Below are 72,089 nucleotides of genomic sequence, written 5' to 3'. Positions count from 1 at the left end.
GCAGAGGGATTACATGCAATATCCATAACACAAGTTACTGAGGCAAATATACCCTCTTAAAAGGTAGCATTGATGTTCATAAAGTACTCCCTCTGTCCCAAAATTCTTGTCTTTGATTTGTCCAGATATGGATGTATCAAGTCACATTTTAATATTAGATACATTCGTATCTAGACAAATCTAACACAAGAAATTTGGGACAGAGGGAGTAGTTGAAAGTAATCTATAAGAAATCAGTGTCAACCTCTCGCATGTTTTGGTCAAAAGAGGAATTTAGAACCGTCATTTGGCACACAAAAATCACATGCAAGATCACCCAGAAAGTTGTACTACTAGTACTAGTACTGCGTGTTAGATGAAAAAACATGATCAAGATCGAGAAAAAGATCGTTAAGAAGAGATATTACCTGTACTTGCTTAATGAGGGATCCCGGAGAGGGGGGCTTGGACAGGGCAATGGATTTGAGCTTGTCTGCGGTAGTCTCGGCGAGGTGCTTGCGCTTCTTCGTACCATGAGCCTCGATGGTTTAGGCCAGAGCCATAGACATCACTTCGGCCGCTGCTCCAGCGTCCATCAAGAAACTGTCAAATAGAAATAAAAGAAAAGAAACCATAATCACAAACCCAAAAGAATAAAAGAGAGGGAGTTATATGATCAGTCTCGGGGTTGCAAGACCGGGCCTTGGACAGAATCAACACCATTGATGCGCTCACCTTTCCTTCTTTGGGAGAGAAGAACAATGGCAGAAGCAGGTCGGGGTTTTCTTGAAGAAATGAGGAACAAGATGAGGCAGAAGCGAGGGTCGGGTAGAGAGGAAGCTGAGAGAGAAGAGTGAAATGATGGTTGCTTCGTCCGTCCAACTTACTGCTGGAAAGGAGGGGTTTTTGTGATTTGACGGCTCATTGGGCATTACTACGGATTAATTTAGTGCATGGCTGGTGGACCCCGATGCTAGCTATCCCACACGTCGGCGAAAGTGAGTAATTTAGTGCATGGCTGGAGGAGGATCCGCACAGTAGAGCGTGTCCACTGTTTTTTAGAAGAAAAAATGATTACAGCAAGCGTTTCCACTCTTACGGCGGAGGAGTGCGAAACACGGCAGCCACTTGAACATATACAGTGCTCCTACTACTAGGCATGTGCAGTGGTTCATACGTCAGTACTACACAATCTTGTTGCTAGTGTAGTAAGATATGACGATAACAAATGATGTTGTGCGCATATCAACTACTCCTATATGTAACATAGTACCGCTTTTTCGACTGTCCGGTCGAGAATGAATGGTGAGATCAATGTTAACAGAACTAGGTCCACAGCGCACGGAGAGTACGGTGCTACAGTACTCCATGAAACATGAACCATATGAAGCACGAATAGTGTTAGGCAGGGTGTATGAAGGGTGCACGGGATGGGAGCAAAGTTCCCTTCTCGACCCACTTTTGGGTGTTTGGCAGAGTGCATGAAGGGTGCATGAGTCCACACTAGTAGGTTGACAAAAATACACGAAGAGGAAACAACTATATTGAGATGAGAATGCAACCAAACACACCCATACGCTTTGTGCTACAGTGACTGATCTGCACCGTCTGAGTTTGATCCAACGGTCATGTTGCGCCGAGACATGGACATGCCCATGCAGAGGGCGCCTAAACACCACCGAAGTCCCTCTACTTCTCGAGGCGCATGACGTTGGTGATGCAGGGTGCAACCGCCCGCAGAGCCCACTCCCGGTCGATGGGAGCCAGCTCATCGAAGACGGCATCCAATGGCACGAATGGATTCCGATGACGGAGCCCTAAAAGGATTCTCCCGGCAACGGCGACGGTAGCCCGCAACCCCTCCTTGTCCAGCTCAGCCCCCACCATCGCGCGGAGACGACTCAGCTCCTCGGAGATATAGGTGAAGAAGGAGACCAGGTCAGGAAGCCGCAACTCATTGAAGTCGACCGGGTGGTCGAACGGGTTTAGCCCGACGGCCGGCATCGTCGCGATGGCACGATGATAGGCATCACGCAACCGCAACACGTGCGTGGCAACTTGGTTCACCAAGTGGCTGAGGCGATCCTGGACCTCGTCATGATCGGCCCGCTCGCGCTCTAGCCGGCTCCCCTGACGGCCTATCCTATCTCCCACTTTCTGCAGCAACGCCGCCAATGCCTCGAGCATCTTTGTGGTGGACGCCTGCCGCTTTTGAAGCTCCGTGAACTCCCACACATAACGAAGGAGCATGGCACTCCTCTCCTCCTTGAGCTCATGGAGCTCCACGTCCTTGGCCCTGAGCTTCGCATCCTTGGCATGGAGCTCCTGTGTCAGGAGCCTCACCTCGGACTCCGTGATCTGCTGCGCCGCCATGGCACCAGGTAGAAGCAATGGGGAGAGGAAGCAAAGGGGGCGAAATGGCTGAAAGGCAATGCAATCTACGGGAAGGCGGAGGGAGCGGGGAATCTTTTGGTTTTCACCATGGCAAAACACCAGTCGACGACTTCTCACATCAGGGAGCAGTGGGTACAGGCGGAGTCATCGTGACTAATTGCTGCCGCGCTTGCTCCTGTCAATCAAAAAAATAAAAATCCTGCCGCGCCTTCTCCCGTCAATCAAAAAAATAAAAATCCTGCCCACCCAAACACCAGAGCAACACCGCGGTGGATATTTAAATTTACCTGCCATCAAGTAGATAAAAAATGGGTGAAAAAACAAATGTGGCGGCGGCCTAGCTAATCGGTCGAACTAGCCCAACTAGCTAGCCACCGTGCTTCATTGATGTACTCGGCGGGAAAGGTGGTCTTTCGTGATTTGACGACCTTCATTTACTTGCTTCGGTGCTACGACCGAGGAGGACCCAGAAACGCGCGGTAGGGCATCCCACGTCAGGAAGAATATATGTGTGCACCACCCGGGAGGACCCCGAAACCGCGCGGTAGGGTGTGCCACGTCTCGGCACGGAGGAAAAATGTGCGTGTAAAAATATACTGTATCAGACGTAGTACCTATGGTTCGACCTCGGGACCCAACCAGTCGGTTGAAAACACCCCACTAGCCACACAACTTCATCATGCAAACGTGGCACGGAGGATAGATGTGGTTAGCTCCGTCTCGACCAGCCACAACGTCTCTTGTTCTAGGCGACTCTTCCATTTTCAAGTTTTTTTAGTTGTAATAACACCACAGCAAGCTAGCGTTGCTCTTCGTGTGTGCCCGTGCAAAGGTTAGACGATGGAGAGAAGAGAGATTGAGATCGCAGACCTGGGACCCACCAGTAAGTGAGATAATGGTCATGCACGTGTTGACGAGGCACTCCTTCTACTCTACTCAACGCAAGTACTGTATAAAATCAAGTTATGGGACAAAGCCAACAACCGTTCGTTTTTTCAGGCTATCGACTTACACTTTGTAGTCTAGGTTGCCAGTTCGAATCTCTTCTTTCAGATTTGTTAGTTTTAGGTCCAAATTTGATTAATGACAAGTGGGACCCCCATGTGTTGTTCCGATATTTCAGTGTAGGATGGTTTTTTTGAACAAACACTTTGCGCGGTTAGACAAGTAACGGCATGAGTTACACATTTTTTGCAAGTTTACGAACAAAAATGACAGCGACATAGAATATCACATCCACCCCGCAACTTAGATACTATGGTGATACAAGTTTTTACACTATTGGAAGTGAGATCCAATGGCTTGGGAGTAGTCATTGTAATTATGCACAATTTCCAAACTCTCCAAAGTTTTTTTTTGCAAATAAAACATTCAGGCCTCTTGTGTGCCGCTGCATCTTCGATCCAACGGCTCCCCGGTGCTCATATTAGGTGCTCCCCGTAGCTTAATTACCCGCTATGGTGATTGGAGTAGTTGTGGGCCGAATGCTACGAAAATATAATCTAAACCGACCAGAATAAATGCCTACACAAATTAATCCAAGGTTGGAGTGCCCCTCGCAATGTAAATAGCTCCGGCTTTGCGAGGGATGGAGAGGTAGTAGCTTCAACGCGTGGAAGATACGGTGTGAGAAAGCGAGGTCAATCGAGAGACATATAGATAGAGAGACAAAGTGAGTGTGGTCCAACATTCATTGAACAAATATATATGCTCTAGAGAGATATTGTCCGATTGAGCTTTTTGGCAAGGGTGAGGGCTGTAAGATAGAGCCTGAGAGATGATCCAGTCACTGACGTGTAGATATATTTTGTGTGTGGGAGGAAGCAAGGTCAACCGATCACATAGGATCGCCGTGCGATCGAAAGAGTGAGACGGGTTGGAGAGAGTGACCTAGATAGACGATGTGCGTGAGAGAGTATACAATGTGAATAGGTCGAATTGGGCTCAAACATGGTGATATATTGTTTTTGTCCGAGAAAGAGCGATGTCAATTGAGATGTACAGAGAGAGAGAGAGACTGAGTGAGCGTGGCCCACCATGAGGTCGAAAGAGTGGTGGCGGCTTGGATGGACTGACCTAGATAGACAATCTGCGTGAGAGAGTACAGAGTGTGTCAATCGAGGCCCGAACAGGGAGATATATCATTTGTGTGTGAAAGAAAAAGAGGTTAAACGAGACTTAGATAAAGAGAGCAAGATTGAGCGAGTGTGGCCCGCCGTGCGGAAGAAAGAGTGAGATAGTCTCGAGGGAGTGACCTAGATATACAACATGTGTGCGTGCGCATGCACGAGAGGTTGGGGGGCTAGATAGGCAATGCATGTATTTAGCGCGAGAGGGTGAGAGGGAGAGGGGGGAGAGAAAGAGCTCGGCATGGGGTGTAATGGCGGGTGTGTGAGGTAAATACATTTGGTAACAGAGTGGGAAAAGGGGTTGTGTAGTTGAGAGACTTAGAGATCGAAACATGGAGAGAAAGAATGAACGTGTGTTGGAAACCGATAGCTTCCTAAGGTGGTTAGGATAGGAAGATTGACCGATATAGGAAGTATGTAGCATTTGTGCGGGGGGGGGGGGGGGGCTAAAAACAACATTTGAATGTACATAGTACAAGACTTAATATCGATGTTTCAATTCGGTGTACATTGTAAGATTTGAACAGAGGACCAGGCATATGGGTAATTATTTCGAATTCGTGCCATTCTAAGTTTCAAAAAGTTGACATTGACCCAGTTTGTTGTGCTATTTTGTAGGTCATATGTTTGAATCCATCCAAAAGTTTTCTCACTACCATGGTGTTCATCATATACATATGAATTTGTATTAAAAAAGTAGCATGGATACAGTGAAATGCGAAATCCACGTTAGAATTGGAGATCGCTACGTGACACACACTCTAATTCAAATAACTAACTACGTGACACACACTCTAATTCAAATAACTAATTATGTGACACACACTCTAATCCACGTTAGCGTGGGTACCGTTTCGATTTTTTCAAATAACTCCTCATTAATTAATTTATAGTACTCCCTCTATTCACTTTTATAAGACCTTGAAGACATTTCAGACAATGTGCAAAACAGTTCATTTTAAGTTGTCTGAAACGACTTACAAAAGTGAACGGATGGAGAATCTCGTTTCGAATGACTAATTATTGCAAGGAAAACACGGGCATGGTAATACATACAGATTCATTTGCAAATGAAAGAAGATTCGTTTGCATTCTCAAATGTAGGCGCACCAGGAAAACCAAGGTCGTGTCGGGGTGGACGCTGCTTCGGTGCCTTAAAGGCAACTGCCTTTGGTTCACTGACATGTGGTCCAGCCACCTGTTGGGCCCATATGTCATGGACACAAAGGCAGGTGCCTTAAGGCACCGAAGCATAGTCCTGTCGGGGTGGTCGCGTGTGTCGGATGAACGCGTAGCACCCAGCCACCCACCCCCCTCCCCCCCCCCAAAAAAGGACGATGACAATATAAGTTCGCGCTTCCACGTTTCGGATTGAAATATCTGGCGGCCCCAATTCCAGCCCTGCAAAATCTCTCTTCTCCACCGTCCCCTTCCGCGCCCAGATTGCTCAAATTCCTAATTCGCCGCCAACCCTCGAATCGCCCCTCGTCTCGTCTCTTTCCCCACCTCTGTGCCGGACGACGACGACGAAGACGACGGTCGTGCTTCACCATCGCACCGGAGCTATCTCATCTACGCCCTCGTCCACCGCACCGAGTGGTCCACTGATAACGTCGGCCACCGCAACCGACGTACCTCACAGACACCGAGTTACACCGCATCAGGTGCGCTTCACCGACGCCGTCTCCCAGCTCACCGGGGCTACTTCACTGAGCACATCATCGCACCTCCACCCCCCGAGGCCATTGGGGCTTCACCAACGGTCTCGTCCACCGCATCGTAGCGCTCCGCTGCCACTCAAGATCTGCATCCGTGCGCGACCAGCCAACGCCAGCGCAACACCCTCAACGGCTCTGAAGTGACCCGCACTCTAGCTAGGCGAGCATGCCCAAATGCCTGCCTGAACTAGGTATCCACACATCACTCCCTTGTGCACTGTTCCGACGATGTTTGGATATCCTTTCACTGCTCTCTTAGCTTACACGCCTATGCAACTCTGGCCTTAACTCTTATTTCTTCTGGAGATATCATCTGAAACAAGCAAATCCATATTTTAGCGAAGCATTACGGTGCTACGGGATCTGGTACACATCCTGCACACCCGTATAACCTTGTAAGTATCTGTCCTCTAGTACAACATCAAGGTCGATTCCTCTTATTTGATCAACCATTCGCCGTGTCAAAAATGTAGAGGGGGATGCAAGGAGCACAAGGCATGCACATCCAAGCAAGTGGTAACATGGACTTGTACATGGAACATCCCAAGCGCAAGCAGAGATGTAGTGAGCCTGTACAACGAGCTAGCGTAAGTCCCTGCATTTCATTTAATTCGTACTAGCATTCGTGTATGATTTGTGTGCAGTGGCTGATCCATGAATTCAAGTTACGAGGGGCGAACATTTAACTTAAAAAATACGAAGGCACTTGCACTCTGAAAATCAACATAACTTGAGAAATGTGAAGCTACATGCACTTTGAAAACCAGCTAATGATCCAAAGTAGTTCAGATTATAAACACTAAATGATGCAAGCACCAAAAAACACAAAATGCAACATGGTGTACAAGGACTACATACATGGTCTGTACCTGCTTGAATTATTCGTTCTCTGGCTGAAAATATCGAAGTGTAATTGCACGTATAACCAGTGCGCAAACTGCATATCAATATATCTATCCTGCACAAGTATGCTAATAGTTTCAAACAACGGATTAGAAAAGTATGTATGCTATGTTGTCATGATACGGGGACTTTCTGGTAGATGGCCTCGACGTTTCCTCAAGCTATGAAAATGCACTACAATTTGCTTGTCATCAATGCCGGAAAATCTCTGTCTCTCTCAACATAGTAGATCATCATTAGACACTAAATCCTTCAATGAGCTTGCAAAATTCTTTCATTAGATCCCTCATTAGACACTATATGTTCATCACCAGGAGCATGTAAAATGTTTGCATCAAATCCTTCATTAGCAGTCTGTTCATTAGACACTTCAGGCTCAAGAACAACATGAGCTTGTATGTTTGCACCGGAAACTTGATTAGATACATCAGATTCAGTCAGTTCAGTATTGATTGGGGGAGTTATAAAATAAGTAGAAATTGGTTTCATTTTCACATAGATTCCCTACATACAAGCAGTTTTACAACACCACCAGGTTTAACTATGGGCCAGAAATTGAAGAGTTGAATTAGATATAATTGGGGATGTGATGTACCTGCTCGTTACGCATGCTGCTCTTGCAAGCTGCGACTGTCCGTTTGCGCAAGCTCGATGCCATGCCCGTGCTGCCACCGCTGCCTCCCACACAGGCTACACCCAGGGTTGGATCTTCATCTTCTTGTCCTTCCGTTCGCTTGAAGCCCGGCAACCGCCCTCCAACGAGGGCGCGAGGAAGTGCTGTGTCGATCTGTCCAGCAGCGGCTAGATTAGGAGCGAACCAGACTGGAGGCTAGAGCGAATGAATTGAGATTTTTCCTGCTGTCAATCGATATGGGAGGCGCTCATTTGGGCCGCGAGCCTGCTATAGGGCCTGCCTTGCACTTATGTTATTGGCCCATTGAGGGAGTCCTGGATTAGGGGGTCTCCGGACAGCCGGACTATCCCCATTGGTCGGGCTGTTAGACTATGAAGGTACAAGATTGAAGACTTCGTCTCGTGTCCGGGTGGGACTCTACTTGGCGTGGAAGGCAAGCTGGGTAATACGGATATGGATATCTCCTCCTTTGTAACCGACCTTGTGTAACCCTAACCCTCTCCGGTGTCTATATAAACCGAAGGGTTTTAGTCCGTAGGACAACAACCACAACATACAATCATACCATAGGCTAGCTTCTAGGGTTTAGCCTCTCTGATCTCGTGGTAGATCTACTCTTGTACTACCCATATCATCCATATTAATCAAGCAGGACATAGGGTTTTACCTCCATCAAGAGGGCCCGAACCTGGGTAAAACATTGTGTCCCCTACCTCCTGTTACCATCCAGCCTAGACGCACAGTTCGGGACCCCCTACCCGAGATCCGCCGGTTTTGACACCGACATTGGTGCTTTCATTGAGAGTTCCTCTGTGTCGTCACCTTTAGGCCTGATGGCTACTCCGATCATCAACAACGATGCGTTAGGGTGAGACCTTTCTCCCCGGATAGATCTTCATGTTCGGCGACTTTGCACTCCGGGCTAATTCGCTTGGCTATCTGGAGCAGATTAAAAGCTACGCCCCTGGCCATCAGGTCAGATTTGGAAGTTTGAACTACACGGCTGACATCCGCGGAGACTTGATCTTCGACGGATTCGAGCCACAGCCGGGCGCGCTGCACTATCACGATGGGTATGACCTAGCTCTGCCGCCGAACAGTACCCCAGAGGCCGCGCCCGCATCAGCTCCGACCCTTACCTCGGAGCCAACTACGCCAATCGAGGACGGGTGGCTAGACACCGCCTCAGGGCCTGCAGTCTTAACAGCGATCGAGCCGAACACCAGCCTAATCCTCTACGAAGCCCGTGACTCCAAGGTGCCGAACTCTTTGCCGGACTCCGAACCATCCACGCCCCTGCCAATCGAATCCGATTGGGCACCGATCATGGAATTCACTGTCGCGGATATCTTTCAGCACTCGCCCTTCGGCGACATTCTGAATTCACTAAGGTCTCTCTCTTTGTCAGGAGAGCCCTGGCCGGACTATGGCCAACAGGATTGGGATGCGGACGACGAAGAAATTCGACGCCCACCCACCACCCACTTCGTAGCCACTGTCAATGATTTAACCGACATGCTCGACTTCGACTCCGAAGACATCGACGGTATGGACGACGATGTAGGAGACGAACATGAACCAGCGCCTATAGGGCACTGGAAAGCCACCTCGTCATATGACATATACATGGTGGATACACCCAAAGAAGGCAATGGCGGCGAGACAACGGAGGATAACCCCTCCAAGAAGCAACCCAAGCGCCGACGTCAGCGCCGCCGCTCTAAGTCCCGCCAAAGCAAAAGTGGTGATACCAGCACAGGAGATAATAACACTCCGGATAGTGCCGAAGACAACAACAATCCCCTCCAGCAAGATTTAGAGCAGGAGGATGGAGGAGCCAGCCCTCCTGAGAGAGCGGCAGACGGAGAGGAGGAGGATGACAATTACATGCCCCCCTTCGAAGACGAGGCAAGCCTCGGTGACAATGAATTCGTCGTACCAGAGGATCCCGTCGAACAGGAGCGCTTCAAGCGCCGGCTTATGGCCATGGCAAATAGCCTGAAGAAAAAGCAGCAGCAGCTTCAAGCTGATCAAGATCTGCTAGCTGACAAATGGACTGAAGTCCTCTCAGCCGAGTAATATAAACTCGAGCGCCCCTCCAAGAATTACCCAAAGTGCAGGTTACTACCCCGACTGGAGGAAGAAGCGTATGATACGGCTAATCGGCCACCTCGTGGCCGCGATAGAGAGGCATTCCAGCCAAAAACTCAGCCTCCACCCTGATGCCATTCAATAAAAAAGGCATGGGGAGATACGCCAGACCTGCAAGACATATTGGAGGACAAAGCAAAGCATACAAGATTGACCTACGGATCATGAGGGCGCACTACTCTGCGAGACGATAAACGTCATGCCGGATACAGTAAAAGCAAATCCGGCCGGGCCGAACACAGCGGGAAAGACCCATTCGAGCTGCGTCGTGATATAGCCCAATACAGAGGCGCCGCACACCCCTTATGTGTCACACCCTAATTTTCATGCCACAACACTTAAGCTAACAATCATGATAAAATGTGGTTTGACAAAAACTTTTGAGTGTTTTGGACCTTGCCTTGATTGGATTTTTGTCTGTTGTTTGCAAGTGCTCTAAAAATCAAATAAATCCTCCAACTCCTATACTTCATCTCCTTGCTCCAAACTCTTGAACCAATGATCATGCCATGTGTATAGGACATAAAAATAACTTCTTACAAAATAATTTGGCCAAATAGTATTTTGCAAAAATTAGTTTTCCAAAAACCCCGTGAATTGAGGTTTGCACTGCAAGTACCTAATTAAGGGCAGTAAAAATCTTTCCAAAAATATATTTGACTCCTATTAGATATAGGATACCCAGAAACCACAAAAATACAATTTTAAAAGTTATTTTCCTATTTTATTTAAAAGCTTTTTCTTAAGGCCAGAAATGGTCTTTAATAGGGAAAAATTATTTTTTTTGTTTCAAAAATATTTGAGAAAAATCAGGGAAACTCAGTGGACATATATTTTCCATATATATGAGTTTAAACACATGATCATGTTCAAAATATTGGAGAAAACCTCCCAAAACCATTTCTGCCCATTTCTAGGATTTGAAATATTTCTACAGGAAATATTCCCCAACAATTTCAAGAAAATTCTAGCATGTCACATATGACATGTTTGATGATCTTGACAAGTCTCATGTCATGGAGAACAGTATAACCCCATGAAACCCTCTCAAAACCACTTCTGTCTTTTTTCAAGTTTGAACAACTTTCCACTGTCAAACATGTCCAAATGCTCTAAAACTTGGTGCACATACTCAAATGGTGTAATAATGCATCTAGAACAAATGGCACAAGTTGGAGAGAATGTTATCTTGATCAAAGTGCCCCAAAACCCTCTCTGTCCAGAACCAAATTTGAACAAGTTTACATTGGCAACTTTCTCATTTTGATCTCAACTTTTGTGGACATGTTCAGAACCTCAAACTGTTGACACTACACTAAGTGGTGCATCAAGGAGAATAGATTTGCATGACTAAATCTTGGAAAGTCTATTTCTGTTGATTTCTAGGGTTTACCAAAGTTACATTGGCAACTTTCTTCAAATGGACTCAAACTTGGTGGTCAACCTCAATTATGTGTGACACTTGATCCTGTTAATTCTCATGTCAAGTGGAGTTAATTTGCTTGCCCAAATTTGCATCAAACACCTTCTGTCACTTTTCAAAAATCACCATTTTGACCACTTACACTATTCTCCTTGAGCTCAAATTTTTACCACAGCTCCTCCTAGCCTTCTCCTACCTCTAGTAACTCTCCCCTGGCCATTTCTCAATGATTGAGGGGTAAAATACCCCCATTTACCTCCCTAGACAGCCCCTCTCTCCCTCTTCTTCTACCTCTCTCCTCTCCTACTGGCTCACCAGGGCACCCAAGGCCACCACCCATTTGTTTACTCCTCCCCTGACCCCCTAGACACTAGTGGCCATGCCCTGGGCGCCAAAAAGATGCCAATGCCAGCCATATGCGTGCTCTGGAGCGCACTATAGTGCACTAGGGCACTGTAGCCGCGTCCTGCCCGAGGCTTCTGACCACCTAGGGCCTTCCCCTTGCGTCCCCCGAGGCCACCTCGGCGTCCGGGACACACAAGACGGTCGGCCCCCTCCTCCTTCTCCCTCCTCTTGCCCCAGCTCGCACGCACGCCAGCCGCCCAAGCGCTCCAATGGGCAGCCTCACACGCGCGATGCTCTGACTCTTCCCCGCGATATCTCTTCTCTCCCCTCGCCCTAGACCAACCCCACGAGCACCCCAGACACGCCCACGCGTGCCCCCGTGACTTGCAGCGACGGCAACAGCCTCGCCGGCGCATGAGCTCACGGTGCACCATCGCCCCGCCATAAAAGGCCACCCCCGAGCCCTCTCTGGCCTCGGTTCACTCCCTCTTCCCCCCAGCAACCTCCTCGAGCAGCCTGATCCTCCTCCTGCACCTTCCTTCTCCTCCTACCACCGCACGGCCGCCGCTTCGGCTCGCTCAAATTCGAGCAACACCGAGCTCACCTCCCTCCCTTTCCTCCACACAAAAGCTCCCCGTGGTCCGGCGAACCTCCCCACCTCCTCGAACCGTCGCAGGGATGCTTGAACGCCGAGAGCCACGGATGGCCGACGACCTCCCCCGCCACCGTCAAAGCTGCGGTCACCTCGGCCCCCTCCGGCGGCCGTGACCTGCACCAGCGGATGCCCCGCTCCGCGCTGAGCTCGCCCATAGGTGGAGCGCCGCGGGAGATGGCCGGAGGCGCCGGCTATTATCGGACGAGTGCCGACGTGCGCTCTGCCTCCCCTGCTCTGCCTCGAGCGGGAGGTAGAGGACGACTGCCCCGCCAGCTGGTAGGGGGCCCGCCCGTCAGTGGCAGAGGCGACCGAGCCGGCCCACCAGTCGGGTTAAGTGGAAACGGCTTCGGTCCGATCCGCTTGCCCCGCTAGGTCACGCCCTCCCGTAGTACGCCTTCGGCGTCACCACCTCTGCCCATGCAGCCGAGCCGCTGGGCCGGCCCATGGTTTAGCTGTCGCCATGTGCGCAGGATAAGGTTAAAGCCTTATTTCCCTTTTTCTTTTTCCAGTCAACTTCAAAAATCCATAAATAATTCAAATTAACTCCAAATTTGATGATTCAAATTTCTAGTAGTTTCTAAAATCATTCCCTACCACATGGTGCTATTGTCACATTTTTACAGGAGCATTTCCTTCACAAATATTTATCAAATCCTATTTTTCCTATTTCTGTGATGAACTTTAGAAAATCACAGACAGCTCAAATTTGATCCAAATGCCATGATTCAAATTCCTAGATGCTTCTAAGTTCATAGCTTAGCTTATGAACATTTTTATTAATACTTTTTGTCCCACATAAAATAATGATCCATTTCTTCATATTTGTCAACCTTGCAAATTCATAGGAAATTCATTTGAACTCCAAATCTAGTGAAACCAACTCCCAGATGCTTCTAAAATCATGGTTTGTTAAATGGGTGCCTTTGCTCATTTTTCAAAAAATATATTTCTGTACACTTCTTGCAAATCCATAGATTACATCATATCAAAATGTTTAGAAATATCCACTGACCCAATTCCAATGAAACCACTCTGGTTATTTTTCATATAACCAGAGATGTCCTAGAAAAGTCAAATTATTATTTTTTAGAGCACTTTTATTTCCTGCCTTGTTGTGTAGCTTATTATGGTTGCTTTCAACGATAGTTGATGAAGTAGACGAAATGCTTGGAGTTGGACCAGAGATATTTGAAGACCTCGAAGGCTTTGTTAAAACAGCCAAGCAGCCCTTTGACCATGATGAACCATTTTACATCATGATGGCATTTAAGTTGCTTCACTGAGTGCATGATATACCTTGGATGACAACCTTGCTAGGCTTGCCTCCATTGCATACTCCATTGATACTTGCATTGCTCATGACTCTACCCTTGCTTAGAGTTGTGTTGGCGGGTTGTAGAAATATGCTATAGTAAATGGCTACGCAAAGTGGGTGAGGGTTATGCATGGAAAGAAACAAGTGTGGTTTGACATACTTGCAAACAGCCCAGTGGGTGCCACTAATGCCCCTGGGAGATGATGATGAACTAGGTCACTACTTGGTGGAGAGGTAGTGTAACGAGGCTTGATAAAAGTGTTGTTTATAGAGACGGATTAGATTTAAGATTTGTCGACTGTCCCAACCTTACATGCGCAACCACTCTACCCTTGTATGGGAAAGGGCATTATTGATTACCTAGGACGATACTAGCTTGGAGCCTGCATTACTAGTGACGGGGGAGAGTTGGTGCTCTCTCTCGGGACGGGGTCGTGCCAGGTAGGGCGGCCATGACTATTTTCACAGGGCACCGGATACACCATTGTGTCCCCTCTCGGATGTTACGATCTTGAGTGAGTCTCGTACGTATGATGTACATCGTGAGGATATGGAACAACGAGTGGACTCCTTATTAGTGTCGTCCAGGGAAAGATAGTGATCGGGTGCTTACCCCGGGTACTTGAGGTACCGCGGGTCGTGGATGACACAGAAGTTCCCCGGATCTTGTGGGTAAAGTGTGCAACCTCTGCAGAGTGTAAAACTATTCGAATAGCCATTTCCACGGTCAAGGACAGTTGGGTGGTGCTGCTTAGACTACGTCCATATGTTTCTGACAAACAACACAGTTTGATAAATCTATTGACGTGATTCGTGAGGAAGTCACGATGAGCTTGAGCATGAGTTGTTCATAACTCTCTCTCGATGTTGATGTCTGTAACGTCCTAATACTTGTTGCAGATGCATTCATATCCTTGATAAATGTTGATCATACTTGCATGAGAAAAACTAGCTTTCCGCAAAAATGCCAAATTAGCAGTAGTGCCTTGCATAATTATTCTGTTATCACCCTTGGGTTGCTTGCGAGTACATTCAAGGTACTCATTCGCTTGCCACTGGTTATTTTATCGGCCGGGCATGAAAGAACAGGAGCAAGATGAAGATTTCTTTGGCGACGAACATGCGAGCTAGGAAGCTTCCCAGTCAGAATGCTTGTAGGGTTAAGGCAGATGGCATGGGTCCAAGTTGTTAACGAAGATTTCCGCTGCGATGATACACTCAAGACTTGACCATAATGGTCCTACTTGTGTAAAACGGTATGTATGGATGCAAGACTCTTGTTATTCAGCTTCTGTGTGTTCAGTGAGCATTGATCTCTGGGATCACTGTACACGTGCATTCGGTGATCTCGACTTATGAGTCGGGGTCCCCACATTATGCTTCACAGACGAAGTAATGGAACATCAATTCCCAGAAGGTTTCAAACCTGTAAATATTGAATCATACGACGGTACAACAGATCCCGCAGTATGGATCGAGGATTTCCTCCTCCACATCCACATGGCCCGCGGTGATGACTTACACACCATCAAATACCTCCCACTAAAGCTCAAAGGACCAGCGCGGCATTGGCTTAACAGCTTGCCAGCGGACTCCATTAGCTGTTGGGAAGATTTGGAAGCCGCATTCCTCGACAACTTTCAGGGCACTTATGTGCGACCACCAGACGCCGATGACTTGAGCCACATAATTCAGCAGCTAGAAGAGTCGGCCAGGCAATTCTGGACTCAGTTCCTTACAAAGAAAAATCAAATCGTCGACTGTCCGGATGCAGAGGCCTTAGCGGCTTTCAAACACAACATCTGAGACGAGTGGCTAGCCCGGCACCTTGGTCAGGAAAAGCCGAAATCTATGGAAGCTCTCACGACGCTCATGACCCGCTTTTGTGCGGGAGAAGACAGCTGGCTGGCTCGCAGTAATAACATATCAAAGAACCATGGTACCCCGGATACCAAGGACGGAAAAAGCAGGTCACGTCGCAACAAGCATAAGCGCCGCATCAACAGCGAAAATACCGAGGAGACGACAGTCAATGCCGGATTCAAAGGCTCTAAACCCGGTCAGCAGAAAAAGCCATTCAAACAAAGTATGCCGGGTCCGTCCAGCTTGGACCGTATACTCGGTCTCTCGTGTCAAATACACGGCACCCCGGACAAGCCAGCCAATCACACCAACAGGGAGTGTTGGGTGTTCAAGCAGGCCGGCAAGTTAATTGCCGAAAACAAGGACAAGGGGCCGCATAGCGATGACGAGGAGGAGCCCCGGCAGCCGCACACCGGAGGACAGAAGAGGTTTCCCCCGCAAGTGCGGACGGTGAACATGATATACGCAACCCACATCCCTAAGAGGGAGCGGAAGCATGCACTCAGGGACGTATATGTGTTGGAGCCAGTCGCCCCAAAGTTCAACCCTTGGTCCTCCTGTCCGATCACCTTCGATCGCAGGGACCACCCCACTAGTATCCGTCATGGTGGATTTGCCGCACTGGTCCTAGACCCAATCATTAACGGATTTCACCTCACTCGAGTCCTTATGGATGGCGGCATCAGCCTGAACCTGCTTTATCAGGACACAGTGCGCAAAATGGGTATAGACCCCTCAAGGATCAAACCCACGAAAACGAGCTTTAAAGGCGTCATTCCAGGTGTGGAGGCCCATTGCACAGTCTCAATTACACTGGAAGTGGTCTTCGGATCCCCGGATAACTTCCGAAGCGAAGAGTTAATCTTCGATATAGTCCCGTAATGCAGTGGGTATCACGCGCTGCTCGGGCGAACCACATTTGCTAGATTCAATGCGGTACCGCATTATGCATACCTCAAGCTCAAGATGCCAGGACCTCGCGGAGTTATTATAGTCAATGGAAACACAGAGCACTCTCTCCGAACAGAGGAGCACACCGCGGCCATCGCAGCAGAAGCGCAAAGCAGCCTCTCAAGGCAATCAACCAGTTCGGTGCTTCAAAGCCCGGACACCTTCAAGCGCGCTCGGAGCAATCGGCAAATAGACCGCCCGGCGTGATCAGAGCTCGCGTAGCAATACGGCGGCCACCCCAATCCCAGCCCAACGGCGAAACTCGTGTCGCGCGTACATAATTACGCATTAAAAATACCATGGGCACAGGTGGGGAGGGGGCACAACTACGACACGCCCCAAGACGCGGCTTAAACCGCACTAGGGGCTTCCCGTCTGATTATTTTTCCTTTTTTTCTTCAGAACCTTAATCTCTGGAAACACTGTCCGGCAGCACTATTGCCGAACACATGATGCAGCAACCAAGGAGGCAGACAGCTACTACATACCACGGAATTCCCAGGTGGATTACAGTAACGAGCAAAATATTCAATTTAATACCATTCCTCAGCTTGCCCTTGGAAGGGACATAGTCCTACTCTTTGCTTATCGCACTATCTGTATCACTCTTCTTTAACGTAATTTTTTGAATAAACAATGCATGACATTACGACTATTATTGCATTCTTGTTATATATATATGTGTGTGTGTGTGTGTGTGTTCATTAATGACGCCTTGCAACCGTACACTTTGGTACGGCCAATACACCAGGGGCTTACGTACCCCACAATACGGTGTGAAAAGTCCGAACACTTTCACAAGTACGACATCCCGAACTTATAGCATTATATGCATCAGCTCTGAATCATGTCTTTGGTCAAATGTTGGGTTTTCCCGGCTCCTATATTTTGGTACCTTACATTCTGCTCTATCGGCTAAGGTAGCGCTAGGAGAACTACTGCGATTGTGCCCTGGTTCTGCTGGGTTCAGCACCTCAGTAGAGAAAGCTAAAACTGACTGTCATGATAAGGCGAGAGACTGGTCGCTGTTCGGCGAGGTTTTCGAGTCCCTAAAGACTTATGCCGCTTAGAGCGAGGGGCCGGCCCTGTCCGGCTTAAAGGCATGTATCGCGCCCCAAATTCGGTCTTCCGAATACTAGGGGCTTCGCCGAAATTTAAAATTATAGAATTCTATGGCTAAGTGAGAGTGATAGAGCATTATTAGTCCGGTTGCCTTGTTCGCTGTGTTGAGCACCTCCCTCGAAGGACCCAAACATGGGAACAAGAGTGCTCAGGTTTATCCCGAACACCCCAGCACTCGTGGCATGGGGGCAGAAGCCGAGGACTAGCCATCTCTCAAATTGGATAAACAGCCGAACAGAAGGTAATATTTTAAATTCAAACAAGCATTGCATAGCGCATATGACACAAGTTTTCATAAATACAGGATAAAACGAACAAGTCTCACTCAAATATTACATCTTTTGAACACTCGTCCGCTATGAGACGGGCACCCGGCAGAACACCCTCGTAGTACATCTCGGGGTGGCGGTTCTCCTTGCCCTCCGGTGGCCCCTCCTTGATCAGCTTCACGGTGTCTAGCTTGACCCACTGCAATTTCACACGGGCGAAAGCCCGGCATGCACCTTCAATGCAGACAGATCGCTTAACGACCTCCAGTCGTGGGCAGGCATCCACAAGCCGCCTTACCAAGCCGAAGAAGCTGTTCGGAAGGGCATTGCCAGGCCACAGCCAGACTATAAAGCCCTTCATGGCCTGATCGGCCGCCTTATGTAGCTCGACCATCTGCTTCAGCTGGTCGCTCATTGGCACCGGGTGTCCGGCCTCAGCATACTAAGACCAGAATAGCTTCTTCGTCGAGCTTCCATCCTCGGCCTGGTAAAATTGTGCGGCATCGGACACGCTGCGGGGCAAATCTGTGAATGCTCCTGGAGAGCTCCGGATTCTGGTAAGTAATCGGTAATTTACTTTCACATGCTTGCTTTGCATATAGAAAGCCTTGCCCGCCGCTATCGTCTTCATTGCGTCGATCTCCTGGAGGGCCTTTTAGGCTTCGGCCTTGGCATTTCTTGCGCTCTCGAGGGCCACGGCAAGCTCAGACTCCCGCGTCTTTGAGTCAAGCTCCAACGCCTCGTGCTTCGACACGAGAGCCTGGAGCTCTTGCTGCACTTCGCCCACCCGTCGTGCTTCTCTCGCTCGGTGCGCTCCTTGGCCGCTTTATCTTCGGCCTTGGTTAGCGCTTGCTTTAGGGTCGCCACCTCGGTCGTGGCCCCTGGCAAATATACAATGATCCTGTCATTTTGCAATCGCGTCTTCTTTTATATATACATATCTATAGACAGGGTATTACTTACCCTTGTTCTCCTCGAGCTACCTCTTGGCAAGGCCGAGCTCTTTCCTAGACCCCTCGAGGTCCTGCTTCAGCACGACGACCTCCGCAGTCAGTGCGGCGGACGCCAGCAGCGAAGCCTGCATATGCATATTGACATACTTATATTAGACTCCTGCGATATTATTTGATCCTCTGTTCGGCTTTTCTTTGTGAACACCGAACAAAGCATCGGGGGCTACTGTCTATGCGGTAATATTTCTACTACATTTTAAAACACTTACCTCAAAGCCTGTTAGAAGGCCGGCACAAGCTTCAGTGAACCCGCTCTTGGCGGACTGAACCTTCTGGACCACCGCACTCATAACAGTACGGTGCTCCTCGTCGATGGAAGTGCTACGAAGCGCTTCCAGCAGATTGTCCGGCGCCTCTGGATGGACAGAGGTCACCAGCACAGGCATCTTGCCCCTCTTAGAGGGAGGCCGCCTGCCCGAACCTGGAACCGCTGGAGGTTCCGGCGCGATTTTCGGCTGAGGGCCAAACTCGGTGCTCTCGGGGGCCCCGTCCCCTTAGCTCCCGGAGTCCGGAAGGTCGCCTTGAGGCGCCTCCCGGGCTGTCTCCCCTCGATCCGGTGCCTCTTGAGACAACACATCGGCGTCGTCGGCAGGATGAGGGGAGGTGGCAGTTGGGACTGGATCGCTATCCATGTCCGACGAGCCCAGGGAGCCGTCCGATGATACATCGATGCTGGCTCGTGGCGGCCTGCATAATTATGTTCGGCGTTAGGGAAAGCAGTGCGACAAGGGAGTGCTATGAGTTACTCTGGTATCTGAATACTTACGATCTCCCCAGGGGCTTGGCCCTAGGCAACCACTCGTCTTCACCTTCGTCGGTGGCGGTGGAGCTGTTCAGAAGGAGAGTCCTTCCCTTCTTAGACCCTTCGGCCCCCCCAGTTGGGCGGCCTTCCTTTTCTTATCTCCTCCTGCAGGAGGGGGAGCATCTTCTTCTTCTTCCTCATCTTCGGGAGAGGAGTGTGCCGCAGAGTCATTGGATGATGAATCCGATGACGCCTAGCGTCGGGAACTCTTTCAGGTTCCCTTGGCCTTCTTGGTCTTCTCCGGCACCGTATAAGGAGCCGGAGTCGGCATCTTCGCCAGAAGAGCATCTGCTGGGCCTTCGGGCAAAGGAGCCGGACAGTCGATCTCTCCGGCCATCTCCTGCCAGTCCTGTCAAAGGTACGGGAGCTTAGATCCCTCATGGAGTCAATCTATAAAAAATAATAAGTATCCTGTGAGGGGTAAAGCAGCTTACCGCTTTGGCCTGGCGCTTCGCGCTGAATCCGCGATCCTCAGTAATGGGAGGGGGGACCTCGGCGCTTTTGAACAGCACCCTCTAGGCATCTTCGTGAGTTGTGTCGAAGAGCCTATTCAGAGTTCGTTGTTGCGCAAGGTCGAACTCCCACAAGTTGAACTCCCGTTGTTGGCACGGGAGGATCCGGCGGTGGAGCATGACCTGGACCACATTGACAAGTTTGAGCTTCTTGTTCACCATGCTTTGAATGCATGTTTGGAGTCTAGTCAGCTCTCCCGAACTACCCCAGGACAGGCCCTTCTCTTTCCAGGAGGTGAGCCGTGTGGGGATGCCAGATCGGAACTCGGGGGCCGTAGCCTATGTAGGGTCGCGCGGCTCGGTGATGTAGAACCACCCCGATTGCCACCCCTTTATAGTTTCCACAAAGGAGCCCTCGAGCCATGTTACGTTGGGCATCTTGCCCACCATGGTGCCTCCGCACTCCGCCTGGCGGCCGCCCACAACCTTCGGCTTGACATTGAAGGTCTTCAACCATAAGCCGAAGTGGGGCTTGATGCAGAGGAAGGCCTCGCACATGACGACGAACGCCGAGATGTTGAGGATGAAGTTTGGGGCCAGATCGTGGAAATCCAGGTCGTAATAGAACATGAGCCCCCGGACGAATGGATGGAGAGGGAATCCCAATCCGCGGAGGAAATGGGCGAGGAACACTACCCTCTCATGGGGCCTGGGGGTGGGGATGAGCTGCCCTCATCTCGTGACGGAGGAGACCATCCACCTGCCTCCCACTCCGGACATGGTTGGAGAAGGTTGAGGTGGGAAGTGCGGACTTGGGCGCTAGAGCTTGAGTGTGCGAAAACAGATGAGCAAAGGAGGAAGAAGGCGTGGATAGAAAGGTGAATCCTTATCCCTTTATATGGGCGGACGAAGCTAAGCGTCCCCACTTGCCTGGTAAAACTCGCTTATCCCCCAAGCGCCGTAATTGATGGCGCGGTTGGGTTACCCACGCCCGTGTGGATGAGAATCCTGTAATAAGGGGACACGATCTCTGCCTTGACAAGACGTGTCAAAAAACTGCCTCGCGTTATGTGCGGGGCTGGTTAAAGGAAACAGTTCGAATAATCACCGGGCCATGACATAAAGTCATACTGTCAAAACAAGTTAGCAAATTAGATTTGCAAAAATATTATTCTCTCTATGGTGGTATGTGGAACTTATTGGGTCGGACACTATCCTCCTATTCAAATTCTTTTATGATGTATTCGGAGAAGGAACCCGCCTTGCAATGCGGAAGACAATACTGCGCCAGACTCATCGTCATTGAAGCCTGGTTCAGGGGCTACTGAGGGAGTCCTGGATTAGGGGGTCTCCGGGCAGCCGGACTATCCCCATTGGCCGGACTGTTAGACTATGAAGATACAAGATTGAAGACTTCGTCTCATGTCCGGGTGGGACTCTACTTGGCGTGGAAGGCAAGCTAGGCAATACGGATATGGATATCTCCTCCTTTGTAACCGACCTTGTGTAACCCTAACCCTCTCCGGTGTCTATATAAACCGAAGGGTTTTAGTCCGTAGGACAACAACCACAACATACAATCATACCATAGGCTAGCTTCTAGGGTTTAGCCTCTCTGATCTTGTGGTAGATCTACTCTTGTACTACCCATATCATCAATATTAATCAAGCAGGACGAAGGGTTTTACCTCCATCAAGAGGGCCCGAACCTGGGTAAAACATTGTGTCCCCTGCCTCCTGCTACCATCCAGCCTAGACGCACAGTTCGGGACCCCCTACCCGAGATCCGCTGGTTTTGACACCGACACCCATCCAAATTGAAACATTTTTCTTCATTTTTTACATTGCCTGCTCGTGCGTTGGGACAAACAAAACTAGCATGGGCCAACCTGGATGACTCAAACTAGGTGCACACTTTCCAGCCACCTGAGGCGGCCGCCCATACCAGCCCCTATGGTGGCGTCGCCCCTTTTTGCTTGTATGATTGGATAGTGAAAAATATTCCAGTGGCGCTTTTGATTTACCCATAGAGTGGTTGAATTGCTTGTTTCTATGAACTGAGTTCGCCAATAATGTGAAGGATGCCAGTCTTTTCATCCTATTGTATCTTGCTTAGATCTCGATATGCCAAAAGTAATCGCATGAAATATACAGTAAAAGCCAGTGTGATGTGTTTGGCTACAACTAGTCTGACTACACGTCCTCATATAACATATCAAGGACGCACCATCTTACCAGATTAACCATTTGACTTACCCATGCAATGTGGGAAGAAAGAAGTATTGGGACTGCGTATCCTAGCAATTGATGCCATGGACTCCTTCGTACAACCTTGTAAGCGAAAAAGAAGTTGCAGTGTGCCTGTACAAAGAACTAGCATAAGTTCAGTTACCTGCTTCTCGGAATTTTAGTTAGCCACTTATTGCAAAATTGTTCAATTACGTTGCTTGGCTTAATTTAGTTTGCTACTGATTACATAATGGCACAGCCTGTTAATCATATTGTAGACTGCGCCTATCTATGTGTTTGATACTTACTGTTAAGAATTACCTGTTTGCCTTAACTTAAATATCTACTTGTTTGTTTAACTGCTTTGCTGCTGCAACAGCGGGTTACAATGATGTTAATAACTACTTTTCAGCATCCAATTGAAACTTTTTAATTCCTTGTTTGTTTAATTGGTTTGCTGTTATAACTCCCAGTTGAGATGTTTTGTTAACTTCAACTTTTCTGAATCCAATCGGAACTTTAATGGCAAAAAAGGTTAGCCCAAGATCAAAGAGCGAGGTCCCCATGGACGTTGCATCATCCCACAGCAGTGGCACCGACCCAATCGTGCATTATGAATTGCCAACTGCTGATGCTCTAGAGGCTAAACTAGTGATAGAAAGAGATTCTGCTTCTGCACTTAGAGATGAAGTTGACATGTTGAGGAAGCAAATAGCACGATCACAAGCAGTACTCAAGACAACCATTAAATATTTGGTGGATTTCAAAATGAAGCAAGCTGAGACTGACTAGATTGTTAAGGTCCTGAAGGAAAAAAGGAAATTAAATTCCTACTTGGTAAATCATAGGTGAAATGTTCTTTCCATAGTTGAATAACCTTTGTGTTGTCTGTTCATGTAATCAATCAAACCATTTGTTTTAGAGCTCATGTAATAATTGTTTTTTTTGTTTTTTTTGTAATTTTATTTGAGCACAAGTCTGTATTAATTGATAAGACTCGGAGACATTTCATTTGGATTGTTGTGTGATACGTCTCCAACGTATCTATAATTTTTGATTGCTCCATGCTATATTATCTACTATTTTGGACTATATTGGGCTTTATTTTCCACTTTTGTATTATTTTTGGGACTAACCTATTAACCGGAGGCCCAACCCAGAATTGTTGTTTTTTGCCTATTTCAGTGTTTGGATAAATGGAATATCAAACGGAGTCCAAACAGAATAAAATCTTCGGAAATGTGATTTTCTCACCGAACGTGATCCAGGAGACTTGGACCCTGCTCCAAGGAACAAAAGAGGCGGTCACGAGGGTGCCTCGTGGGCCCTCATTGCTCCTTCGGCGTACTTCTTCCTCCTATATATACACATGTACCCCCAAACGATCAGAACAGGAGCCAAAAACCTAATTCCACCGCCGCAACTTTCTGTATCCACGAGATCCCATCTTGGGGCCTGTTCCGGAGCTCCGCCGGAAGAGGGTCGTCATCACGGAGGGCTTCTACATCATCATAGCCCCTCCGATGAAGTGTGAGTAGTTTACCTCAGACCTTCGGGTCCATAGTTAGTAGCTAGATGGCTTCTTCTCTTTCTTTGAATCTCAATACAAAGTTCTCCCCCTCACTTGTGGAGATCTATTCGATGTAATGTTCTTTTTGTGGTGTGTTTGTTGAAATCGATGAATTGTGGGTTTATGGTTTTCGTCTTTGCCTAAGAATAGTATTGATTCATGGAACAAGTGCAAAGATGCTTTTATCTCTAAGTATTTTCCTCCCGCTAAGTGTTGGGGAACGTTGCAGAAAACAAAAAAAATTCTCTACGTTTCACCAAGATCTATCTATGGAGTCATCTAGCAATGAGAGGGGAGTGCATCTACATACCCTTGTAGATCACGAGCGGAAGCGTTCAAGAGAACGGGGATGATGGAGTCGTACTTGCCGTGATCCAAATCACCGATGACCAAGTGTCGAACGGACGGCACCTCCGCGATCAACACATGTACGGAGCGGATGATGTCTCCTCCTTCTTGATCCAGCAAGGGGGGAGAAGAGGTTGACGGAGATCCAGCAGCACGACGGCGTGGTGGTGGATGCAGCAGTGATCGTAGCAGGGCTTCGTCGAGCTTCTGCGAGAGGGAGAGGTGTAACAGGGGAGAGGGAGGCGCCAAGGATTTTGGTGCTGCTGCCCTCCCTCCCCCCTTTTATATAGGCCCCCTAAGGGGTGCGCCGGCCCTAGGAGATGGGATCTCCTAGGGGCGCGGCGGCCAAGGGGGTGGAGTGCCCCCCAAGGCAAGTGGAGGCGCCCCCTCCCCTAGGGTTCCCAACCCTAGGCGCATGGGGGGGCCAAGGGGGGGGCGCACCAGCCCACTATGGGCTGGTTCCCTCCCCACTTCAGCCCATGGGGCCCTCCGGGATGGGTGGCCCCACCCGGTGGACCCCCGGGGCCCTTCCGGTGGTCCCTGTACAATACCGTTGACCCCCAAAACTCTCCCGATGGCCGAAGCTGCACTTCCTATATATAATTCTTCACCTTCGGACCATTCCGGACCTCCTCGTGACGTCCGGGATCTCATCCGGGACTCCGAACAACTTTCGGGTTACTGCATACTCATATCTCTACAACCCTAGCGTCACCGAACCTTAAGTGTGTAGACCCTACGGGTTCGGGAGACATGTAGACATGACCGAGACGACTCTCCGGTCAATAACCAACAGCGGGATCTAGATACCCATGTTGGCTCCCACATGCTCCTCGATGATCTCATCGGATGAACCACGATGTCAAGGATTCAAGCAACCCCATATACAATTCCCTTTGTCAATCAATACGTTACTTGCCCGAGATTCGATCGTCGGTATCCCAATATCTCGTTCAATCTCGTTACCGGCAAGTCACTTTACTCATACCGTAATGCATGATCCCGTGACCAAACACTTGGTCACTTTGAGCTCATTATGATGATGCATTACCGAGTGGGCCCAGAGATACCTCTCCGTCATATGGAGTGACAAATCCCAGTCTTGATCCGTGTCAACCCAACAGATACTTTCGGAGATACCCGTAGTATACCTTTATAGTCACCCAGTTACGTTGTGACGTTTGGTACACCCAAAGCACTCCTACGGTATCCGGGAGTTACACGATCTCATGGTCTAAGGAAAAGATACTTGACATTGGAAAAACTCTAGCAAACGAACTATACGATCTTGTGCTATGTTTAGGATTGGGTCTTGTCCATCACATCATTCTCCTAATGGTGTGATCTCGTTATCAATGACATCCAATGTCCATAGTCAGGAAACCATGACTATCTGTTGATCAACGAGCTAGTCAACTAGAGGCTTACTAGGGACATGTTGGTGTCTATGTATTCACACATGTATTATGATTTCTGGATAACACAATTATAGCATGAATAAAAGACAATTATCATGAACAAGGAAATATAATAATAATCCTTTTATTATTGCCTCTAGGGCATATTTCCAACAGTCTCCCACTTGCACTAGAGTCAATAATCTAGTTACATTGTGATGAATCGAACACCCATAGAGTTCTGGTGTTGATCATGTCTTGCCCTAGGGAGAGGTTTAGTCAACGGATCTGCGACATTCAGATTCGTATGTACTACAAATATCTATGTCTCCATCTTGAACATTTTCACGAATGGAGTTGAAGCAACGCTTGATGTGCCTGGTCTTCTTGTGAAACCTGGGCTCCTTGGCAAGTGCAATAGCTCCAGTGTTGTCACAGAAGAGTTTGATCGGCCCCGACACATTGGGTATGACTCCTAGGTCGGTGATGAACTCCTTCACACAAATTGCTTCATGCGTTGCCTCCGAGGCTGCCATGTACTCCGCTTCACATGTTGATCCCGCCACGACGCTCTGCTTGCAGCTGCACCAGCTTACTGCTCCACCATTCAACATATACACGTATCCGGTTTGTGACTTAGAGTCATCCAGATCTGTGTCGAAGCTAGCGTCGACGTAACCCTTTACGACGAGCTCTTCGTCACCTCCATAAACGAGAAACATGTCCTTAGTCCTTTTCAAGTACTTCAGGATATTCTTGACCGCTGTCCAGTGTTCCTTGCCGGGATTACTTTGGTACCTTCCTACCAAACTTACGGCAAGGTTTACATCAGGTCTGGTACATAGCATGGCATACATAATAGACCCTATGGCTGAGGCATAGGGGATGACACTCATCTCTTCTATATCTTCTGCCATGGTCGGACATTGAGCTAAGCTCAATTTCACACCTTGCAACACAAGCAAGAACCCCTTCTTAGACTGATCCATATTGAACTTCTTCAATATCTTATCAAGGTATGTGCTTTGTGAAAGACCTATGAGGCGTCTTGATCTATCTCTATAGATCTTGATGCCTAATATATAAGCAGCTTCTCCAAGGTCCTTCATTGAAAAACTCTTATTCAAGTAGGCCTTAGTGTTGTCCAAAAGTTCTATATCATTTCCCATCAAAAGTATGTCATCTACATATAATATGAGAAATGCTACAGAGCTCCCACTCACTTTCTTGTAAATGCAGGCTTCTCCATAAGTCTGCATAAACCCAAACGCTTTGATCATCTCATCAAAGCGAATGTTCCAACTCCGAGATGCTTGCACCAGCCCATAAATCGAGCATTGGAGCTTGCACACCTTGTCAGCATTCTTAGGATCGACAAAACCTTCTGGCTGCATCATATACAATTCTTCCTTAAGGAAACCATTAAGGAATGCCGTTTTGACGTCCATTTGCCATATCTCATAATCATAGAATGCGGCAATTGCTAACATGATTCGGACGGACTTCAGCTTCGCTATGGGTGAGAAAGTCTCATCATAGTCAACCCCTTGAACTTGTCGATAACCCTTAGCGACAAGCCGAGCTTTATAGATGGTCACATTACCATCCGCGTCTGTCTTCTTCTTAAAGATCCATTTATTTTCTATGGCTCGCCGTTCAACGGGCAAGTCAGTCAAAGTCCATACTTCGTTTTCATACATGGATCCTATCTCAGATTTCATGGCTTCCAGCCATTTGTCGGAATCCGGGCCCGCCATCGCTTCTTCATAGTTCGAAGGTTCACCATTGTCTAACAACATGATTTCCCAGACAGGGTTGCCGTACCACTCTGGTGCGGAACGTGTCCTTGTGGACCTACGAAGTTCAGTAGCAACTTGATGTGAAGTTTCATGATCATCATCATTAACTTCCTCTCTAGTCGGTGCAGGCACCTCAGGAACATTTCCTTGAGTTGCGCCACTTTCCGGTTCAAGAGGTAATACTTCATCAAGTTCTACTTTCCTCCCACTTACTTCTTTCGAGAGAAACTCTTTCTCTAGAAAGGATCCATTCTTGGCAACAAAGATCTTGCCTTCGGATCTGAGGTAGAAGGTATACCCAATAGTTTCTTTAGGGTATCCTATGAAGACGCATTTTTCCGACTTGGGTTCGAGCTTTTCAGGTTGAAGTTTCTTGACATAAGCATCGCATCCCCAAACTTTTAGAAACGACAGCTTAGGTTTCTTCCCAAACCATAATTCATACGGTGTCGTCTCAATGGATTTCGACGGAGCCCTATTTAAAGTGAATGTGGCAGTCTCTAAAGCATAGCCCCAAAATGATAGCGATAAATTGGTAAGAGACATCATAGATCGCACCATATCTAATAGAGTGCGATTACGACGTTCGGACACACCATTACGCTAAGGTGTTCCAGGCGGCGTGAGTTGTGAAACTATTCCACATTTTCTTAAGTGTGTGCCAAATTCATGACTCAAGTATTCTCCCCCATGATCTGATCGTAAGAACTTGATTTTCCTGTCACGTTGATTCTCAACCTCACTCTGAAATTCCTTGAACTTTTCAAAGGTCTCAGACTTGTGTTTCATTAAATAGACATACCCATATCTACTCAAGTCATCAGTGAGGGTGAGAACATAACGATAGCCACCGCAAGCCTCAACACTCATTGGACCGCACACATCAGTATGTATGATTTCCAATAAATTGGTTGCTCGCTCCATTGTTCCTGAGAACGGAGTCTTGGTCATTTTACCCATGAGGCATGGTTCGCACGTGTCAAATGATTCGTAATAAAGAGACTCTAAAAGTCCATCTGCATGGAGCTTCTTCATGCATTTGACACCTATGTGACCAAGGCGGCAGTGCCACAAGTATGTGGGACTATCATTATCAACCTTACATCTTTTGGTATTCACACTATGAATATGTGTAGCATTACACTCGAGATTCATTAAGAATAAACCATTCACCATCGGAGCATGACCATAAAACATATCTCTCATATAAATAGAACAACCATTATTCTCGGATTTAAATGAGTAGCCATCTCGAATTAAACGAGATCCTGATACAATGTTCATGCTCAAAGCTGGCACTAAATAAAAATTATTGAGGTTTAAAACTAATCCCGTAGGTAAATGTAGAGGTAGCGTGCCGACGGCGATCACATCGACCTTGGAACCATTCCCGACGCGCATCGTCACCTCGTCCTTTGCCAGTCTCCGCTTATTCCGTAGCTCCTGCTTTGAGTTACAAATGTGAGCAACTGCACCGGTATCAAATACCCAGGAGCTACTACGAGTACTGGTAAGGTACACATCAATTACATGTATATCACATATACCTTTTGTGATGTCGGCCTTCTTGTCCGCTAAGTATTTGGGGCAGTTCCGCTTCCAGTGACCACTTCCCTTGCAATAAAAGCACTCAGTCTCGGGCTTGGGTCCATTCTTTGGCTTCTTCCCGGCAGCTTGCTTACCAGGCGCGGCAACTCCCTTGCCATCCTTCTTGAAGTTCTTCTTACCCTTTCCTTTCTTGAACTTAGTGGTTTTATTCACCATCAACACTTGATGTTCCTTTTTGACTTCTACCTCTGCTGATTTCAGCATTGCAAATACTTCAGGAATGGTCTTTTCCATCCCCTGCATATTGAAGTTCATCACAAAGCTCTTGTAGCTCGGTGGAAGCGACTGAAGGATTCTATCAATGACTGCGTCATCCGGGAGATTAACTCCCAGCTGAGTCAAGCAGTTATGTAACCCAGACATAGTGAGTATGTGCTCATTGACAGAACTGTTTTCCTCCATCTTACAGCTGAAGAACTTGTCAGAGACTTCATATCTCTCGACCCGGGCATGAGCTTGAAAAACCATTTTCAGCTCTTCGAACATCTCATATGCTCCGTGTCTCTCAAAACGCTTTTGGAGCCCCGGTTCTAAGCTGTAAAGCATGCCGCACTAAACAAGGGAGTAATCATCAGCACATGTCTGCCAAGCGTTCATAACGTCTTGTTCTGCAGGGAGAGCAGGTGCTTCACCTAGCGGTGCTTGTAGGATATAATCTTTCTTGGCAGCTATGAGGATGATCCTCAGGTTCCGGACCCAGTCCGTATAGTTGCTGCCATTGTCTTTCAGCTTGGTTTTCTCTAGGAACGCGTTGAAGTTGAGGACAACGTTGGCCATTTGATTTACAAGACATGTTGTAAAGATTTTAGACTAAGTTCATGATAATTAAGTTCATCTAATCAAATTATTCAATGAACTCCCACTCAGATAGACATCCCTCCAGTCATCTAAGTATAACATGATCCGAGTTAACTAGGTCGTGTCCGATCCTCACGTGAGACGGACTAGTCAACATCGGTGAACATCTTCATGTTGATCGTATCTTCTATACGACTCATGCTTGACCTTTCGGTCTTCTGTGTTCCGAGGCCATGTCTGTACATGCTAGGCTCGTCAAGTCAACCTAAGTGTTTGCATGTGTAAATCTGTCTTACACCCGTTGTATGTGAACGTTGGAATCTATCACACCCGATCATCACGTGGTGCTTCGAAACAACAAACTATCGCAACGGTGCACAGTTAGGGGGAACACTTTCTTGAAGTTATTATGAGGGATCATCTTATTTACTACCGTCGTTCTAAGTAAACAAGATGCAAAAACATGATAAACATCACATGCAATCAAATAATAGTGACATGATATGGCCAGTATCATATAGCTTCCTTTGATCTCCATCTTGGGGCTCCATGATCATCTTGTCACCAGCATGACACCATGATCTTCATCATCGTGTCTCCATGAAGTTGCTCGCCAGCTATTACTTCTACTACTATGGCTAACACGTTTAGCAATAAAGTAAAGTAATTTACATGGCGTTTCTCAATGACACGCAGGTCATACAAAAAATAAAGACAACTCCTATGGCTCCTGCCGGTTGTCATACTCATCGACATGCAAGTCGTGATTCCTATTACAAGAACATGATCTCATACATCACATATATATCATTCATCATTCATCACAACTTTGGCCATATCACATTACAAAACACTTGCTGCAAAAACAAGTTAGACGTCCTCTAATTGTTGTTGCAAGTTTTTACGTGGCTGCAATAGGGTTCTAGCAAGAACGTTTTCTTACCTACGCCAAAACCACAACGTGAATTGCCAATTTCTATTTACCCTTCATAAGTACCCTGTTCATCGAATCCGATCCGACTAAAGTGGGAGAGACAGACACCCACCAGCCACCTTATGCAACTAGTGCATGTCAGTCGGTGGAACCGGTCTCACGTAAGCGTACGTGTAAGGTTGGTCCGGGCCGCTTCATCCCACGATGCCGCCGAATCAAGATAGGACTAGTAATGGCAAGCAAATTGGCAATATCGACGCCCACAACTACTTTGTGTTCTACTCGTGCATAGTAACTACGCATAGACCTAGCTCATGATGCCACTGTTGGGGAACGTTGCAGAAAACAAAAAAATTCTCTACGTTTCACCAAGATCTATCTATGGACTCATCTAGCAATGAGAGGGGAGTGCATCTACATACCCTTGTAGACCGCGAGCGGAAGCGTTCAAGAGAACGGGGATGATGGAGTCGTACTCGCCGTGATCCAAATCACCGATGACCAAGTGTCAAACGGACGGCACCTCCGCGTTCAACACACGTACGGAGCGGATGATGTCTCCTCCTTCTTGATCCATCAAGGGGGGAGAAGAGGTTGACGGAGATCCAGCAGCACGACAGCGTGGTGGTGGATGCAGCAGTGATCACAGCAGGGCTTCGCCGAGCTTCTGCGAGAGGGAGAGGTGTAACAGGGGAGAGGGAGGCGCCAAGGCTTTTGTGCGGCTGCCCTCCCTCCCCCCCCCTTTTATATAGGCCCACTAGGGGTGCGCCGGCCCTAGGAGATGGGATCTCCTAGGGGGGGCGGCAGCCAAGGGGGTGGAGTGCCCCCCAAGGCAAGTGGAGGCGCCCCCTCCCCTAGGGTTCCCAACCCTAGGCGCATGGGGGGCCCAAGGGGGGGCGCACCAGCCCACTATGGGCTGGTTCCCTCCCCACTTCAGCCCATGGGGCCCTCCAGGATGGGTGGCCCCACCTGGTGGACCCCCGGGACCCTTCCGGTGGTCCCGGTACAATACCGTTGACCCCCGAAACTCTCCTGATGGCCGAAACTGCACTTCCTATATATAATTCTTCACCTCCGGACCATTCCGGAACTCCTCGTGACATCCGGGATCTCATCCGGGACTCCGAACAACTTTCGGGTTACTGCATACTCATATCTCTACAACCCTAGCGTCACCGAACCTTAAGTGTGTAGACCCTACGGGTTCGGGAGACATGTAGACATGACCGAGACGACTCTCCGATCAATAACCAACAGCGGGATCTGGATACGCATGTTGGCTCCCACATGCTCCTCTATGATCTCATCGGATGAACCACGATGTCGAGGATTCAAGCAACCCCGTATACAATTCCCTTTGTCAATCGGTACGTTACTTGCCCGAGATTCGATCGTCGGTATCCCAATACCTCATTCAATCTCGTTACCAGCAAGTCACTTTACTCGTACCGTAATGCATGATCCCGTTACCAAACACTTGGTCACTTTGAGCTCATTATGATGATGCATTACCGAGTGGGCCCAGAGATACCTCTCCGTCATATGGAGTGACAAATCCCAGTCTTGATCCGTGTCAACCCAACAGATACTTTCGGAGATACCCATAGTATACCTTTATAGTCACCCAGTTACGTTTTGACGTTTGGTACACCCAAAGCAGTCCTACGGTATCTGGGAGTTACACGATCTCATGGTCTAAGGAAAAGATACTTGACATTGGAAAAACTCTAGCAAACGAACTATACGATCTTGTGCTATGTTTAGGATTGGGTCTTGTCCATCACATCATTCTCCTAATGATGTGATCTCGTTATAAATGACATCCAATGTCCATAGTCAGGAAACCATGACTATCTGTTGATCAATGAGCTAGTCAACTAGAGGCTTACTAGGGACATGTTGGTGTCTATGTATTCACACATGTATTACGATTTCCGGATAACACAATTATAGCATGAATAAAAGACAATTATCATGAACAAGGAAATATAATAATAATGCTTTTATTATTGCCTCTAGGGCATATTTCCAACACTAAGATCATCTCTCTTAGAAACGATATTATGAACTTTAAACAACTTGATCATGAACATGTTGCACAAGCTTGGGAGAGAATGAAATTAATGATACGTAATTGCCCTACTCATGGTTTGAATTTGTGGATGATCATACAAAATTTTTATGCCGGATTGAATTTTGCTTCTAGAAATCTTTTAGATTCGGTCGCGGGAGGCACTTTTACGGAAATCACTTTAGGAGATGCTACTAAACTCCTAGATAATATTATGGTTAATTATTCTCAATGGCATACTGAAAGATCTTCTAAAGAAGTCATGCGATAGAAGAAATTAATGTGTTTAGTGGAAAGATGGATGAACTTATGAAATTATTTGCTACTAAGAGTGTTTCTTCTGATCCTAATGATATGCCTTTGTCTACTTTGATTGAAAATAACAATGAATCTATGGATGTGAATTTTGTTGGTAGGAATAATTTTCGTAACAACGCTTATAGAGGGAATTTTAATCCTAGGCCATATCCTAGTAATCCTTCTAATAATTATGGGAATTCCTACAACAACTCTTATGGAAATTATAATAAGATGCCCTGTGAATTTGAGAATAGTGTTAAAGAGTTTATGAATTCACAAAAGAATTTTAATGCTTTGGTTGAGGAGAAATTGCTTAAAGTTGATGATTTGGCTAGGAACGTTGATAGAATTTCTCTTGAGATTGATTCTTTAAAGATTAGATCTATTCCTCCTAAGCATGATATCAACGAGTCTCTCAAAGCCATGAGAATTTCCATTGATGAGTGCAAGGAAAGAACCGCTAGGATGCGTGGTTCCAAAGATGCCTTTATTAAAGCGTGTTCTTCGAATACCTATGAAAATCAAGATGAAGATATAAAAGCTATTGATGTGTCCCCTATTAAATCTTTATTTTGCAATATGAATCTTGATGAAACTGAATATGATCTTCCTTTACCTAGAAGGTGTTCTAAAAATTCGGAGTATTTAGATCTTAATGATGAAATTGATGAAAGTTGGATTGAAAGAAATAAAAATCTAGATGTTTCTAAACCCACTATATTGGATTTCAAGGAATTTAATTATGAAAGTTGCTCTTTAATTGATTGTATTTCCTTGTTGCAATCCGTTCTAAATTCTCCATATGCTTATAGTCAAAATAAAGCCTTCACCGAACATATTGTTGATGCCTTGATGCAATCTTATGAAGAAAAACTTGAGTTGAAAGTTTCTATCCCTAGAAAACTCTATGATGAGTGGGAACGAACTATTAAAATTAAAATTAAAAATCATGAGTTTTATGCTTTGTGTGATTTGGGTGCTAGTGTCTCTACTATTCCCAAGACTTTGTGTGATTTGCTAGATTTCCGTAATTTTGATGATTGCTCTCTAAACTTGCATCTTGAGGATTCCACTATTAAGAAACCTATGGGAAGGATTAATGATGTTCTTATTGTTGCAAATAGGAATTATGTGCCCGTAGATTTCATTGTTCTTGATATAGATTAAAATCCTTCTTGCCGTATTATTCTTGGTAGAGCTTTCCTTAGAACGGTTGGTGCGATTATTGATATGAAGGAAGGGAATATTAGATTTCAATTTCCATTAAAAAAGGGCATGGGACACTTTCCTATAAATAAATAAAATTACCATATGAAACTATCATGAGAGCAACTTATGGATTGCCTACCAAAGATGGCAATACCTAGATCTATCCTCGCTTTTATGCCTAGCTAGGGGCGTTAAACGATAGCGCTTGTTGGGAGGCAACCCAATTTTATTTTTATTCCTTGCTTTTTGCTCCTTCTTAGTAATAAATAAATTATTTAGCCTATGTTTTTGGTTGTGTTTTTTGTGTTTAATTAGTGTTTGTGCCAAGTAGAACCATTGGGAAGACTTGGGGAAAGTCTTGTTGAACTTGCTGTAAAAAACAGAAACTTTAGCGCTCACGAGAACTGCTGTCATTTTTATTTGAAGAGTTCTATTTAGTTAATTCTTTTTGCAGATGATTAATAGATAAATTCCTCACGTCCAGCAATTCATTTTAGAATTTTTGGGGTTCCAGATATTTCGCTAGCTACAGATTACTACAGACTGTTCTGTTTTTGACAGATTCTGTTTTTCGTGTGTTGTTTGCTTATTTTGATGAATCTATGGCTAGTAAAATAGTTTATAATCCATAGAGAAGTTGGAATAAAGTAGGTTTAACACCAATATAAATAAAAGAATGAGTTCATTACAGTACCTTGAAGTGGTCTTTTGTTTTCTTTCGCTAACGGAGCTCGCGAGTTTTCTATTTTGAGTTTTGTGTTGTGAAGTTTTCAAGTTTTGGGTGAATTCTTTTGATGGATCATGGAACAAGGATTGGCAAGAGCCTAAGCTTGGGGATGCCCATGGAACCCCCAAGATAATCCAAGGGCACCAGGAAGTCAAAGCTTGGGGATGCCACGGAAGGCATCCCCTCTTTCGTCCACTTCCATCGGTAATTTACTTGGAGCTATATTTTTATTCACCAACATGATATGTGTTTTGCTTGGAGCGTCTTGTATTATTTGTGTCTTTGTGTCTTAGTATGCCACAATCATATTTGCTGTACACACCTTTTGAGAGAGCCATACATGGATTAAAATTTGATAGAATACTCTATGTGCTTCACTTATATCTATTGAGCTAAGTAGTTTTGCTCTATGTGCTTCACTTATATCTTTTGAGCTAGATAATTTTGCTCTATGTGCTTCACTTATATCTTTTGAGCTAGATAATTTTGCTCTATGTGCTTCACTTATATCTTTTGAGTGTTATAATTTTGCTCTATGTGCTTCACTTAGATCTTTTAGAGCACGGTGGTGGATTTGTTTTAAAGAAACTATTGATCTCTCATGCTTCACTTAAATTATTTTGAGAGTCTCTTAAATAGCATGGTAATTTGCTTAATAATAATATGCTTGGTATTCAAGATTTGTGAAACTTTCTTTTGAGTGTGTTGAATACTAAGAAAAGATTGAAGCTTGATAATTGTTTTGAGATATGGAGGTGATAATATTAAAGTCATGCTAGTTGAGTAGTTGTGAATTTAAAGAATACTTGTGTTAAAGTTTGTGATTCCCGTAGCATGCACGTATGGTGAACCGTTATGTAACGAAGTCGGAGCATGATTTGTCTATTGGTTGTCTTCCTTATGAGTGGCGGTCGGGGACGAGCGATGGTCTTTTCCTACCAATCTATCCCCCTAGGAGCATGCGCGTAATACTTTGCTTTGATAACTTCTAGATTTTTGCAATAAGTATATGAGTTCTTTATGACTAATGTGGAGTCCATGGATTATACGCACTCTCACCCTTCCACCTTTGCTAGCCTCTCTAATACCGCGCACCTTTCGCCGGTATCATACACCTACCATATACCTTCCTCAAAACAGCCACCATACCTACCTATTATGGCATTTCCATAGCCATTCCGAGATATATTGCCATGCAACTTTCCACCATCTAGTTCATCATGACACACTCCATCATTGTCATATTGCAAATCCCGGTACACCGCCGGATGCATTCATATAGAGTCATATTTTTTTCTAAGTATCGAGTTGTAATTGTTGAGTTATAAGAAAAATAGAAGTGTGATGATCATCATTATTAGAGCATTGTCCCAAGTGAGGAAAGGATGATGGAGACTATGATTCCCCCATAAGTCGGGATGAGACTCCGGACGAAAAATAAATAAAAGAGGCCAAAGAAGCCCAAATAAAAAGAGGCCATAAAATAAAAAAAGAGGGAAAAGGCCCAAATAAAAAAATGAGAGAAAAAGAGAGAAGGGACAATGTTACTATCCTCTTACCACACTTGTGCTTCAAAGTAGCACCATGATCTTCATAGTAGAGAGTCTCTCATGTTATCACTTTCATATACTAGTGGGAATTTTACATTATAGAACTTGGCTTGTATATTCCAATGATGGGCTTCCTCAAATTGCCCTAGGTCTTCATGAGCAAGCAAGTTGGATGCACACCCACTTAGTTTCTTTTTGAGCTTTCATATACTTATAGCTCTAGTGCATCCGTTGCATGGCAATCCCTACTCACTCACATTGATATCTATTGATGGGCATCTCCATAGCCCGTTGATACGCCTAGTTGATGTGAGACTATCTTCTCCTTTTTGTCTTCTCCACGACCACCATTCTATTCCACCTATAGTGCTATGTCCATGGCTCACGCTCATGTATTGCGTGAAGATTGAAAAAGTTTTGAAAAAGTTAGAGTATGAAACAATTGCTTGGCTTGTCATCGGGGTTGTGCATGATTTAAATACTTTGTGTGGTGAAGATGGAGCATAGCCGAACTATATGATTTTGTAGGGATAACTTTCTTTGGCCATGTTATTTTGAGAAGACATAATTGCTTTGTTAGTATGCTTGAAGTATTATTATTTTCTATGTCAATATAAATTATGCCAAGTAGCACTCCGCATCAAAAATTCTCTTTTTATCATTTACCTACTCGAGGACGAGCAGGAATTAAGCTTGGGGATGCCTGATACGTCTCCAACATATCTATAATTTTTGATTGCTCCATGCTATATTATCTACTGTTTTGGACTATATTGGGCTTTATTTTCCACTTTTATATTATTTTTGCGACTAACCTATTAACCGGAGGCCCAGCCCAGAATTGTTGTTTTTTGCATATTTCAGTGTTTCGGATAAACGGAATATCAAACGGAGTAGAAACGGAATAAAATCTTCGGAAACCTTATTTTCTCACCGAACGTGATCGAGGAGACTTGGACCCTGCTCCAAGGAACAAAAGAGGCGGTCACGAGGGTGGGGGCGCCCCCCCCCCCCAGGGCGCGCCCCCCTGCCTCGTGGGCCCCTCGTTGCTCCTCCGGTGTACTTCTTCCTCCTATATATACACACGTACCCCCAAACGATCAGAACAGGAGCCAAAAACCTAATTCCACCGCCACAACTTTCTATATCCATGAGATCCCATCTTGGGGCCTATTCCGGAGCTCCGCCGGAAGAGGGCCATCATCACGGAGGGCTTCTACATCATCATAGCCCCTCTGATGAAGTGTGAGTAGTTTACCTCAGACCTTTGGATCCATAGTTAGTAGCTAGATGGCTTCTTCTCTTTCTTTGAATCTCAATACAAAGTTCTCTCCCTCTCTTGTGGAGATCTATTCGATGTAATCTTCTTTTTGCGGGGTGTTTGTTGAGACCGATGAATTGTGGGTTTATGATCAAGTCTATCTATGAATAATATTTGAATCTTCTCTGAATTCTTTTATGTATGACTGGTTATCTTTGCAAGTCTCTTCAAATTATCCGTTTGGTTTGGCCAACTAGATTGGTAGTTCTTGCCATGGGAGAAGTGTTTAGCTTTGGGTTCGATCTTGCGATGTCCTTACCCAGTGACAGAAGGGGCAGCAAGGCACGTATTGTATCGTTGCCATCGAGGATAACAAGATGGGGTTAATTTCATATTGCATGAATTTATCTCTCTACATCATGTCATCTTGCTTAAGGCATTACTCTGTTTTTAACTTAATACTCTAGATGCATGTTGGATAGCGGTCGATGAGTGGAGTAATAGTAGTAGATGCAGAATCGTTTCGATCTACTTGTCATGGACGTGATGCCTATATACATGATCATGCCTAGATATTGTCATAACTATGCTCAATTCTGTCAATTGCTCAACAATAATTTGTTCACCCACCGTAGAATACTTATGCTCTTGAGAGAAGCCACTAGTGAAACCTATGGCCCCCGGGTCTATTCTCATCATATCAATCTCCATCACTTTAATCTTGCTTTGATTTTTATTTTTATTTTACTTTTTACTTTGCATCTTTATACCAAAAATACCAAAAATATTATATCTATTAGATCTCACTCTCGTAAGTGACCGTGAAGGGCTTGACAACCCCTAATCGCGTTGGTTGCGAGTAGCTATCACTTTGTGCAGGTACGAGGGACTTGAGCGTGGCCTCCTACTGGATTGATACCATGGTTCTCAAAAACTGAGGGAAATACTTATGCTACTCTGCTGCATCATCCCTTCCTCTTCGGGGAAAACCAACACAAGCTCAAGACGTAGCACTGTGCCAGACCTACAAATATGCCAATCGGGCTGAATGTGCATTCAGCAATAGTAGTATAGATGGACCATAAGTGGCACGCATCGGAAAGGGCCAAGATGCTGGCTAAAAAAAGGATGTTGTTGTAGACAAAAAAAGTACTGCGGCCTGGCTTATGTATGTTAGTTGATATTATTGATCCATATACTCTATAAGTGTTTATATGTCTGTTAGTTCCGTACATTCTTGGTTGATTGATTCGGTATTTGAATCTTGATACATCGCCTGTGTACATATCTAAATGGGAGTACACATTATGCTGCGTGTGACATTTGAGTTGGACATGAAGTGTTCCAAATATTCGAATTCACCTTAAACTGGATTCTAGTTTCTGAATTTGAGTATCGGCATTTGTAAACCATATTCATATATGACAGTGGAATACATCTTTGTCGTCCTTTTGAAGATATATAAGAACACATAGAATGATTTATAAAGATTCATATAGGAATACAAAATGGATTCGAATTTAGTTGCCAGGGTAAACGTGGATGCTTATTGTCCCAAAATTTGAAAGAAACGGCAAAATGTCCAATCCCACATTGGCTGCCCGAAGCCAAGTGTTTGGGAGATGGAAATTACTGTCTACCCATTACACGGACAATCCATCGGCCCGATTTCCACTACTCTAAATAGGGGTAGGTTAGTAACTTCAATTAGACGTGACATGACCGCCTCTGAGCCCATTCCGACACGGTGGGCGTCAAACATGGGCGGCAAAACTCATTTGATTCAAGCTCGTCCGAAAGACCTCTGTTTCTCCCTCCATTCCCCATTCATACACGGTGGGCGGCAAAACACCCTCTCCTCGTCCGAAATAGATGTAGGCTAATATTTTAAATAGGGGCAGATGTGTAACTTCCATCAGACATGACACAACCGCCCTACCTGTCAGCCCCGTTCATACACGTGGGCGCCAACCGTGGGCGGCAAAACACCCTCTCCTCGCCCGAAATCGATGTAGGCTAATATTTTAAATAGGGGCAGATGTGTAACTTCCATCAGACGTGACACAACCGCCCTACCTGTCAGCCCCGTTCATACACCGTGGGCGCCAACCGTGGGCGGCAAAACACCCTCTCCTCACCCGAAATAGTTACCGGCAAATATTTGGGAGATGCGATATTACCGTCCTATCCCCAACCGACGAGACGTCCAAATTTAAAACGGGGTATAAGTTCGTAACTTTCCCATATTTCAGATAGGAGCGTCCCAAAAACATGGTTCCCCGTACCTCGCCCTCCATTTTCCCATTCAAACATCGTCCGCGCTAGAACACCCCATTCCCACACCAGCCTCCGTCCACCACCCCATCCATCGCCGCCGTCCTCCACCACATCCATCGCCACCATCCTCCACCATGCCGGAGCACCTACCAAGACCGCGTCATCCACTGCTAGAGATGGACGTTTCTCATCCATGGCGATGGACCAATAGCCTTGCATCGCGTCCTCTCGCTTCATCGGCGTCGTCGTCCTCTTTGCCGGGGCCGCTCACACGACCTTCTCTTCCACCGCAATGGGACTTATCCCCCGATGCACCCATCTACCGTCGCAGATCTGCTTCAACGCCACCGACAGCCATCGCACCCCCGATGCCTACACGGCACCGCAAGAGAGGTGGTACTTCATATCTCCTCAAATTTTTGATCTCAACCAGAAAATAGATCTTAACTTGGTTACTCTACTTTCTTTTCAGCTCTTAGAATTTAGTTCTTAGTTCGAAGCAAACAATGGATGCTAAATATCATTTCTCCGGTTTGCAGCTTCAAATCTACCATGGCACAGCCATGATACGGTTTAATTGATCATGCTTAGGGTTTAATTGATCATGTTGGTTCCGTGGTGGTTTCTTTAATAGAAATCAGAGGGGAAACTCTCTTTTGCTAAAAAAATATATGCTTAGAGTTTCCCCCTTTTATGATCACTATACGATCAGAATACATGCTTCGTGTCATAATAACACTGCTCCACCCATCAAGCTAAACAAGCTTAGTTTTTCAAATACGGATATGATATTATTAAAACAGAGTTGTTTAATTGGTCAGCTAAATTTTCCTAAATTAGTTTCAAAAATGCATGTTCGCCGCTCGGGTGTGTATCTCTATGTGTGGTCTGGTCAGCATGGTTGAGGAGGTGAACTTTGCATATGCATGTGTTTATAGGGAGACACTCTCCGAGTTGAAACCACAATGCATTCCATAGATAATCTGACTACTTTTTATGTTTTCATGAATCTCGGATTCTGAACAGCATCATAATGATTATGAGCTTGCGCGCATTAAAAGAATAAAGCAGAACAATGCCATGGCTGTCAAACTTGGCATTAAGGGACTGAAATCAAGTCTAGATGCAATGCAATGCAAACACTCTCCACCTACAGATTCATGCTCAGAATATGATCCTAACAGTGATTCTAAGCTAGAGGGAGACCTAAGTCAATGTAGCTCCCTAGTGGAGGAGTCAGAGGAAGATGCCCTATCTTATTCACACATCAAGGTACTTGCTCTAACTTTCCAAGGTTACATTGCTCGCACATATCTTGCAACTGATGCTTTGCATTGCTTCTACTTTGTTGAACTGCCATTAGCTTAGTTTACACATCGTGTATGTGAATACTCCCTGCCTATCCATTTTCAGTACATATTCCATCTGTCATCATACCATATTTATCCATTCAAATGTTGTTCTTGTGTATCAGACGTTCAAAAGGAAGAGGGCGATTGCTGACCGTGGAGGAGCACAAGCAAAGTATTTGGAAAAGGTAGTGGCACCTGATAAATCAAATTGCCCATTAGGTGTAGTTTCAATATCACCTGACCCACAAAATACCCCAACTCTAGCAGACTCTAGCCCTACTACACTGGTCATTTCTGATGCCCCAACTCAGCAGACCCCAACTGCAGCAAACAGTATGATTATGCCAGTTGACATAGCACGAGTTGTACGATGCAAAACCCCCATTCCAGCAAAGAGTACACCAAATCCAGTTGCCAAATCCCTTTTCGAACCAGAGAGAGCCCCAATTGCAGCAAATAGGACCCATGTTCCATTTTTTCCCAGTTTAGAAGACGAAGCTTATGTTGTTGTTAGGAACTTTGTGCGCATCTTTCCTTCATGGAAAGATTATACCGCAGACACAGAACAATTTCCAGTCTTCCTCCGCAACTTACGCGTAAGTAATGTACTAATGTTATTCATGGTCATTACTGCATATGTTTCTACTGACAAAAGACACAAGATTTCATTCTTTTAAATAGGCGAGGCACAAACTGGATTGTGATGACGAGCAAGGGTTGGTTGCGCTTTTCAAGCACTCGTTGATGAAGTACCGCTCCTAACTGAGGCAAGCGCACTTCGATGGCAAGCCTCTGAACAAAATTTCTGTAAAGTCTCCGGTGCTACATTTATCCGACGGTGACTGGAATAATCTTGTTACACATTGGTCTCGGCTGCAGCGTAAGGTACTGTCTATGATATCACATCACAATTTGAACTGCATTTCTGCATTTGTCTTAATGTCTCACTTGTACGAAAACTGTTAGCATAAGAACATTCATTCTCAAGGGACCACAGAATCTCGCAACTATACTGCACACTGCATTGCTCTTGTGAGTACCTCTTGCCCTGTATGACCGTATTTACTTTCATAGTTGTTTGATTATGTAGCATCACTGCACATGTTAGCCTCATAATCGTCCATTTGGTGGACATTATAAGATCCGTATGGACTCTTACATAAATTTAGAATCAACCCAATGCTTTTGAAGAGGTTTAGCTCTGCAGTCCTCTTGTAAGGACTGGACGTGGTCTATCACTGTACTTACATTAACAGCTACTCCCTCCGTCCCATAATATAAGAACGTTTTGTATAGTACACCAGTGTTCAAAACACTCTTGTATTATGGGAAGAGGGATTGGTTCATTTTGTAGCATTCTGCATCTTATCTCCCTCGCCCACCATTTACTAAAAAAGATCAGATCTATATTTAATCTTACCAACAAGTAGAATACACAGACAATGCCAGTGCAGAAGTGTAGCCCATTGCTCTTGTCAGTACATTTTGTCCTGTAACGCTTGTACTTCCAGGGATTGGTAGTTGATTATGTAGCATCAATCTGCATATTATCTTCATTATCCTCTATGCCTTCCAGTATTATCATATCTATAATTACTCTCTACAAAATGTAGAGTACAGGCAATGCTTATGAAGAAGATTCTATGCTGAAATTCTTGAGTTATCCTTCCCTTGCCATGGAGAAGGGCATTATAAAGCCGGTGTTAACTGTTAATGTAAGTCAGTCCTTCTAAAGCCTTTATCCTCAACTGTTGTTTAATTTGCTCATACTCCCTATCGTTTACTGCTGTTTAGTTTGTTATTTCTACCAAAATGCATGTTCGTAAGAACCGTAAGTTCTAAGTTTTACTTGTAAAACCAAATTCCTTATTCATACCATGCACATTACTTAATACTCCCTATATGTATGCTTGTTTTTGTGGATCTATAATCCAGTGTGTGGTTAAGCAGCCCACGTTTGCACCTTGTCATCTCCTGTTTTATCTTACTGATGTGGCTGATGATATGAACAACATGCCATGCACATTATCCAAAATAGATACAATGATTTTCTTTGCCCTTCATCTATGCTTGTTATGTTGACATGGTAATCCAGTAGTGTGGTGAAGCTTCCCGCATTATGAACAATGCCAAATTATGCTATTGATATTTTGAACATACTATTTATTTTCTAATTTGAAATTGGATAGAATTGACAGAACAGTTATCGTCTTTGTTTATACACGTGCAAAACATGCCATCTCTCTGCTTTGTTTCAGGGTGATATGCCTGATGGCATGCACAAGTCTGCTGAAGGCTGTGAGACAAACCAAACATATATTGCAGCAAAGAAGGCAAAACATCTTGAAGATAGCGAGACAACCCCAAAGTCTTGTCTTGATGCAGTGTTCAAGTTACTTGAGACTAACAGTCAGACAAGCTCACAGAATTCGTTGTCTGAATCAGTTCGACTTCTTCAGTCCCAAGTTCTAGTAGAAAGGCATTCTGCAACTCAACTTTGACTTGAAGTCCTATCTCTAAGAAAGATTGCGGAGAACACCAATGAGAACCTCATCGCTAAACAGCTACACCTGGAAGCTATGACCGACATGCTAGGCCGGTCTCACAGCCTTGCTCAGCAGCTTGAGCAGCAGTTCCCCCGCAAGGCTAACCTTTCTTGAACTGTCTTGGAAGTGGTCTTGGTTCAGTATTATTTTGTTACGCTGCAATGGTGCCCAGTTTTTGCAATCTGCTTCTTCGTTGCCCTTTATGATCACTGGTGGCGAACTTTGATGCCCAGTGGATGTAATATATCGTAAATCCTTTATTGTGTAGTGTAGGTTTATTCTTAGTTACTATGTCGTAATTTCTTTATTGTATAGAGTATGTTTGTTCTTAATTCCTACTAGTTACGCAGCAGCCCGAATTGAACCCCGACCCATGATTATGCGAATCAAATCACGGGCTTTTAACAGGCCAAAATTGTCTGGGTCCTTGTTTGGCCCAATCAGATATCGGCTGCAAGCAGGCCGGATGCAAACCGGGCCGTAGTTAGGCCCAACTATATGACGGGCTTTTAACAGGACGAAATTAATATAGGGCCAAAATGTTAAACGCGCCCTTAACAGGCCAAAACTAATATCAGTCTGAATTACTAAGTGGGCCTTTAGCAAGTGGGCCCAAAAGCATAGTGTCCAGTTGACGAGACGAATCTGATATGGGCCATAATTGAGCCCAAAGCCTCTTAAAGGGTCGGACCTGATCTGGGCCGTAATTTGGCCCAGAATGTGGTAGGATTTTAACGGGTAGGATCTCATATGGGCCACTATTAGGCCCGGAGCATGGCAGACCATTAATGGACCGGATCAAATATGGGCCAGGATTTGGCCCAAAACATGGCAGCCAGTTAATGGGCCGGCCTACTAGGGTCCTCAAAATCTTGTGGGCCTACAGCTGGGCTGGCCCATTAATATCGGCGAAATCTCGTGGGCCTTTAGCTGGGCCGGCCCATTATGACCCGCAAGAATCTTGTGGGACTTTACCTGGGCCGGCCCATTATGGCACACAAAAATCTTGTGGGCCTTTACCTGGGCCGGCCCATTATGGCCCGTAAAATCTTGTGGGCCTTAGCTGGGCCAGCCCATTATGGTCCACAAAATCTCGTGGGCCTTTAGCTGGGCCGGCCCATTATGGTCCGCAAAATCTTGTGGGCCTTTAGTTGGGCCGGCCCATTTAAACTTGTTGGGTCATGCCACGTGTCGACGTATCATAGGAGCCTTCTGTCCAGTGAGTGGATGACATATGTCCCGACGATGAGCCGACACGTGTTTCCTATAGCCAATGATGATTTTACACGTGGAAATCCCCATTGGTCGGGGCTGTTAACGGGTTATCGGATCCAAAACCCGACTTGATAGCTTAACGGTGTTCCGTTACGGTGGATGCCACATGTCGGTCACCCTTGACGAAAGCACTTCTGTGACGCGCGATTTATCGTCATGGAAGTGGACACTTCCGTGATCATAATTTTGGTAATGTCATGGAACACTTCTACGACAGCACAGGTATGACTATCTTGATTCTGTCATAAATTTGTCATGGATGTACATGCATGACAAAAAAAGTGACCTACTGTGACAAACACGTATCATCACGGAAGTGTATTTTTTGTAGTGTAATCTCGATCTATGCCAACTCAACAAACACCATCGGAGACACCTGTAGAGCATCTTTATAATCACCCAGTTACAGTGTGACGTTTGATAGCACATAAGGTGTTCCTCCCAGTTACAGTTACGGTGTGACGTTTCATAGTCAGAGGAACATGTATAAGTCATGATGAAAGCAATAGCAATAAAACTAAACGATCATTTATGCTAAGCTAACAAATGGGTCTTGTCCCTTACATCATTCTCTAATGATGTGATCCTATTCATTAAATGACAACACATGTCTATGGCTAGGAAACATAACCATCTTTGATTAACGAGCTAATCAAGTAGAGGATACTAGGGACACTCCGTTTTTCTATGTATTCACACATGTACTAAGTTTCCGGTTAATACAATTCTAGCATGAATAATAAACATTTATCATGATATAAGGAAATATAAATAACAACTTTATTATTGCCTCTAGGGCATATTTCCTTCATTTTTATGGACCAGAAGGAACAACATGGGCCAAAGAAGTACCAGAGGGGTGCCCCAAGGGGGCCACACCCATCTAGGCGTGCCTAGGGGCCCAGGCGCGCCCTGGTGGGTTGTGCCCACCTTGGTGGCCTCCCGCACCGCCTCTTCGCCCTATAAATACCCAAATATTCCAGAAACCCTAGGGGAGTCGACGAAACACAATCCCAGCCACCGCAAGTTCCAAAACCACGAGATCCAATCTAGACACTATCACAGAGGGGTTCATCATCCTCATTGGGACCTCTCCGATGATGCGTGAGTAGTTCATTGTAGACCTACGGGTCCATAGGCAGTAGCTAGATGGATTCCTCTCTTTCTTTTGATTCTCAATACAATGGTCTCTTAGAGATCTATTTGATGTAACTCTTTTTTGCGGTGTGTTTGTTGGGATCCGATGAACTTTGAGTTTATGATCAGATCTATTTATCCATGAATGTTATTTGAGTTTTGTTCTCTTATATGCATGATTACTCATAGCCTCGTATATCTTCTTCGAATCTTTGGTTTAGTTACGCCAACTAGATCAATTTTTCTTGTCATGGGAAGAGGTGCTTTGTGATGGGTTCGATCGTGCGGTGTTCTTTCCCAGTGACAGAAAGGGAAGCAAGACACGTATTGATCATTGCTATTAAGGATAACAAGATGGGGTATATTCCTACATGAGTAGATCTTGTCTACATCATGTCATAGTTCTTATTGCATTCCTCCGTTTCTCCATGAACTTAATACACTAGATGCATGCTGGATAGCGGTCGATGTGTGTAGTAATAGTAGTAGATGCAGGCAGGAGTCGGTCTACTAATCTTGGACATGATGCCTATATATTGATCATTGCCTGGATATCGTCATAATTATTTGAGGTTCTATCAATTTCCCAACAGTAATTTGTTTACCCACCGTGTGCTATTTCTTGAGAGAAGCCACTAGTGAAATCTACGACCTCCGGGTCAATTCTTCGTCATATTTATGTTCTGATCTATTATTTGCTTTGAGATCTATTTTTATTTGATTTTGTTTTCAGATCTATTATTCCAAAACCCCAAAACTACCTTGCTGCACTTTTTTGTTACTTATTCTATTTCGTGTTTGTTCGAGATCTATTTATCCAATCTACCACAATTTTATCCCGTCAACTTGCCAATTTCCTACGCCGTTGCCCATAAGAGGGATTGACAACCCCTCATAAGCGTCGGGTTGCAAGTATTTGTTCTGTGTGTGTAGGTACCGTTTACATAGTGTTGCTTGGTTCTCCTACTGGATTGATGCCTTGGTTCCATAACTGAGGGAAATACCTATCGTAGTTGTGCTACATCATCCCTTCCTCTTTGGGGAAATGCCGATGTAGTTCAAGCCGCACCAAAAGGAATTTCTGGCGCCGTTGCCGGGTAGACATCACCAACATCTATCAGGTTCCTAATCACAAACCTCATCTCCTTGCAATTTATATTATTTGCCATTTGCCTCTCGTTTTCATCTCCCCCACTTCACAAAATTTGCTATTTTATTTGCCTTCTCTTTTCCGTTCGCCTTTTTCTTGTTAGATCTCTTGTTACTATCTTTGCTTATGCCGCCTCGTGTCTTATATTTGCTTGCATCTTTGCTTGCTAAAGATCTATTGATATCGATCCTCATCCATTTGCTAATCTTTTTAAAAAGATCCAATTATGATGAACCAATTTCTAGTGAATTGAGTTCGCTAGATTATCTTTATGAGGTTTTGCTTGAGATTTATGAATCTTAAAATTGTGATAAAGTGTTAAACGAAGAAATTTATGAAGTGATTCATGATAGCTCCTTGGATGAAAATCATGATTGCACTGGTGTTATTATAAATTCTATTAATGTCAATTGTGCTAATAATATGCAAAACCGCAAGCTTGGGGATGCTAATATTGCCATGTCCACTATGTTTTGCAATGATCATGACTGGGGTGATAATGATTCTTATGATCGTGAAAATTTATTTAAACATCATGATGAATATGATTGCGATAATACTAGAGGTGGGTTTGGAAGAGTGTCAAATCTAGGTGAAAATAATCCCACATATTTGGAGAGTGGTCAATCTTATGAAATTTTTGATAAAAGTGGGTTTGGAGAGGTCATGACTTTAGTTGATGTTAATCCCACTATCTTGGAAGATTATAAAACTTTTATGCATGTAGATCACGAAGAGAAATTTTTTTATGATACCTATATTGTTGAATTTGAATATGATCCTACATGTAATTATTATGAGAGAGGAAAATATGGTTGTAGAAATTTTCATGTTACAAAATTACCTCTTGTTGTGTTGAGATTGCTATTGTTTCTTTCTTCTTCCTGGCATATGCTAGTTTTCCTTGTCTTGATAAACGCTTTTCTTATAAAATGCCTATGCATAGGAAGTATATTAGACTTAAACTTGTTTTCCACATGAATATATGATGCTCTCTTTGTGCTTCAATTTTTTTTCTTTCATGTGAGCATCATTAAAATTATCAATGCTTAGCTAGGGGCGTAAAACGGTAGCGCTTGTTGGGAGGCAACCCAATGAAAAAAAATTATTTTTGCCTTTTTTATTTCTGTTCTTGAGTGCTTGCACAATTATGCTACTGTTATGATTGTGTTTTTTTGTGTTTTAATTAGTGTTTGTGCCAAGTAAAGGCTTTGGGATCATGTTGGGTGATAGTTGATTTGGTCTTGTTGAAAAACAGAAACTTTGTGCGCTAGTAACAGAATTATTAAAAATCACCGAAGCATGATAAAATTCTGAATTTTTTACACAAGATTGATATACAAATTGTCTACGTTTTCCTAATTTTTCGGAATTTTTGGAGTAACAGAAGTATACGAAGTTTTCATATTACTACAGACTGTTCTATTTTTGACAGATTCTGTTTTCTTTGCGTTGTGTGCTTATTTTGATGAATCTATGGTTTGTATTGGAGGGTATAAGCCATGGTAAAATTGGAATACAGTAGGTATAATGCAAAAATAAAATATGAATGGGTTTGCAACAGTATTTAGAGTAGTGATTTGCTTTGTTATACTAACAGATCTCACAAAGGTTTTGTTGAGTTTTGTGTGATTAAAGTTTTCAAGTTTTTGATGAGATCACGATGGATGAAGGAACAAGGAGTAAGAAGAGCCTAAGCTTGGGGATACCCCATGGCACCCCAAGTTATTATCCAAAGATAAACAAGCAACTAAGCTTGGGGATGCCCCGAAGGCATCCCCTTTTTCTTCTAACGACCATCGGTATTTTACTTGGAGCTATATTTTTATTTGTCACATATCATGAGTTTTGCTTGGAGCGTCTTGTATTATATGAGTATTTTATTTTATTTTTGCTTTTTAGTTTGTGTCATCTATCCTTGCTGGACACACCTATTTGAGAGAGCCAAAATTATTCTATGATTTGTTAGAATTGCTCTTTAGGCTTCACTTAAATTTTTTGAGCTATGGAATTGCTCTAGTTCTTCACTTATATCTTTTTGAGCACGGTGTGCTTTAATACTTTTGAAGAAATGCTCTCATGCTTCACTTAGATTCATTTGAGGTTTAGTAAAATTCTTGAAGAAATTTTCTCATGCTTCACTTATAATATTTTGAGAGAAGATAAAAAATGTATGCTCATGTTCTTCACTTAAATTTGTTTGAGCTTATCAAAAGCAACATATGAAACCAGTCCCAAAGTGATAGATATTCAAGAGGGATATAATAAAAACTTTCATGAAGATCATTGGACAAAATAAACTTGATTCTTTGTAATAGTTTTGAGATATGATGATAGTGATATGTGAGTCATGTTGGTGAGTAATTATGCTTTGGTAAGAATATTGGTGTTAAGGTGTGTGATTCCCTATGCAAGCATGAAATTCAATAGTTATGCAATGAAATTACATCCTACTTATGGTGCATTATTCGGTGTTAGTTATGCTTAATGATCGCTTATGTGATTTTTCATTTCTTGGTTGGTTGCTTCTCAATCTATTTGCTAGCCTCCACTTGTACTAAGTAGAAATACTACTTGTGCATCCAAAATCCTTATACCTAGTTTTGCCATATGAGTCCATCATACCTACCTATATGTGGTATTTCTATGCCATTCTAAGCAAATTTGTATGTCCACCTCAAATTTTCAAATAAATTTCCATTTTGTGTGCTCGCACCGCTCATGAAGCGGCAGGGGGTGGCTAATATTTTCCATGCTAGATGTGTTATTCTCAAGATGAGTGCTTATTCACTTTTCATTGCACGAGAGTGATGCGGCTTGAACTATGTCGGTATTTCCCCAAAGAGGAAGGGATGATGCAGCACAGCTATGTTAGGTATTTATGAAATCAAGGTATCAATCCAGTACGAGAACCAAGCAACACTATGTAAACGGTATCTACACACAAAGAACAAATACTTGCAACCCGACGCTTATGAGGGGTTGGCAACCCCTATTACGGGTAACGGCGTAGGAAATTGGCAAGTTAGCGGGATAAAATTGTGATAGTTTGGATAAATAGATCTCGATAAAACGCGAAATAAAATATGCAAATAAAAAGTGCAACAAAGTATTTTTGGGTTTTTGAAATAATAGATCTGAAAACAAAAGCAAATAAAAATATATCTCAAAGCAAATAATAGCTTGGAACACAAATATGATAAAGGATAGACCAGGGGGCGTAGATTTCACTAGTGGCTTCTTTCAAGAAAACACAGTGGGTAAACAAATTACTGTTGGCCAATTGATAGAACCTCAAATAATTATGACGATATCCAAGCAATCATCAATATATAGGCATCACATCCAAGATTAGTGGACCGACTCCTGCCTGCATCTACTACTATTACTCCACACATCAACCGCCATCCAGCATGCATCTAGTGTATTAAGTTCATGGAGAAACGAAGTAATGCAATAAGAACGATGACATGATGTAGACAAGATTTATTCATGTAGGAATAGACCCCATCTTGTTATCCTTAATAGCAACGATCAATGTGTGTCTTGCTGCCCCTTCTGTCACTGGGAAAGAACACCGCACAATCGAAGCCATCACAAAGCACCTCTTCCCATGGCAAGAAAAATTGATCTAGTCGGCCTAACTAAACCAAAGATTCAAAGAAGAAGAAATACGAGACTATAAATAATCATGCATATAAGAGATCAAAACTCAAATAACTTTCATAGATAAATAGATCTGATCATAGAACCGATCTGGACCACTGGGCGGGCGGGCAGATCGGATGACGATAGAGGAGCTCGAAGGCGCCATCATTGTGCGTTCTATGGTCCATCACAGACCGGGGGGTCGCTGCCCTGGCTCTGGCCAGCCACTACGGCCGTGCATTGTAGGAGTGGCTGGGCGACGGCAAGCCGTTCCTGGGCACTCTGGATAGAGAAGGGAGAGCAGCGTGTTGGGTAGAATGGAGAAGAGGAGGAGGAAATGTGCGGTGGGTGTTGCTAGATGTTGTGTGGATAAGGGGCACGTGGTGGGTAGTGGGTGTTGTGCTAGATGTTGTGCTGGACCGACCGAAGCTGCTGGATCAATGCACCGATTACAATTTTTATGCGGGATGAGCACCTACTTGATTTTGTTTGTTTGTTAGTTTACTATATATATATATATATATATATATATATATATATATATATATATGCATGCCTACTACATCTTACGAATACATTATCTGATACACTCCCTCCATTTCTAAATATAACTTTTCTTAGAGATTCTAGTATGAACTAAATAAGGAGCAAAACAAGTGAATCTACACTCTAAAATACGGCTATATTCATCCGTACGTAATCCATATTCAAATCTTTAAAAGACTTGTATTTAGAAACAAAGGGAGTAATAATTAAAAGTGAGTGAAATATTGAAAAATAAATTCTTAAAGGAGATGATATTTATGGCTCACGGTTACTTGCTGAATATAAAGATATACCTCAACTCTAGATGGCATCGATGTCTTGGTGGAATTGGGAGGAGAGAGCGAGGGATGAAGAGTACAAAGAATACGACAACAACGCATCTTGCTCGTGTCTTGTTTCGCCCCGCATGGCAGCTAGGAGGGGGAGCACTCCCTTTCGTTGTATCATCTATCTCGGAGTTCTGTCTATCCTAATCCTTATCCCCATTGAGGGCCATTGATAATGTCCAGGGAAGTGGTCATGTTGGCATGGAGGATGTGCTCGTACTACTGGCGGCAACGTGTCAATAAAAGAGCGTGAACCACTGTAAACTCTTTACTTTCTGGCCATCATATTTTTGAAGTGGGAATGCGTAAGTATTAATGTTAATATGGATTGGTAGATATAGGACTTAATATATTACCTATTTGAAGGTGCTATAGGTATGCGAATGATGCACAATTACTTACGCATCGAAGGATCGATAAATGTATCGATTTACGTAGTTACTTTAACGCAGGGTTGTTGAATATCAACAGCTTGTTACACGTAATCCAATTTCTTTAGAGCGAGTCAAATGAGTGGATTTTATTAGCAAAACAAAAGAAGATTACAAACTTTTGGAATACAGCTGGATCTTCATAAAGTGGATCCTTATGAGTCTTGCAATTGGAAATTATATTATTCACATTGACAGATAGTGGCAGGCCCAGGAATAAAATGAAGGGTGTGCACGCTCTCAAAAAAATTGCTACCTAATCGAAGTTTCATACAAAATATGCGAAAGAATAACATTAATAGCCCAAAAATATCACAACAATTTAGTTCATGATTTTTGAAAGAACATCATACGGCAAGCAATGACAATGAAAAAACATTAATAGCGGCCGCCTGGGTCGGCGCAGCTTGCTCTGCCGCTTGTGGTTGCACTCTATGTCTCTCCCTCTCTTGCTCAAGACTCGGGAGAAGGTGGCTGGGCCTCTGCCAATTCGATTCGGGTCAAGAGAATTATCTCTACTACCTAAAAGAAAGGTTCCATTTCCCTTCTTACGTCCCTTCCTCAGCCGGTTTCGTCCGCCTTCGACCATCATCGGTTCAAGTTTTTTTTTTCACGCGCAATCGTCCCTGCCGAAAACATCGGGATGCAATCCCATCTATAGCACCGATCCACCCCACCTCACCTCCGTCCTAGGCGGCTCGGCGCTGCCTCCTCCCCTCCCAAGCACGATCCCCCAAGCACAGCCACCGCTGTCGTTGATCTAAGCCTGACAGTAGAGTGGGGGGTAGGTATGGAGAGGCAAGGTCCTAGCTATGGAGAGGTTGTAAACACAAAGGATGTACGAGTTCAGGCCCTTCTCGGAGGAAGTAATAGCCCTACGTCTCGGAGCCCGGAGGCGGTCGAGTGGATTATGAGTATATGAGTTACAAGATGCCGAACCCTTCTGCTTGTGGAGGGGGGTGGCTTATATAGAGTGCGCCAGGACCCCAGCCAGCCCACGTAGGAGAGGGTTTAAGGTGAGTTAAGTCTGGGGCGTTACTGGTAACGCCCCACATAAAGTGTCTTTACTATCATAAAGCCTACTTAATTACAGGCCGTTGCAGTGCAGAGTGCCTCTTGACCTCCTGGTAGTCGAGTGAATCTTCGTGGTCGAGTCCTTCAGTCAGTCGAGTGAGTCCTTCGTTGGCCGACTGGAAGGCGACCTCTTCTAAGGGTGTCCTTGGGTAAGGTACTTAGATCAGGTCCATGACCCTACCCTAGGTACATGTCCCCATCATTAGCCCCCGAATGGATTGAGGCTTCGAGTGAGGAAGGAGTTGATGTCGTTTCTGATTAACCTTTGCACACTGGTCGTGCGTTGTTCTGGGCCAAAGAATTTCTTCGTCGATAGTGAGCAACTTGTCTTCGGTCGACTCGATCCATTCTCTTCTTTTGTCGAGTGATCTTTCGGGCTTCGATGATCTCCGAGCGACGGATCGCGGGAAACCCCGTGTTTGACAGACCGATCTGCTGTTCGCGGATTCCGCGGGATGTGAAATTTGGGGACGCGCGCGAAGCGGAGCGTACCGCGGTGTTCGGATGGGACGGGACATAGACGCCTCGATCTCCGCGCCGCTTTCTTCGCCACATATCCCGTCTGCATAACTATTCCTGATATGATTAGATTGACCGGGCCCACCTGTCATCCACTCGGAAGGGACCCCATAAATGCGCCCGGCGAGGGTTTCTGTACTGCGCCTCAGCATTCTCTCTCTCTCTCTGCTTCCTTCTTCCCCGCCCAGCGTGCTCGCTCTCGCCCCCGCACCACTTCCCTTCACGCATCTCGCCGGCAACCATGGCCAAGGAGAAGACGGCGGCGCTGGAGCGTGCGAAGAAGGTGTCGGCGTCGGAGAAGGCAAAGGGGAGATCTACCAGCCGCGGAGGGTCCTCGTCCAGATCCCGCCTGCCGAAAGGCTGGGTCCAAGGAGACTGGATCCAGTCGACCATCACAGAGAAAGACCTCCTCGACATGGCCAACGAGGGCTTGATCCCTCATGGAGCTGCGAGGCTTCCGGGGAAGGAATGGCAGCCCCAGCCAGAAGAGGGTGAGTGTGTGCTCTTGGCCACCCATGTTGATCGTGGATTTTCCTTGCCGCCGAGTATTTTCTTCCGTGGCTTCTTGAATTTCTTTGGAGCGCAGCTCCACCACTTTACCCCAAACTCCATTGCCTATCTTGCCGCGTTCGTGTCCATGTGTGAGGGTTTCCTGGGCTGCCGACCGCACTGGGGTTTGTTCAAGCATATATTCACGTGTCGCTCTCAGACCGTGAAGAAGGCGAGCCCAGGTGATGAAAGGACCCGAGTCGTCCAAATGTGTGGGGGTCTGGGCATCCAGGTGAGGAATAAGAGCACCTTCCCGCCCATGACTTTTCCCGAGTCCGTAAGAGGCTGGCAGTCGACTTGGTTCTACTGCCAGGTCCAGTCGACGCCAGGGCAGTCGAGTGGACTCCCTTCGTTTACCATGGACCGAGTGAACAAGCCCTCCCCTCTGAAGTTGATTCCGGAGGAGAAAGCCGACGTGAAGATGTTGATGGAGCGTGTGGTGTAGTTGGTCCGGGAGGGAGTGACGGGCATGGACCTCCTGGAGGTCTTCCTCAGGCGTCGCATCCAGCCCCTTCAGTTCCGGAGTCACTGCATGTGGTTGTACTGTGGGACTGAAGACGAGACTCGAGTCCATCCAGAAGCAGTCGACGATGTCACTCTGGAAAGATGGATGGTAGCCGTTACCGGAAACAAGGATAACCCACGCGGAGCCAGAAGGATTCCTCCACTCGACCACAACAGCGATCCAAACAAGGTACATTTGCTCTGCTCTCTACTGTGTTCTTGTCGCATTCATTTCTGTTTATCCTGCAGACTGGTCGACTGATCCTCGTCTTGATATCTGCTAGGCTCTCACCGAGCTATACTCGATGCCCAATGGGGCACAAGCTCCGACTGAGGAGGGCGAGGCGAGTGGGGGCGAGAGCCAGGAAGAGGAGGAATGGGACTCGGACGTTGCAGAGGATGATGACGACGATGATGATGATGACGGTGATAAAGATGACGTTGAGGACGAGGAAGAAGAGGAGGAGGAGGTCGTACCACCGCGCTCAGAAAGGCGGTCAAAGCTTGTCCATGACCCTTCGGCTGAACGTGGCAAGGGGGTTGCGACCGTTGTTCAGTCGACCAATTGCCCTTGAACCACCTCTCCGGTGCCGACTGAAAAGGCGCCGAAGCAGCCCAGGGCGGCCTCGTCGAAGCCGGTCAAGCTCCTGCCGAAGATGAAGGTGTCCATCCCCACTATATCAGGGTAATCGTGCTGCTTAAGTCTTCTTTTTTTTGTGTGAACTTTGTCTCTGGTCGACGCTGAAGTTTAGTCGACTGATCCTTTGGAGTTGCAGTGCTGCTACTTCTGAAACCTCAGCCCGGGCTGACGACCACGAGATGGAGGACGCAGCAACTTCGAACCCAGGTGCTGTATTCTTAACGCCGTTCTTAGTCGACTGATTCGCGATCTCTGATCCTGATTCTTCTCCGCAGCTCCACCCAATACTGTTATCAATCTCCCTGATGATGATGAGGATGAAGAACCACTGAAGCACAGGAGGAGTAGGAAAGCGTCTGCCAGTAAGGTGCCCCAGGATGTGACGGCGCCTGAGATTCTGATTGCGGAGGAAGAGAACACCACTTGACACACGGTGTCCTTCGCAGATCCATTGACGAGTGCTCCGCAGCCCTCTCTCTTCACGACGCACCACGTCCCGGAGGACCAAGCCGGCGCGGCGAAGGAGGCAATACGCCAGACTACGGTCGAATGCTTGTATTCGGCTGTAGTCTTAGAAACGTGTGTTTTTTCCTTTTCACTCGGAAGTGAATTATATTTGACATTTAGTCGATTGGCTCCTCGCAGAACTCTTGTGATCTTGTGGCTCGCTACTCTGAGCTGGAAAACAAGCACACTCAACTCGAGCTGAGCTTGAAGCTGGTTCAGGAGAAGTTGACGAAGGCAAAGGAAGAGACTGAAGGTATGTTTGGTGAGATCCTGACGACTGCCTTTCCCCTTGCTTGTTTCAAAATCTGATCTTGCTGTAACTTGCAGGTAAGGTAAGGGAGGCCCAGCAGAAGAAAGACCTCGAACTAGCTCAGAAGATCAAGCTTGCTGACGAGAAGTTAGCTTCAGTCACCAAGCTTGAACAAGACATACCAATCTGAAAGCTGCTCTTGGGATCGCCAACAAGGAGGTCAGTCGACTGAAAACTGATAAAGCTGCCCTGACCGACCAAGTCAGTAAGTTGACTGGGAAGAAAAATGATCTGGAGGCCTTCCTGAGTGGTCTTGCCAAGAGGCTGTTTCTTATGCTTGAAGGTAAACCTTTATGCTTGGCAAACATTTCCAATTGTGGTTTTTCCATTCGACCATCCTTTTGACTTAGTGATCACCCTTGCAGAATTTTGTCAAAACTTTGAAGAAGAAACTAGCCGGCTGGAGCCAAACCTCGACCCCGTCAATTCTCCGGTGAACGACGAAGTTGCTATGGAAGTTTTCCGACTGGAGTCCCGTGTTGCAGCTGTCGTGGACTATCTCGCAAGGCTGAAGGCCGCCACATCTCGCATCGATTCGACGCTCTGGCCTGAGGAGACACTTCAGAATGACCTTGAGTCGCTGATGGCCTGCTTGAACACGATCCCTGGTCGAGTGCAGGAATGGAAGAAGTCCTCGGCTCGGTGTGGTGCAGATGTTGCTCTGTGTCTGGCCCGAGTCCACTGTAAAGATGCGCGAGAAGAGAAGCTGGCGGCTCTTTGGGTGGCCAACACCAAGAAGCACGACTTCAGGTCCTTTATGGAAACTTTCCTTGCAGCTGCCACTCGGATCGCCGACGGAATCGACCTTGATGAATTTGTTGCACCTTCCAGCCCTCCACAGGAGGGGTAAAAAACTTCTTCTGGCTCGACGCTTTAAATTTGCCTCGGTATGCCGAGTGGAATTGTAACCGATAAACCTTAACAGGCTTAACGCCTGAGCACTTTCGGTTCCTTTAGATATCGATTCAAACTTGAATTTGGTGCTTGGATAAGATTGCTTTTGGCTCGAAATGTCTTTTGCAGGTTCGAAGCAAGGCGCCTTTACTGCAATCGACTTATTCTTTAGTCCACTTAGGCGAGCACTGGGCTGCGGCTAAGCCTCCGAGTGGAAGCCCGGCTTACCACTCGGTAGGATTTCTATAACTTAGGCGAGCACTGGGCTGCGGCTAAGCCTCCGAGTGGAAGCCCGGCTTACCACTCGGTAGGATTTCTATAACTTACGCGAGCACTGGGCTGCAGCTGAGCCCCCGAGTGAGAGGTTTGCTCTTCACTTGATAGGATTTTTGTAACTTAGGCGAGTGCTTGGACTGCAGCTAAGCCCCCGAGTGAGAGGGTTGCTCTTCACTCGGTAGGATTTTTATAACTTAGGCGAGTGCTTGGACTGCAGCTAAGCCCCCGAGTGAGAGGGTTGCTCTTCACTCGGTAGGATTTTTATAACTTAGGCGAGTGCTTGGACTGCAGCTAAGCCCCCGAGTGGAAGTCTGGCTTACCACTCAGTAGGATTTTGATAACTTAGGCGAGTTCTTGGACTGCAGCTAAGCCCCCGAGTGAGAGGTTTGCTCTTCACTCGATAGGATTTTGTAACTTAGGCGAGTGCTTGGACTGCAGCTAAGCCCCCGAGTGAGAGGGTTGCTCTTCACTCGGTAGGATTTTTATAACTTAGGCGAGTGCTTGGACTGTAGCTAAGCCCCCGAGTGAGAGGGTTGCTCTTCACTTGGTAGGATTTTGACAAACTTAGGCGAGTCCTTGGACTGCAGCTAAGCCTCCGAGTGAGAGGTCTGCTCTCCACTCGGTAGGATTTTGACAAACTTAGGCGAGTCCTTGGACTGCAGCTAAGCCTCCGAGTGAGAGGTCTGCTCTCCACTCGGTAGGATTTTGACAAACTTAGGCGAGTCCTTGGACTGCAGCTAAGCCCCCGAGTGAGAGGTCTGCTCTCCACTCGGTAGGATTTTGACAAACTTAGGCGAGTCCTTGGACTGCAGCTAAGCCTCCGAGTGGAAGTCTGGCTTACCACTCGGTAGGATTTTGATAACTTAGGCGAAACGGATTCGCAGCTAAGCCTCCGAGTGGGAGTCTGGCTCACCACTCGGTAGGATTTTGATAACTTAGGCGAAACGGATTCGCAGCTAAGCCTCCGAGTGGGAGTCTGGCTCACCACTCGGTAGGATTTTTACAAACTTAGGCGAAACGGGTTCGCAGCTAAGTCACCCACTGAGGGGGAATTTTATTGGACAAAAATAAAAAGTGACAGAAATTATGGAGGAACTATGACACTATTATTTTGAGGTCCATGAACTACAGAAGTACTTTATTGCAACTCAGCCGAGTGTTAAAACTTAAGTATAAAATGGGCGGAGTAGTTCCGCGTTCCAAGCTCGGGGCTCGTCGATATTATGATCGACGTTGTAAAGACGGTACGCCCCGTTGTGGAGAACCTTGGTGACGATGAAGGGACCTTCCCAAGAAGGAGCAAGCTTGTGTGGTTTGTGCTGATCCACTCGGAGAACTAAATCTCCTTCCTGGAAGGCTCGACCTCTCACATTTCTGGCGTGGAAACGACGCAAATCTTGTTGGTAGATGGTCGACCGGATCAGAGCCATCTCCCTTTCTTCCTCTAAAAGGTCGACTGCGTCCTGCCGCGCTTGTTCAGCCTCTGCTTCGTTGTAGATTTCAACTCGAGGAGCATTGTGGAGAAGATCACTCGGCAAGACTGCTTCAGCTCCGTAGACCAAGAAGAATGGAGTTCTTCCGGTCGACCGATTAGGTGTGGTCCGCAGCCCCCAAAGCACTGAGGGAAGTTCGTCGACCCAAGCTCCAGCCGCGTGTTTGAGATCACGCATCAATCGGGGCTTCAATCCCTTAAGGATCAGTCCATTAGCTCGCTCTGCTTGTCCATTCGACTGCGGATGGGCGACTGAAGCGTAGTCGACCCGAGTGCCTTGGGAGTTGCAGAAACCTCTGAATTCCTCCGAGTCAAAGTTCGACCCATTATCCGTAATGATACTGTGCGGGACTCCATATCTGAATATTAGTTCTCTGATGAAGCTCACAGCAGTACCGGTGTCAAGGCTCTTGATTGGTTTAGCCTCTATCCACTTGGTGAACTTGTCGACTGCCACCAGTACATGCGTGAAGCCGCTTCGTCCTGTTCTCAAAGGACCAACCATGTCCAGTCCCCATACTGCGAAAGGCCAAACGAGTGGGATGGTCTTCAGAGCTGACGCAGGCTTGTGCGACATATTCGAGTAGAACTGACATCCCTCGCACTTATCCACTATCTCTTTTGCCATCTCATTCGCCTTTGGCCAGTAAAATCCGGCTCGGTATGCTTTGGCCACGATGGTCCGAGAGGACGCATGATGACCACAGGTCCCCGAGTGGATATCATTGAGGATGAGTCGACCTTCTTCTGGTGTTATGCACTTCTGACCAACTCCAGTCGCACTTTCTCTGTACAATTGTCCTTTGATTACGGTAAAGGCCTTAGATCGACGGACAATCTGTCGAGCCTCTTCCTCATCCTCCGGGAGCTCTTTTCTCAGGATATACGCGACGTATGGAATTGTCCAGTCGGGAATGACCACCAAGACCTCCATGATCAAGTCGACCACCGCTGGGACTTCAACCTCAGTCGGATCCGTGGCACTCTTGGGCTGTGGAGTTTCTTCGGTGAAAGGATCTTCTTTGACTGATGGAGTGTGTATATGCTCCAAGAACACACCACTCGGAATGGCTTCTCTCTTGGAACCTATCTTTGCTAGATCATCAGCTGCTTGATTTTTCAGTCGGGGTATATGATGGAGCTCTAACCCCTCGAACTTCTTTTCCAGCTTCCTCACTGCACTGCAGTATCCAGTCATGGCTGGGCTTCTCACGTCCCACTCTTTCATCACCTGGTTGACCACTAAATCCGAGTCGCCATAGACCATCAGGCGACGGACGCCGAGTGAAATGGCCATGCGCAACCCATATAAAAGGGCCTCATATTCTGCCTCACTGTTGGAGGAATCAAAGTGAATCTGTAGCACATATCTGAGCTTATCTCCTCTGGGGGAAACCAGGACAACCCCAGCACCGAAACCATTCAACATCTTAGAGCCATCAAAGAACATGGTCCAATGCTCCGAGTGAACTTCAGTCGGCTGCTGTTGTTCAATCCACTCGGCGAGGAAATATGCTATTGCTTGGGACTTAATGGCTTTCTTTGCCTCAAACTTGATATCAAGGGGAAGAAGTTCAATCGCCCATTTGGCCACTCGACCAGTTGCATCTCTGTTGTGCAAAATCTCTGATAGTGGAGCGTCGCTGACGACTATGATGGAATGATCAGAAAAATAATGAGCAACCTTCTTTGTGGTCATGTATATTCCATACACAAGCTTCTGATAATGAGGATATCTCTGCTTGGATGGAGTCAGGATTTCAGACAAATAATACACTGGGCGCTGAACTTTGAGAGCTTTTCCTTCTTCTTCCCGCTCGACCGTAAGCACAGTACTGACGACTTGTCCTGTGGCTGCGATATAGAGCAATAGAGGCTCTTTGCTGATTGGAGCAGCAAGCACCGGCTGGGTGGAAAGCAGAGCTTTTAGCTCGGCAAACGCTGTATCAGCTTCTGGAGTCCACTCGAACTTGTCTGTTTTCTTCATCAGTCGGTAAAGAGGCAATCCCTTTTCACCGAGTAGTGAAATGAATCGACTTAATGCGGCCAAGCATCCAGTGAGCTTCTGGACATCGTGCACTCGCACAGGGCGTTTCATTCGGAGTATAGTGCCAATCTTTTCTGGGTTAGCGTCGATTCCTCGTTCGGAAACGAGAAAACCGAGTAACTTGCCACTAGGAACTCCAAATGTGCACTTTGATGGATTGAGCTTGATATCATATCTTCTGAGGTTGGCAAATGTTTCGGCTAGATCAGCGAGCAGGTCGGAACCTTTTCGTGACTTGACAACAATATCATCCATATATGCTTCCACATTCCGACTGATTTGAGTGAGTAGACACTTCTGAATCATTCGCATAAATGTGGCTCCGGCATTCTTGAGGCCGAATGGCATGGTGATATAGCAGAAGCACCCGAATGGAGTGATGAAAGCTGTTTTTACCTCGTCGGGTCCGTACAGACGGATCTGGTGGTACCCGGAGTAGGCATCTAAAAAAGATAGCCTCTCGCATCCTGCGGTCGAGTCAACAATTTGATCTATGCGAGGGAGAGGAAAATGATCTTTTGGGCAGGCCCGGTTGATGTGCTTGAAATCAATGCACATTCGGAGCGACTTGTCCTTCTTAGGAACCATGACGACATTAGCGAGCCACTCGGAGTGGTATATCTCTCGGATAAATCCTGCCGCCAACAGTCGAGCCACTTCTTCACCAATGGCTTTTCTCTTCTGGACGGCGGACCGCCGAAGATGCTCTTTGACTGGTTTTGCAGATGAGTCGACTCTTAAGCGATGCTCAGCCAGTCCCCTGGGAACACCTGGCATGTCAGCGGGCTTCCATGCAAAAATGTCCCAGTTCTCACGGAGGAACTGGATGAGCGCTTCTTCCTATTTGGGGTCGAGTGTTGTGGAGATGCGGGTCGGAGCAGCATCGGGGTCAGTCGGGTGAATGTGAACAGGCTTCGTCTCACCGGACGACTGGAATGCAGATTCTGTGGCGGGTTTCTTTGATCACAGCAAGTCACTCAAATCTGCGTTTTGCTTGTATTCCTCGAACTCGACCGCTGTCACCTGGGAATCGGCAATCTTGGAGCCCTTCTGGAAGCACTCTTTTGCCTTTTTCCTATCACCGGTGACAGTGATCACTCCTTTGGGGCCGGGCATCTTCAATTTGAGGTACACGTAACATGGTCGAGCCATGAACCGTGCGTAAGCTGGTCTCCCCAAAATGGCATGATATGCACTCTGAAAATCCACGACCTCAAACGTCAACTTTTCTTTGCGAAAGTGTTTCGAATCACCAAACACCACATCCAAAGCTATTTGGCCGAGTGACTCGGCTTTCTTCCCTGGTATAACTCCATGAAAGCTCATGTTACTAGCGCTTAGTCGGGACATCGGAATGCCCATTCCTTTCAGTGTGTCTGCATACAACAGATTCAGCCCACTTCCACCATCCATCAGCACCTTTGTCAGTCGAGTGCCTTCGACAACTGGATCGACCACCAAAGCTTGCCTCCCAGGGGTGGCAATATGAGTCGGGTGATCAGATTGGTCGAATGTGATGGGTATTTGAGACCATTTCAGATAATTTGCTTTTGCTGGGGCAACCATGTTCACCTCTCGGTTAATGACTTTCAATCGACTCTTGCTTTCCACATCTGCAAAGATCATCAGAGTGGAGTTGATATGCGGATATCCTTCCTCACTGTCCTCCTTGTCTTCGGCCTTGTCCGACTCCTTCTCCTTGTCCTTAGACTGTTTTCCCTGAAACTGCTGGATCAGGAGTCGACATTGGCGAGTGGTGTGCTTCGGGTAGATGATATTCCCCTCTTCGTCTTTCTTCGTGTGGATGTGACATGGCATATCCATTACGTCGTTCCCTTCTTTATCCTTTACCTTCTTGGGGTTCCAGGATCCTTTTGGTTTCCCCTTAAACTTTCCCTGAGTCACGGCCAGAGCCTCTCCAGGAGCTGCCGGTTCAGCCTTCCGCTTCTGTTTCCGACTGGTGTTTCCTTTTTCCGACTGACTCGGCTTGTGCTTGCCGCTTCGGAGTCGGTCTTCTTCTTCGCCGTTGGCGTACTTGGTAGCAATCTCCATCATCCGACTCAGGTCATGTCACCGGTTCGACCAAACTTCAAACTCAGTTCTCTGTTCTTGACGCCATCTTTGAAGGCGCAGACTGCCTGATGATCGGACACGTTCTCCACAGTGTGGTGCAAAGTGATCCACCTCTGAATATACTCTCTGAGAGTCTCATTAGCCTTCTGCACGCAGACTTGCAACTCTGTCAATCCAGCTGGTCGCTTGCAAGTTCCTTCAAACGTTCTGATGAACACTCGGGACAGATCTTCCCAAGTGTAAATGCTGCTAGGAGGTAATTGGGTCAACCATGCCCTGGCAGAACCTTCCAGCATGAGGGGCAAATGCTTCATGGCCACCTCGTCGTTCCCACCACCAATCTGAACTGCCACTCGGTAGTCTTCAAGCCAAGTTTCAGGCTTAGACTCACCAGTGAACTTGCTGACTCCTGTCGCCAACCTGAAATTGGGAGGGATAACTGCAGCTCTCATAGCTCTGCTGAAACATTCGGGACCAGAAACATGCACTCGACTGCTTGTGGGTGCATCTCTGTCGAGTCCGCCTCGATGGGCTCTGTTCCGGTCGACCAAACCTTGTACGATAATGGATCGCGCGTCGAAGCCTGGTTCTCTGGGGTCGACTGGAACCCCTCGCCCTGTACTGTACTGACGCCTGTCATCTTGCTGTCGAGGAGCGTAAGACCCACCCCTCGGAGGGGAATAGGGCACTCGACACCTGTCATCTCGGTCGAGTCGGTCGCCATACTGATCTCGCCGATTCTCGCGCCCTTCACGCCGCGGAGGCGATCTGGGGCTGTGAGCCGACTGAACCGTATTCACAGTGACGGATCGACTGTGAATTCTGTTGCGCGACTGAGACACAGCTGAATTCTGATCTCCTGCTGCCCGGAGCAGATCCCTAATCTGCAGCAGACCTCTGCCAGCTTCCGACTGCGAAGGCTGGATGGACTCTGCTATACGGGTCGCAGCTGCTAAATTCTGGATTGGGGTTCGATATACCTGAGTCGGCGGGAAGAGTTGACGTCGACTGGTGTCGGGAACTCGTTGCCGCGCGCGCTCGTCGAGTGCTCGCTGAAGGTTCTCCAGTCGAGTGCGCTCGGCCAAGTTGGCCAGACGCGCCTCCTCCAAGGCGCGAGCCTCGGGGGTTTCTCCTGCGATGGGAGTACGCAGGGCATCCACATTCCTGCGGCGAAGTTCCCCTCTTTGCAGAGAGTCAAGTGGCTCGGGCTGGTACTCTTCGTGGCGTCGTGCGGGGTCGCCTCCGTCACCTGCTCCATCATCACGGGCGAAGCCAGGGGGACTGCGGGGCCCGTCGACCATCAAGATTTCCGTCGCTGGATCACTGCTACCGCACTCGGATGCAGTCTCTACGGAGCCAGTGGACAGATCGAACAAGCCGTAAAGAGATTCGTCGGGCTCGATTGCCACAACTTGGGTGGTGGCCGATTGGCGAGCCACCGCGTGTCTCACCCACCGCTGAAGCCTCGACCGGCCCGAGCGCTTGCGCTGGCGGGAGACCGGGAGGGTGGACGATGGAGGAGTCGTCTGATACGGGGTAGACGGTTGCCGCAGCAGAACGCCGCGGACGCATGCGCGAAAATGCGTCGCACCGCGGACGGGGAGCACATCAACGTCGAGTGGAGCCTCCTGGAGCCAGGCGGAGTCGTCGGCGATGAAGGTGAAAGCGCCGAGACGGATCTCTCGACCCTCGACCAACACTCCAGCAGACACCATGATGAAAGTACTCGGAAGAATCGCAACTTCTCCACAAAAATCGCTAAAACACCTGCCCCACGGTGGGCGCCAACTGTCGTTGATCTAAGCCTGACAGTAGAGTGGGGGTAGGTATGGAGAGGCAAGGTCCTAGCTATGGAGAGGTTGTAAACACAAAGGATGTACGAGTTCAGGCCCTTCTCGGAGGAAGTAATAGCCCTACGTCTCGGAGCCCGGAGGCGGTCGAGTGGATTATGAGTATATGAGTTACAAGATGCCGAACCCTTCTGCTTGTGGAGGGGGGTGGCTTATATAGAGTGCGCCAGGACCCCAGCCAGCCCACGTAGGAGAGGGTTTAAGGTGAGTTAAGTCTGGGGCGTTACTGGTAACGCCCCACATAAAGTGTCTTTACTATCATAAAGCCTACTTAATTACAGGCCGTTGCAGTGCAGAGTGCCTCTTGACCTCCTGGTAGTCGAGTGAATCTTTGTGGTCGAGTCCTTCAGTCAGTCGAGTGAGTCCTTCGTTGGTCGACTGGAAGGCGACCTCTTCTAAGGGTGTCCTTGGGTAAGGTACTTAGATCAGGTCCATGACCCTACCCTAGGTACATGTCCCCATCAGCCGCCACACCCCCGTCAGAGTACACCTCCCATACTCCTCTCTCTCTCTCTCTCTCTCTCTCTCTCTCTCTCTCTCTCTCTCTCTCTCTCTCTCTCGGAGCCGTCGTCGCTCCCCATCCACCCGGCCCGGCGTGCATCGGATCGACCTTGTCCCCTCTCCTTGCAACATGGAAGATGGAAGGGGCGGCCAGTCGGCCACCAACCTGATGGCAGCGTGGTCATCTACCTCTCCCATCTCCCCACGTTGGTCCAGCCTGTCTTCTCTACCAGATCTGGCGGCCGCGTCGGCGAAACTGCTGGCAGTGACACAATTCGCGGGTGTGGCGATAGAAAACATCGATCGGTCGTCTTCGAGGCCGCCTACCACGGCGATCCCGCAGTCCAGCCTCCCCGCCTCCAAGATGTGGCCTGCACAAGGCCATCTTCTCCTTTCCTCGGTGGCGTCCGTCCAATGAAGAGCTACACCGCCGTGGCACCACATGACTTGTGTTGTACCCTCGCCCTGCGGCCCTTCTATGCTGGGAGGAGGCAGCGTTTGTCCGTAGCACCCCATGTCCCACATCATCATTCCTTTCTTACTTAGTGTCATACAAGTGATGCAATCATGATTTGCTGGCCTTTTAACATATCCCTGATGGAGTGGAGTGGAGGGGACAGACGGATTGGAAATACAATGAGGTAATATTTTTGTACAAGATAATTGCTTGAGTTTTTTCCTCTTCTCTAATCAAGTCGATTGCTGTGTTAGAAGGTATGTAGATGGTTACAGGTGCAGCTACATCTGAAGATTTCATTCTTAAACGTCAAATAAAGCAACCAAATATTTTATTTGTTCCCTAATGATCATATTTGGTGTTATTTCTTTAGGATGGTGCATGGAGAACATGCTCTGTTGCCATCTTCATCCGCGAGTTGGCTCCCAAATCTAAAAGGCGCGTCTGATGAAACAGGAGTGTAACAGGGCACGGCTGCTGAACCAGGACAACCACATATGAGTTTTTGATTTCTTATTTGTTCGTCAGTGAGTCTATAGCATAGGATTATACCATACATCATTCTTCCCATCATTTATGTTCTGCAAATGAGATATGCAATTTTTTCTTGGTATCTTGGATAATCATAGTCTGGTTCTTGAAGTGCGAAAATTAAACTGATCTAAGTTATTTTCTTTTTCAGGACCTGGTCACAAATAATGAGTTTGAGACAAACCTTGTGTCATGTGTTATCGCACTCAGATATTGGAGCCTTGGAGAATGTAAAAGAAATGTTAAACGGTTAGATGTGGCCCCTCTAAACTTACTTGAATTGCTCAGCAAAGGTCCGCGATTAATGGTACCCATGTACATTCAGTAGGCCGAGTTGCCGAGTTGGTCTTGCTATATTGTATTCAGGCATAGTCTTGAAATTTCATCAAAAATAAGTTCAAGCATGATATTTAATATCAATTCTGGAAGAATGACCTGACACACCTGAACATAAGAAAACATAAGGTGGCTAAAAAATATATTGAACCAAATGTGCCTGACTGAATTTTATTTGGAAAAAGTACTGAATTTTATTTGGGAGTACAATAAGCAGTTATGTATAATCTTCTGTCTTGCAAACTGGAAATGAAAACTAATTATCATTTTTTGCTTTCTGACTTGCAATGCAGAATGTGAGAGCTTATACCCGCATAAAACAAGTAAGTGTTACAAAGTCTTTCAATGGTGGTCTTGTATACCCTCATAATTACTGTCGTTGTAGTCGTCATGTATAAATAGCAAGATTCTTTTTCAGTTTTTTCTTGGGCGTCGATGAGCACAGGAGCTCGGAGGAGGCCACCATGGAGCTGACGTGACCTCAGCAAACAAAACATGTAAAGAATGAGAACGATGAGGCGAGCCAATACTACAGAGGAGCTGGACCATAGGGAGGTCTTAATTTTAAGTAGCAATCTTGGTTGCTAGCATATGTAAGATTTGAAGTATCTATCCACCTTTAAAATAGTAGTGTCTAAATACTAAATAATGATTATAGTGATTTATGACAATCAGGTACCGTTTGGTTTAGCATATAAGTGTCTAGATACTAAATATAAGTATCTATCCACACTTTGGTTTAGCAATCAGGTACCGTTTGTTGCAAAGGAACTATATTTATGAGGGACTTCCTGATGATTTAGTGATTTATGATTCCTACAAGTATATAGGAATATTTCAGCTCCATCATAGGAAAAATAATCTGAAATAGAGTTTCGGTTTGGCTATCATGGTGTTTACAGTCTATTATTCATGCTTAATTTGACACTTGTGTGTTAAATCAATGCTTATATATCTTATTAATGTTGCTCAAAATATCATGTTTGTAAGATCTCCCGTAGCAACGCATGGGCAATTACCTATATGGTAAAAAGGAAATTCACCAATTTCTGGGTGTGCCACGGCACACCCAGTATACCCCCGGGTACGCCAATGTTGACCGGTAAACTCTCGATTACTATACAAACTCTTAGATTTATTTTATACCCATTACAACGCACGGGCTTTTTACTAGTCATTTCTAATAGGAATTGAACACAACTGTAATTAATTGCATAATTTCTCAAAAAAATACAGAGAATGACTGAAAGCGTAGCTGCGCTGCATCTCTTCTTCGTGTCTTCGTCTCTCCGTGCTAGCACGTAACGTATGGGCATAGACTTCGCATCGTTGCATTTTTTAGGAAAAGTCATTCACGCTTGTGATCTGCAGCAAATTTTTTTAGAACTCTCGCCAAACTTTATTCATTCAAGAACAAGCGACATAAATACAAGGTTTGGGTCATGAGGATTGCCCAACCATACATGTCTATCTAGTCCTAGGCTACAAGCAAAGTTGGCGAGATTGTGAGCCTCATAATTGTGGTTCCTCCACTCATGAATAAACGAGTATGAATTAAAACTATTACAACGAAGCTTTATTTCATGTACAAGGGCAGAGTTGGGACCTCCTGTCCCTCTGTTGATATCATTAACCACTTCTTGGCAATCCGAGGCTACACATATATTGGTTGTCGCAAGATCCTCTGCCAATGCCAAAGCTACCCTGCAAGCATAAGTCTCAAGCATCACCGGATCAGTGATTCCCTAAAAAACAACCGCCGATGACCCCAGGTATAGGCCATCCTGGTCCAGGCATATCGCTGCAGCTGCCCCACCACGCCGAGACCTGGCCACTGCTCCATCCATATTAATCTTTGCCTTGCCATTCGGAGGTGGCAGCCACCTCTTCTGCTATACAGATGATTTTATTTGTGTTATTTGATGCTCCTTCCTAGCATTCAACTGGCCCAGCTCATCAATGTAATTGTTAACAAAAGATGTGGTATGTTGCGGACTCTGAAAGATTGATTCATATATAGCTTTCCGCCTCGCAAATCAGATAGACCATAGTGTGATTACCAGCCGCGTAAAGCTTGCATGGTCTAGGGATTCATTTAACTGAAATAACCAAATCCGCGCATTAGCTTCCAAATTCTCTAGACATTGGGGAAACAAGTACCTCATCTGATAGAGTCCACATGCAGCGTGACATCGTGCACGACACCAGCGCGTGTCTCCATGAATCAACACAGCCACATAGCGGACATGTATCCTGTACCGCCATGTTTTGCCTCTGTAATGTATCTGTCGTTGGTAGAGAGTGATGAGCAAGCCTCCAGAGGAATATCCTGACCTTCGACGGCACCTTTAGTTTCATAACGAACACCATGATTTTTCTTCCTGTTCGGCATTAGAGGATCCACTCATTCCTTCGAGCCACTCCTTCCTCTGTAGCTTGGTTTTTAGAAGGAATTTATAGGCCGAACTAACACTGAAATTTCCTTTCTTCTCAGGATGCCATGCCCAGAAGTCGGGTATGTTGCGAGTGCAAACAGGGATCTTCAATATGGCGTTGGCATCAATTGGAAGGAAAACATTGCGGATCAGAGCCTCATTCCATGATGTTGTCGCCGGGATTAGAAGCTCTGACACATACCTTGGAGGGTTCGCCACTAGCGACGTGATCGGTCGTGGTGTCATCTCCTTCGGTATCCAGTTGTCAGCCCAAATATCTGTCGTTTGCCCATTACCAATCCGCCGTATAATGCCCTGCTGTAGTAAATCTCTCCCTTCCAAGATAGCACGTCAAATTTGTGAGAGTCTAGTGCCTAACTCCGCAGTAAGGATTGTCTTGTTCGAATAGTAAACTGCTTTGAGAATTCTTGCACTAAGACTTGCGGGTTCCAGGAGAAGCATTCATGCTTGTCTAGCAAGCAAAGCCAAATTAAAAATCTCAAGATCCCTAAAGCCAAGGCCTCCCAAATGCTTTGGCCGAGTCATCACGTCCCAAGATACCCAAGCCGGCTTGCGCTCACCTTGCTTACATCTCCACTAGAATTTCCTGATAATAGACTTGATCTGCAGCAAATGAACATCAAGCATGAGTTTCGCCTCCAGGCTCCAGCCTATACCCTCCACATGCGTGTACTATTTGGCAAAAAACAATATGCGACATGTCCTTGGTATGGGCCAGCCCATATTATTTTTTCTGAACACTTTCCCTTTTTTGCCAGTTTCTTTTTCAGAACTATTCCTCCTTTCCTTTTTAAAAAATTTCGTGAATATTTTTTTTATTTTTGAAACAAACTTATGAACCAGCGATAAGTTTCTATGTTTGCGAACAATTTTTGAATTAACAAACATATTTTCCCCAGTTTGTGAACATTTTTTGAATTCACAAATATTTTCTGAATTCGCAAACATCTTTTGAATTATTGAACCTTTTTCAATTCAAAAATATTTTATAAAATTCCCAAACAATTTTGAAATTCGTGAACATTTTTTGCAAACTTGCTAACATTTTCCACAATTCGTGATTTTTTTGAAACCATGAACATTATTGGAATCTCGTAAATTATTTTAAATCCAAGAACATTTTTTGTATACAAGGATATTTTTTCCACAAACACTTTTTGCAGTCGAAAACATTTTTTAAAATACACAAACATTTTATGATTTCTGAAACATTTTTTCAAAATAAGGAGCATATTTTTTCAAGTTTATGAACATATTTTGGATATGTCAACATTTTTCTTAAAATTTGCAATTTGTTTTGAAACTTGAATATTTTTTATATCCTAAAGTATTTTAAAGAATAAAAACATAAAAGAAAATGCAAAAAAAAAACACACAACACATAGGCTGGCCCAGTAGCGCGCGCTAGGGGAGCGTTTGCATGTCACCCTGCGTGTCGGGGTACCCCTATTTCTCGGGGAATTTCTAACTGGCGCTTTAAACGGCGCCGAATGGAACCGGTAGAGCAGATAGGCACTAGTGAAAGGTTTCAGCGCAAGCTATTTAAGAATAATTGTAGCCATGCTTTTTATTGCAAATACATCTTTCTATATCTATATTTATCTATATCTATATCTATATCTATTATTAAAAAATCATTGATTTTTTTAAAAAAATCACAAGTTCAAAAAAAGTTCATCGGTTCTCAAAAAAAGTTCACAAATTTCAAAAAAAGGTTCATCAATTTAAAAATGTTCACAAATTCGGGAAAAGGTTCATAGATTTTGAAAAAAAGTTCATGGTTTTGAAAAAAATCATTGATTTTGTGAAAACATTCATCGTTTTGAAAAAAGTTTATGTATTTTTAAAATTAGTTCTTCAATTTCCAAAAAGTTTATCAATTTTAAAAAAAATTATGGATTTTCAAAAAAGTTAATAAATTTATTAAAAGATCATCGTATTTAAAAAGATATTGAATTTATTTTGAAAAATAGTTCATCAGATTTGAGAAAAGTTCATCAAAATTGAAAAAAGTTCATTGATTTTGAAAAAAAATCACAATTTGACAAACCTTCAATGACTTTTGAAAAAAGAAGTGCACACATTTTTTTAGAAAAGGTACAGAGAAAAAAGAAAAGAGAAAGCAAAATGGAAAAATGAAAAGAGGAAAAGGGACAAGAGGAGAAAACAATGGAAGCAGCTAGTTGAGGGTGGCTAGTTGGTTGCTACAGTTACGCTGAACGAAGGAAGTCCCGTATCCGAATCCCACATCTCGCAAACTTTCTGCACTTAAAAACAGAAAAAAGAAAAGGAAATGGACCGGCCCGGCGGGAGAGGCGGGTATGTGCCCTGTACGGGTTGGCCTTTAAGGAGCCTTAAGGCGCCGCATTTCTCGCGAAATTATTAGTTGAGAAGTACTCGTTGCAAAAATCACTCCAATCTTTCCAGAAGTTTTTTCTTTTTTCATAGATTCATTTATTCAAAACA

This window comes from Triticum aestivum, chromosome 6A (genome assembly GCF_018294505.1).
Source record: "Triticum aestivum cultivar Chinese Spring chromosome 6A, IWGSC CS RefSeq v2.1, whole genome shotgun sequence".
Classification (NCBI taxonomy): Eukaryota; Viridiplantae; Streptophyta; class Magnoliopsida; order Poales; family Poaceae; genus Triticum; species Triticum aestivum.
The sequence above is the reverse complement of the archived record's forward strand: the minus strand, read 5'-3'. Positions refer to the sequence as shown.